Source organism: Vipera berus, assembly GCF_964194415.1.
Source record: "Vipera berus genome assembly, chromosome: 12".
In the NCBI taxonomy this organism is placed as follows: Eukaryota; Metazoa; Chordata; class Lepidosauria; order Squamata; family Viperidae; genus Vipera; species Vipera berus.
In genome coordinates this window covers 19,620,743-19,692,831 of record NC_138215.1, presented here as the reverse complement: position 1 = coordinate 19,692,831, position 72,089 = coordinate 19,620,743, and the positions used below count along the sequence as shown (strand labels likewise).

General features: G+C 42.6%; 1 protein-coding gene across 1 annotated transcript; it reads right to left on the bottom strand.

Moving 5' to 3' along the window:
- Positions 1 to 23,337: 23,337 nt before the first annotated feature.
- On the bottom strand, positions 23,338 to 62,207 carry CHRFAM7A (CHRNA7 (exons 5-10) and FAM7A (exons A-E) fusion; the record flags this gene model as incomplete). The annotated part of the gene is made up of 10 exons (XM_081337709.1): positions 23,338 to 23,877; positions 26,101 to 26,210; positions 26,927 to 27,013; positions 29,093 to 29,287; positions 30,774 to 30,941; positions 31,532 to 31,611; positions 40,278 to 40,387; positions 44,679 to 44,723; positions 57,680 to 57,819; positions 62,153 to 62,207. 10 exons carry the CDS (start codon positions 62,205 to 62,207, stop codon positions 23,362 to 23,364), a joined length of 1,506 nt encoding a protein of 501 aa, XP_081193835.1. The 3' UTR covers positions 23,338 to 23,361.
- Between the last annotated feature and the right edge of the window lie 9,882 nt (positions 62,208 to 72,089).

The following is a 72,089-nucleotide window of genomic DNA, read 5'->3' as shown; positions in this document are numbered from 1 at the left end:
ATAACTTTGGTAAATTGAGTGAATCATAATTAGCTGTGATTAAGCTTGCGTGACATGAGCTTAGCCATGCTAAGCACCTCATGCGAGCCCATTTTTAAAAATGGGAAGGGGCCTACAGCAAAAGGTTTAAGATACATGGTCTAAACCCTGATTTAAAGCAAATATGTTTTTAGCTTAGCAAGTGTGGTGAGCTTATCTGCAATCCAAAATCAAGCTGTTCATTTTATTATGGGTCATTTTATTTTATTGATAAAATTTACTTATTAAAACACATACAATACTTGACATAGTTTTTTTAAGAGGTAAGACAGACGAAGCCGAATCTCTGAATTAGCAGATATAACTCCAGAAAACCTGGCCAGACAGTCAAATTGGCATTGAAATTACTGATGGGAAAGCAAGGCCAGTCTATATAGAGCTGGAAATATATACATTTTTTAAAAAAAATTCTAGTCCTGATACATGGAAATTGGCAAGAATTTATATTACAAAAGGCAGCTCTTCTGTGAGTCATAAGCTGCCAAGCATTACTTGGGAAACCATTTCATAAAAATCTGTTTTCTGTTTGGAATTAGCGTGACCCTAAGAAAGAAGAGGCTGGTTTTACAAATTGTGATTCAATTATCTTCAGCCGTGGAACAACACAAGGCCATTCCACATGGACAATATCCCTGAAGATGTTCCAGCAGCGGTCTTTATTTTCAAGGTATATTGTGAGTTTTTCTGGTACAAAAACGCTAATATCTAAACACAGTTCTCATGGATAAATGACCTTCGGAGTGGATTTCGAAATGTGATGTTGCAAATCTTTGTCAGCTTTTCTTCCACAAAATGCTCATGTTCCAGTTTTGATTTTTCGTCCAAGATTTCTAGAAATTAAATCTCTACAGGCAGGTGAATCTGTGTTTTATTGGCCAGGTGCACAAAGAAGGAATGAAACCTCATTCTTGGCAGCAATGTAAGAGAAAGAGGAGAAAAAGCAAGATCAGAATGACATTTTGCAAGAATTTCAGCAGGCATCTTACAAGATTGGGGAATTCCCAATTTTAGAATTTGGCACCTGCGGGAGAAAAAATGTTCCTTTGATTTGGGCTTGGTGTCAGTAGTAGGATTCAGCCGGTTCGCACCAGTATGGCAGAACCGGCAGCTAATTTTTTGTTGCCCAGGCCCAGAATGGACTTCTGGAAGTGGCATCCATGCAGAGAACCAGTTGCTCACATATTTGAATCCCACCATTGGCTCGGTGTGATTCGTCAGCCCAACCATTATGGCTTGTTGGCTGTCCCAATATACCTCGGTTAGGATAGCTTTAAGAATCCTAGCTTAGCATGAGGGATGAACTCAACCGAAGTGCATGCAAAACCCAAAAGGTGGGAAAAGAACAGAATTTCTCGCCGAGAGTCGGAAACAAGAGATTGAGAAATGGGAGCGGAGGGGATTCAGCGTGATTTTGTGAATAGACCTTGACTGATAATGATATTCATCAGGGAAAGATGAAAGGGATAACTCACTAACAGTTCTGGTGAAGAAGTGGAGCTTAAAGAATTTATCTCCTGTCTTGATGAAAACACAGCCCTACTTGAGTGACAGAGCTAATCATCTGGGGGCATTTGAATATCAAAGTCTTCCAAACGAGATCCTCTGTAAGGTTGAGCTTTTTATTATACCGAAAACAGAGCTTTGAGCACGGGTTACGTGGAAGTGAAATGCAGCTGCTATAGAAGTGGGAGACTTCAGAACAAAGGAAGTTGTCTTAAGGGGTTTTTTTCCCCTCAGTGCCAAAGCATCGATCTCCCATCTCTTCAGCATGGATTTTGACTTTCCAAAGAATAAAGAAGGTATAGAAGCCTAAGATCAAGCACGTGGACAATTTTTTTTTTAATGACCGAGAACCTGAAGCACAGAGGTGTCTTTTTTGTTGTTGTTGTTCCTTTCCTGCACCACAGCTGGAAGACTACCTGATAACAAGAAGAAGAGCTAAGATCTTCCAGATGTTGCTGAACTCTAGGGTGGGAGGGTGGGAACTGCAACAACACCTGGATGCTCACATGTTCTTCACCTCCTCAGCACAGCATGGACTGCAGGGAAAATAGGTTTTCCCAAGGTTCCTCAGACCATGCAAGGTCTTAGGGATGAGACATGGAAGCTCAAAGGAATGGGAGAAAGAATTGGGTATTTGGGGTCTTTATGGAAGGGTCCAGATCCTAAAGCTTTGTCTTTATGAAGCTGGACCATCCAAAGGTGGGGGGAAAACGTTTTGGCCCCAACTGGACTCTGAGAAACCAATCTTAGAAGCCACCTAACCAAGCAACAAAATTAATTGTGGAATAATTTATTGTTTGTAAGCCATATTAGGGATGTATAGCTTTCGTGGTCTCCAGCAAACGCATTTTACAGAAGAGTAAACAAAACCTCAAAGTGGATCTTTGCTTGGATAAAGGCTGGTTCAAAGCAACTTATGATGGGATGAGGCTACCTTATCACAAAGGACACTGTGGGAATGGCCAGAATTTACAGTTGGCCTCACAGCCTCACACGCGGGCACACCAGATGAAGGGAAAAGAAATTCAGACGAAGGGAAAGGAATTCAGACCCGGGTCGATAGAGTTGTCCTGAACCAGCAGGGCAGCCTCGTCTCCAAAAAGAACTCTGGAGAACACTACCCGCTGAACTTTTATTCACCTCCAATATTACAAAAACTACATCAGTCTCACACAAACAGGATACACAGAAATAATTGGATACTCAGGTGCCTATGAGATCACACAAAAACAAGGTACCACAAGATGTATGTGAAGGCTTTATCATAGCATTTTCCAAACCTCCCACATGCCAGGCTCCCCTCCCAGCCAGGAGAGTGTGCTCTCACTGAAGCTAACAGAGAGGCCCAACTAGGGGGGAACGGAAAGGCTGAAAGGTGAAAAACCAAATTCTTGAGAGACCAAATTCTGGCCGTTCCCACAGACACCTAGAAAGAAAGAGGCAATGCATGTTCTTTTCCTTTCTCATTAAATTTTCACCATGTTTTCCTCTTCAACCATGGGCAACAAGAGGCAGGGGACCTTCCTGCAGCTTTCCTTCCATTGATCAAGATCAAAAGGCCCAAGAGGTCATCTGAGAGGACTATCATGAGGTCCTTTTAATGCATTTTAGATTAATTGGAATTCAGCCAGAGTGATGATGTCAGATCCACAAAAATAAACAGCATCATTCAAATTCAGGAGTTTGGAGAAATATGGAAGGAAGGAAGGAAGGAAGGAAGGAAGGAAGGAAGGAAGGAAGGAAGGAAGGAAGGAAGGAAGGACTGCTGGCCTCACTAGATTGACAACCATCTAATAGCTTGGAGCAAAAGCAAAACTGCTGTTTGAAATCTTGGAGAATCATTCCAGAGCATTTATTGACAATGTTAGTCTAACCATGGTGGCGAACCTATGGCACGCGTGCCACAGGTGGCATGCAGAGCCCTCTCTGTGGGCACATGCACCATCGCCCCAGCCCTATAAAACCTTTACACTTTAGGCCTCTGCCACCTTGTGCAAAAAAAAAAGGTTCAATCAATCAATCAATTTCAACTACTCGCGAGAAAAAAAAGATTCGCAAAGTTGGAATTGATTGATTGAACTTTTTAGTCCCACCCAGTCTGCTGTTACCACTGCAGACACACACACCAATGGGCCACGACCACCCAATGGGCCACACCCACCCAGTGGGCTACGCCCACCTGGCACCCGACGATACATAAGTGGATTTTGGGTTGCAGTTTGGGCACTCGGTCTCTAAAAGGTTTGCCATCACTAAATGAATCAGTGATCTTGACTGATGAAGCAGTTCCTTTAGTCCTAAACAAATGACTTGGTAACCAAGATTCCAGATTTTTCTCTCCAATCGTTGCACAGTAATGGATTTAACACATCACAATTGTTAATATTGAGATTCTTGTAACCTGCCTCTGCCTGCCTACCCTTCCTGTCCCCTCAGCTCATCCCAGTTAAAATCTTCCGCCGGTCCAGACCTTTCCTGCATCTGATGAAATGAGCTCCTCGGCTCACAAAAGCTTCAGCCTTCCAATACCTGCTTCTGATTTTGTTTTGCTGAGAAAACCCAAGGTGGCATTTATGCAGGAAATGGATCAGGAGGTGGTGTTTAGGATGCAAATTGCCATGTTACAAAAGACACACACTTCCTAGGTTCCCTTCTGGAAACTATATGAGTGGTTTGGTTTGGTTTTTCCATTGACCAACCTGTGTAGCTTTGCCTTTGCTGCCTATTCTTTTGGAGACAAAATGAGGAGATTTGTGTCACTGTTCCAGCCTGATCCTTGCCTAACTGACACCCCTGGGGGCAAGTGTTGCTATAGTAATACCTGACATACTTGGAGTCTGAATCTTCTCCTGATCAAGGCCACTGAGGTTCCAGTTGTCAGGAAATCAGCCTGTGCTAAAATAAGTCACTCATTGCAACACAAATTCTTACTAGAGTCCATTAGAGAAGGTGTCGGGGACACTGTGTTGTGGGCCTTCTCTCATTACAAAGACCCAGTTTGTCTGGGGGTCCTTGTCACCCCACCCCACCCTTCCCAACTCAGAACTCACCCTTCTGCTACAGGTGGTCCTTCTGTTGCTAAGCGAGACAGCTAATTTTGCCCCATTCTAGGACCTTCCTCGCCACAGTTAAGGGAATCACTGCAGTTGTTAAGTCAGTAACACGGTCACTTAAGCGAATCGGGCTTCCCCCATTGACTTTGCTTGTCAGAAGGTCGCAAAAGGGGATCACGTGACCCCAGGACTCTGCAACTCTCCTAAGTACATGCCGGTGGCGAAGCCTCTGAATTTTGATCACGTGACCATGGGGATGCTGCAACGGTCTTAAGTGTGAAAAACGGTTGTGCTGTAAGCCCCTTTTTTCAATTGTAACTGAAATGGACTGTTGTAAGTCAAGGACTTACCTGTGATTCTAAGCCAGTGATGGCAAACTTATCATACAGGTGTCAAAGGTGACCCACCACAATTTTGGGGGTGACACTCCAGCATTCACCAACACCAGTAACTATTCTCAAAAGCACGACTCCCCAAAAGAGTTTGTTCCACTCGTATTTCATTTTTGTCGTTGCGTGGTGTTTCTTGATGAAATACACAGCACCATGCACTCTTGGGATGTATTTTATTTTTAAATAAATAAATCCGTAGAGAATTGTTTCACTTTTATTTTGAGGGATGACACCCCAACAGAGTCAAGTAATTTCTGAACTTTGGACACGCCGAGGCCAAGGGGTTGGCTCTTGCTGTTCTGAGCAGAGCTCCAAATCGCACTTTCTCCCCTACGGCTACTGACAAAAATCGAAGCACTCCACATCCAAGCACTAAGGAGCACGACACAGTTCCACATCCAGACCAGCCGCCTTTCTTCCTGCCTGCAATTGTCACCATCACCTGTTTTGCCAAGTGCCAGGGCAGCAGTCAGGTGCCCAGGCAATGGGTTGTTTTGGATCCAGAGACAATGAACCGTCGGGTGAATAAAGGGACTTTAATCTTTACTATTGGCTTAAAAGCCCACCGAGTTAAAAGCGTAACATAAAAAGCAAGAGAATAGCTAACGTTCTTGCAAACTGCCAGGAGCTCTTTAGTGGAATGGAAGTGGCCTCCAGAAGTTGTGGGTGCTCCATCACTGGAGGCTTTTAAGAAGAGACTGAAGAGCCGTTTGTCTGAAAGGGCCTCCATGGTCCCTTCCAGCTCTATTCTATATTTTACTTTATATTCCATTCCATTCCACTCCACTCCACTCCTTATGTTGTAGATTCAATTAACAATTAATCAGTGGAATGACTTGCATTCGGAAGCTGTGGACGCTCCATCACTGGAGGCTTTAGGAAGAGACTGGACTGCCACTTGTCTGAAATGGTATGGGGTCTCCTTCTTGGGTGGGGGGTTGGACTAGAAGGCCTCCAAGGTGCCTCCCAGCTCTATTCTGATTGATTGGTCATCCTTGGTTTCTTTGGGCCAAGGTGTGAATTCATAATGTCTATTGGAATTAACGGTTGTACAGATCCAGACTTAACATGAATGTACAGTACTCTTTGCTACTTTAAATTTTACATGTGGTGGCCAGGTTGTAGGCTCTGGGGTTGATGATCAATGGAACAATCTGCCTTATGACTTTCTTCTTATCCCTTCTGCCCAAGTGCATTTCAACAAGTTCCTTGATTAATTTCAGAATACAATACAGAATAACAGAGTTGGAAGGGACCTGGGAGGTCTTCTAATCCAACCCCCTGCTCAAACAGGAGAACCTACACCACTTCAGACAAGTGGATGTCCAGTCTCTTCTTTAAAAAACCTCCAGCGATGGAGCACCCACAATTTCGCAGACTTTTGCTTCCACTGCAGAATGACGCATGGAATCCGTGCAATTCCCACCCTGTTTTTGAATCTCTCTGATAATGTGCACCCTTGGCAAGTTAAATGCTTCCTTGAGATATCTCTCCAGATCTTTCTTGGACAAAGAATGAGGATATTGCCCTACAAAAAAGAGGCGACTGCTTAAATTGCATTCTACTAACCACAGCAATGACACTTGTGACATTTCCTGGTGTGCTTGGAATGCGACATTTCAAAAAAGATCTCAGTGGCTTGAAATATAATGAAAAGTTTCTTCAAACCCCTAACCATGAACTATTATTAAAATGAGTGCTTTTAATCTCACATTTTTACACGGCGTTTGACAAACTGCTTGCTAAAAAAGAGAAGTAAGTGGATTTTGAAGGAGGAAACCTTGATTAAGTGAGATGCAAAAATTACTCCAGGAACGGGAGAAAGATCTTTCTGCAGAAAGCCCCCTGTTCCCCTCCGTTTAATCTAATGTGCTGAAAGATAACTCAATGAATCATTAATAAAAGATTGACACATTGTTTACTTGTTCACTTTGAAAGAAAAACAAAAAAAAAGACCAAGAGAAAAAGCAGACGTGTCACTTTGTTTCAAGAAAGATGTTTGATATGTCAAGAAAAGCTGTAGTGGCTGCTTAAAAATTCAAAGATAAGCTGAAACGGTGAAATATGGAGTAGCTTGGGTTCTGCTTTCCTTGTTTTTTTATATAAAAAGTGTTTACCTTTATCAGAAGTTGCTCTTCAGTCAAACACTTGGCAAAGTACTGATGGAAAATATTTGTAGCTCAGGGTTAAATCGTGGGTGCTCTCTGAGCTTGGTTGTTTTCTTCCAGATGTTTCATTGCCCAAGTAACTAACATCATCAGGGCACTGATCTGAAACTTCTGCGGGGAAAAAAACCTGCCAAACTCAGAAAGCACCAAGGACCCCACTTGACAAAGTTGAAGCCCCCAATGAAGGTCCATTGGAGGGGACAACCCTGGTTAGATTTGTAAAAAGGTTCGCCAGTTGTTATCTGCCCTTGCCAACACAGTCAAATGTTCCCTTGGTTGCAACACACATTGAGAAACTATTCATTTTCAACAAACAGGGCTAAACATGACTTAATACAAAGAGTCAGGTTGCCCAAAATGACTTTGAACTTGCCCACTCTAATAACATACAAATGCTGTGGAAAACCCAGCATGGTTGAGATCTTCAGTAATCGAGAAAGAGGGACTTCAAAAATTAGCAGAAATGCTTATATTAGTGTTTCTTAATCTGAGCCGCTTCTACAAATGTGTAGACTGAAGAAGTGACTTGGGTAAGCAGTAAAGCATTGCAAACCCAAAAAAACAAAAGAAGCCCAGTTGCTATGACACAACTTCCAAACAACTCTACCTGGATGACTGAGAATCTTCATTGACTTTGAATGTTTAGATTTCATCTCCAAGAGTTCTTGGTCATCAAAACTATGGATGCAGGGAGAGGAATTCTCAAAGCTAGATAGACTCAGCAAGATCCATGCATGACTTCTCAATGAAAGAAGCCTTCAACATTGGCCCAGTCTGGGCCACCAAAGATCACAAAATGTTCATGCTTGACTGCAACTCCTCCTACAATAGATGGTTTCAACTGAAGATCAATGTTTTCTGGAACTCTTTGGTTTTGCTGTTGTTCTGACTTCTAGTTTCCTTTCTGGGCTCTGATTAGATGACCCTCCATGGCTGACCACACAGCTAACCTGATACTAATGTTCACCAGTGGCCAATGCATCCTTGACCATCTCTGTGAAGAGCTAAGTTGACTTCTTGGTTCTGAAGCTCACCTTTTCTGTTTTTTCCTCCATGTAAATTGCCAAGCATACTGAGCATGACTCAGAAAAGCTTCTGTGTTTCCAGACTGAAATGAAAGTATAACTATCCTCCATTTATAAACTGGTGCTTTGAAACGTCTGTGCACCAAATGAATAAAGCAGGCAAAACCTAATCCTTTGGGGAGTGGAAAAAGTTGAGCTAATGGGGCAAAAAAACAACCCATCTTGGAGCTTATGTTGGATTGCCTTTATCTCTGACTTTTGGCCCTTTAGACACACTTAATCAGAAACAGGAATTCATGCATTGATAGAAGCAGCCTGATCTTCCTGGATGGATCTTTTGTGACGCTCATTAATGCCAAATGTCACCCAAGGTTGATAATATCAGTACCTCCATTTATTATTATTATTAGCAAAGGCAGCCAAATATGAACTGAGATACGGCAATTTCTCTGCAAACTGAAGTGAAAACTGGAGAACAGGTTCCCCATGAAAAATGCAGTAGAAAGTCAGAGATTTCCTTTTCAACCAAATGAGGACAGGAGAGAGAGAAAGAAAGAGAAACATGGATCTTGTTTTTGATCCCCCGCCTTGCCTTCAAAACCCAAAATATATTCCACCAAGGAACGAAACCCCCAAATAACCACAGTTGTGGTAAGGAGCCAATAAAGGATTTAAACTTATTATTTCTTGTTTACAAACTGTATTTCTCACTCTCTTTTTCTAATTGCCTGCCAAAGATTTAGATTAGATGAATTCTCCCTTCCTGGCTAACAATGATAACGATCATGTTCTTAGCTGTGCATGCAAGGAAGCCTTTTTTTAAAAAAATCTTATAACATTTCACACCTCTTCTGCACAATGACTTGATAACTTCCTCCTGTGCAACAGACCAGCTTGAAGTTTGGCATCACTTCCTGGTGAGAGTCATCTCTGAAGGAAAGTCAAATCCTGGATCTTGGGATGAATTGTTTCCCATCATGCTTTGCAATGCAGAACTGAGATGAAGGAAGCGGCGAGGATCCCAAGTCTCCAAGTGACCGCCAGTGTTCCTTCAAAATGGTTGCCAAACTGTAATTTTTTAAGGTGGCAGAAGGAGAAAGCAATTAAAGACATGGCTGGAGAGTAATAATATGACTTATATTATGTGGAATTAATGGCAAATGATGATTGAGAGACATTTGATGGAGCTTGGGGGCTGTCCTCATAATCTAGCTTGGGAAGCATAGACTCTGACATATGGTTCAAAAGCCCAAAGGTAGCCCTCAACCCTAAAGCATTCTGCACCTTTGTCCTACAGAAAAGTCACTTGGCTTCAGATACTCTTGGAAATGACTTTTAGAGGTTGACCGTCACTTTGGACTCATGGACCCATCTGGAGTTTTGAGAGGAGAGATCTTCACAATGTGGGCACCCTGGGCCTTTTGAATGGGCATTCACAAAAGAGCTGTTGTGATGGTTATGACCAGTTATGAAGGAGGACCCACTTCCACCAATGATAGTTAGTGTAATTAGAAAGCCTTCTTGGCTTGTCATCCCAAGAGGATTTGGAGGCCTCAACCTACATCTGAGTCAGCTTGAAGAAGTTGGGGTGTTGCAGAAGACCTCCCACAAATGGCTCAGCACCACATGAGGAACATCAACAGCCAGGTGAGCCTGAATATCTGTCCAGGAGAATGAATGAAACTGCTTTGCTCTTATAATATTTCTTTTGTCCAAGGCAGTTTTCCAGGAAATTGATTAGCCACGTAGTCCATTAATTCCTTGGGAATCCTAGACAGAGAGGCTCATTAAAACTGACAGCAGAATGAATGACTGCCATGTCATAAATTTAACTTTCGCTCATTAATCTTACATCCCTTCGTAATGAATTCCACGTGTGCCCTTTTTTGTTATACTTGCTGTGGTCCCTGTTCGAGGACAGCATTTGGCATCATGGCTGGTATGATGGCTTTGCCTTTACCTTTAGGTTCCCCCTCACCACCTGGGCACCTGCCCAACAGGTGGTGACTGTGAGTTCACTATCAGAATAGATACGGATAAGCTAAATTTGCTAGAGAACATTTTTCCATATTCATGTCAGGTTAACAATACCGTAGTTATATCTCCACAATTTAGTCAGCCAGTAGCAATCTCTCCCTTCTAAGGAGCCTGCTGACAATTTCTCTTAAGGATTTCTCCTTGAGTCACGATGTCTAAGCTCTTGTACAAATGAACAATTTGCCTGCGGCTGTCTTGATTAATTACGTTCCAATGCTGGCTCTTAATCACCACAGAGATAGAACATCTCCAGGAGGTTTGGTCCACCACCTTATCGGTCCAGTTGTCCAAAGGTGTATACCATCACTGCTGTAATGGAGTCTGTCCACTTTGCTGCTGTTAACCTCTTCTTCTCTTTCTTCCACATGATCTTGCCAAGCACTCAAAAAAAGAAAAAGGTCTTTGCAAAATGTGTCTAAAATATAATAATTTGAGTTTGACCCTTTGTGCCTCAAGTTCATTTTTTTGTTTTTAGGCTCTCCGTGATCATGCTCTCTCTCTCTCTCTCTCTCTCTCTCTCTCTCTCTCTCTCTCTCTCTCTCTCTCTCTCTCTCTCTCTCTCTCTCTATCTATCTATCAATTGATCAATCAATCAATCAATTGATTAACTGATCAATCTGAGTGTTTGATATGTGAAAGCTTGCAAACTTTCTCCAAACTGTGATCCTGGAATGTAATAAACTTAGAAAAGAAGAAGTACATTTGCACACTTCAGAGACAGGCTAATATAATCCATTTGTGCCATATGGCAGTTTTAAAAATTGAAAAAGAATTGCTCATGGCATATTCCCAACATGTGAGCTGTCATCTTAATAATCTCCCTTGTTTATGAGTAAGTAATTTCTAAACTGCTGATTTTGTGGGCCACCGGGCCTAAGCACAGCTCTTGATATATTTAAAAACGCCAGACAGCATCCACCTGAAAAGCATTGTTCCCTTATTTAAGTGAGATGACAGAGATTTTTGCACCCTTGCCTTAAAAACAAAGTGGTGTGGTTCAAAAGACATCATGACCAGTTTAAGATCATCAAGGAGTTTTGGTTCACAGAATGTCTTTCAGATTATCTACTGTGCATTATATCCTACAAAAGATTTTTTTTTCTTGGCTTGGTCCAAGAGCTAGGCAGTACGAAAGCTGACTTCGTCTCCAAGTCAACTGTCCCACCATACGTTTTTTCAAAGGGGAAATTAACTCTTCCTGCTAGCCTTTGTCCATCACTATTCCAAAAGAGTCAAGTATCTCAACATTTTGAGTGATGATAATAACTTGACCCAAAGAAGAACACAAGGCAAGCTTTGGGGGAACATTTGTGTCATTCACGTCCACAGAGATGGAGGAAGCCACAGGCCCCAAAGCATTGGACCAGGTTCTCCTGGACCAGAGAGTTGATTTCAGGCATGCGTTCTGTGCTGCCAAAGATTCATCATTGGGCACCATGCTTGACAAACTTGCAATGGGATCTACAAATCACTGGCTTATGAAAAAATGGGATCCAGTCTACCAAGAATGCTGCCAGATATAATATTTGCTTTGCATGATTTTCAGCCTACAGGTTGCCATTACGAGAAGGCCTTGCCTTTCTCCTTATACAGCTGCCCAGCAATAAATTGTTTTAAATCATAAAAAAAAGCTTAAAAGTCTTTTCCACATTAGCAAAGAGTCTGAAATTAGTTGTCAAGTATCTAATGGGATGCTTAGATGCCTTCTTAAGAAGTGAAAGCAGCTTAGATGCCCGTCTTGTGATCAGATCACAAGATGCCCGCCCTGGCCATCAGAACAGGGGTTGAAATGAAGCTTCGGAGCCTGTTTGTTTTAACTGTGATTTGCGTGGGAGTTATTCCCGTGCACATTTACTGTATTTACCAATTAAACTCTAGAGATGCCTTTTGTAAAACAATTAAAGTGCTTTTATTCGCCCTCGCCCTGTTTGTCTTTCTAAACCGGGTTTTTTCTCATAACTCAGCTAAACTTGTCTTCATCTTCCCTTGACTTTGCCAAGCTAATTGCCAGTCTGAGACTAAGTTCCCCCTGCCCACCCCATCTGGTTCCTCTGGTGGCCAAGAAAAATGGCTCCTCCAGAGCTGTGGATAAAGATGGAGGCAATTATAACCAGCAAAAGGGCAAAATAAATTTATAATTACGCCTCTTTTAAATATGCATGGCTGTGCGTTTTAAGCTGCTCTGTAAATGCCAGCACTGGGATGGATAACGTCTCCTTGCTGCAAGAAAAACTTTTAAAGTTTAAACTAGAAAGAGAGAAACAACTGGCGTTCACAGCTGAGCTGAAATCCCAAAACACTTCCCTCCTCAACCCCTGAAATAATTTCCAAATTGTAATTTTAATGTAACAGAATGTAGGATATTATCAATTCCATGATTGGGTTAATCAACAATATCAAATGCCAACTTTTTTTAAAAAAAAAATGATTAAAATGAGTTGCATCTACATCTCTGTTCTGCTTTTCTTTTGGCCCCATCTTCATTTTGCCATGTTTTACAAGAATATACCAAAAAAAAGTCTTTAAATTAAAAATATAATTCAATCTGCAGAAAAGGAAGTTGAATCTTTTTAACCTCTCCTTTTTCCTGGCTGCACAATCTGGCGTTTGTCCTTTTCTCTGCTCTCTGCAAAACAATGTAAAATTTAAAATGTCACTGAACGAATTTTGTGAGAAGATAAAGCGCCAACGTGGAATCGGTTTGCATCTATCATGAAATCTAAAATAACCACCTGCTCGGCTGCATAACATACACAAACAAATTGAAACCAAATCTTTGCTTGCTTGTGAAAGGTATACTGTATAATTGGTAGCTTTAAATTAAGCCAACATTTTTAAGCTACTTTGGGGAAATATTTTCCCCCAATTCATTTAGATTTCTTTCTCTTTCTCCCCGGTGGATTTCAACATTTCGCTAAAGATGGATTTCATTTGCTTCCGTAGCATGGTTCTATTCAGATTGTGATCCCTAGTGGGTTGGGGTGAGACGTGTGACTAATGCTCATTATAAACGATTCTCTGTTTCTCTGCTATATGAGATATGGCAACAGGTTACAGGAGCTTCTAAAAAGTGGGATCTCCAATTTGAAAGGTTTGCACAGATATCATTTTTTTGGCACAATACCAGTAAGGTTTGCCAGGCTGAGAATAATGGGACTCTGATAGTGAAGGATCCTGTTAGTAGAGAGATGTCTTAGTTATTTTCCCTTCTCTTCCCTCTTATTTTTTTACAGAAATGTCTACATCATTATTTTAAACCAATGACTCCTGGTTTTCTTGCAAGCCATATAAATTATTTAAAACTTGATGTATTGGACTGAAGATGAAGGCATGACTAGGTCAATAAATTAAAAATGCCAGATGGTACTGTACATCAAAATGTAAATTCCCAGCAAAGGTCCCACTGGCGTGTTAATTCAAAGTTGTTTACCTTATCAAGACCTATTAAACATAATACACATCCAGAGAACGATTAATCTCTTAGAAATAGAGAGTGCGATTAATACTGGGGAGAAAATAAACATTTTTTTTAAAAAAAGATCTTCTCGTATTAAAGATTTTCCCTGATGAATCATCTGTCTTTCAACTAATTAATTGGCATATCAATTCATTAAATAAATGGCCTTCTCTCCTAATCCTCATTCTGAGCTCCTTTTGGATATATTGAAAGAAATCAAGAAGAAGACAGATACTGCCAACAAGGGAATGTGATTAAATCTATGGAGGACAATGCCAACACCACAGACTGATGAAGACATTCATTTGCTTCAATTTTAAAGTGATGTTGGCTGATTCTGAACTTGCAGTTCACTAGGCTGAGACACAGTTGTCCTCTCCACCTTCAGAAATCACCCCCAATTCAAAATGGGTTCAAAGCTCAGTAGCCATAGGTCTCTTCTTCAACCTTGTTTTTAGGGAGAAACCCACTCTTTTGCTAACTAATTGTGGTGGAACCACCATCTAAAGGGGAGCAGGGAGCTTAGAGGCATGCAAGTATGGAGTTGCTCCCAGGAGGAAGAATGAGTGAAGCCTTTATCTAAGAGAACGCAGGCAGTCTGGCAAGATTCTTGTAAAATAGGGGATCAACAACAGAGAAGCTGCTTTGGCAATTCATGGAGTCGTTCTGGTTTCCTTGGGACTGAGTTATTTGAGGGACCACTTAGTTCCCAAGATTTGGGTCCATCTGATAGGATCGGTAGGATTCAATGCACTTCAGGTCCCCTTCATCAACTAATGCCATCTTTTGAGACCCAAGGAATGTACCTTCTCTTTCTTGCCCACCCTCTGGAATGACATCCATTCAATACCCATCCTAACGATGTCCTGGAAGACTTGAAAAACTTTCCCTGTTCTCTCAGGCTTTGGGGTAGGATGGTTGATTGTGTTGTTGAAGTGTGATTTGTCCAGACACATATTATAATTGTAGGATCCTTGGTGCTGTCTGAGCTTGGTTGTTTTCTTGCAGACACTTCATTACCCAACTTCCTTCGGTGCTTGAAGGAAGACGGGTTTGTTCTCTGTTTAAACCCAGCTCCTTTCTAGCACTGATGATGTTACCTGGTTGGGTAATGAAGCACCTGCAAGAAAACCCCACACTCCTCCTCCTCCTCTCTGCAAACCCCCCCTCCTTTCCGGCTCTGAAGATATTATCTAGCTGGGTCCTGAAACATCTACAACCAAACTCAGAGAACTCCAAGGACTCCACAATTCAACCCTGGGCTACAAATGTTCTCTTCTGTTGGTACCACATTTCTCGGTACATTTCTTTCCAGTTTTATATTTTTTTAAGTGTAAGTCTAAATCTAAACAATAATAATAGCTTTCAGCACAAAAAACTCAAAGCATTTCTATACGATTCATCTCCTGCTTGACATTCTCCTGCTTGACAAGGAGCTATTGCCTTTTTTTTTTTGCCCAACAGGAGTGACAACGGGTGTTCAAAGAAAACAAGACCTGACCGTGTCATTATAGGCATGTGTCCTAGAAGGAAGCACTATTATATTCCACAGATTTCCTGCTTGATGGGTTTGCAAATCTTACCTTATGAGCATTCAAGGATTTACTCTCTTGTTGATTGTTGGCTGCCTGTGGAATATTGCAACATTATATTTTCTGTCACACTGTTACTTTCAAAGGTGCTTTTCTAAACTTGACGTTGATAAGAATACTGATTACAATCAAAGTGGGTTTGCACCTGTAGCTATAAATTATTATTAGTGTTCAGTGAGGAAAAATAATTCACCCAGTTTTACCGGCACTGTGTGATTTCTCATTCAACCTGTTGATTATTTGATTTGGACAATAAATGGTTTCCTTATGGAGTCTATGATACTCTAAATAAATGTGCTTCTTTGGAAGAATTTATTTATGGTCCACGACATCCTAAGCAACCAATTTAAATTCACAAAACAAGCCACTTGCTTAAGGATTGCAGATCTTCCCATCTCTGTGGATCGTCTCATAATGTGAACATCTGATGCAGAGATGGTGCTCAGTTTTACTCTATGTGGACCACTGGATAGCTTAATGTGGGCATCTTCCCTTACTTTTTTGTGTTGCCTCGAGGGTAAGAGTCAAAAAAGTCAAGATGGCAGCTGGAACTAAGTGTTGTTGTTTTGCATATGTTGCACACATCTTAACTTTTTCAACTCAGCCTGCAAACACCCTGCATTCTTTCTTCCAACATCTTTTTCCATCCCCGAAGATGGGACTGCAGTACCATCCTTATCTCTCCTTTACTCAATGAGTTGGATATTCCCTTTTTTCCTGTGTCTCATTTTCAGTGTGTTAGCATTAACTATTTCACTACCTTCGGTCTATGACACACCTTTCCCCTCCCAGGGCCAAAATTCATCATAAACTGTAATTAATACTTTATATTTTATGCAAGTGAAGCCAAGAGGATTCTTAGGGAAAAAAAATCCAGAGGCTTTATAGAGTCAAGTCAAGAGAAGACAACCCTTTTATCCACACAGATACTGCTGAATAGGACTGCAATGTGAATTTTCAAGGCTCTGGGCTCCCACGGCGAATTTTCACTCATTGCCAGGCCGAAAAAGAAATCCGGGAAAGTCTTGTGCAATGGACAGCCCTGGATTTTTCTTTCACATCCTACAACCAGCTGCCTCTTCTCTTCGTCATTGGTGGCGTAAAGGAGCTCACTGTGTTTCAAGCTACCTTTTGACAAGGTTTCTTTCTTTCATCTAGGAATTCTACCTCTGCAAGAACTCGCCAACTCCTGGAGATAAAAGAGGAAGGGATCCCTTTGAAGGTGTGGTTTTGACAAGAAAAATAAATGCTCCCAAATACAATCCCAAATCAATTTGTAAGCCAAGGAGAAGTAGACAATGGGCATTGGACCTTCTACTCAAAGGACAACCTTTTGAAATAACGCTGATATTTCTGCCTCGTTCTCCTAAGTACATCGATTTCTCCAAATTAAACAAGAAGCATTCAGAAGAAACAACCTTCTTTTTCCCCATTGCTTGCTTCTTCTTTTTATTTTTGAAGTCAAGTATGCAGTATTTGTGTTTATGCTGCAAAGCATAACTACACCGGCTCTGATGTTCCAGGTTATTAAATACCAGAGCCACCCCATATTGAATTATCTGTGACAAGACAAATAACACTATTATCATTGGTATTTTCCCATTACAGGTTTGCTTAGAGAGCCTTTCAAACACCCCAAATAATAGAAAGGGGAGGAAACTCCCTTTTAGACACAGATAAATGTAGAATAAGCAAAGAGTAAAAAGAAATCCTGACTTTGCTATCCATTTTTTTTCCTCTTTTTTTTTCTTCCAGTTTGCTGTCTGGGTCTAATTCCACCTGGGTCTAATTCCATTTCTAAAGATTTCTCTGATGAATTTAGGTTGCTGTGAGATGACAGTAACTGCTGGTTCTTTTAAACCTTTGCATTTCGTATAGAAAAATGTGTCAGTCCCAAGAGTGTGTGCTAATCATACATTATGCTATGCTGTTATGGAGTTGGTTTTTCTTTAGGTTTCCAACAAAAACAAGTAATTTATACCTTCCTTTTGAAGCCCCTCTGCTCATAATTGTCAAGGCACGATGGGACACTTGATCTTTCTCGCGAGAGAAAACCTGACATTTTCTGTTCAAAAAAAAACAAGCAAATTCGGATTTCATACATTGCCATATATGAACTGACATTTAATCATCCTCTGACTCTGGAAATTAAGCTGGGATCTTGACCATCCCTGGTTTAGCATGTCATGGATGGTAACCATGGTTTCTGACTTAGCATAGAAATGCCAGACCGGACAGAAAAGCACTTGGAGACAACTCGAAGTTGTATCTCATTAGCAGATTTGAATGGAACAGAAGAAAAGCATTAATATATTGTGGGCCGTCAGCATTATTCCAATTTAATTCAACATAAATATGAGGAATGGAAAGTTGGGTTTTATTTGCATAGTAGTTTGTGTGAATGCAGCACAAGGTTGCCTTATTCTTATGATGGCTAAAATCTAATCATGTATCCAAACTCAAAGGGTACGTATTATAGGAGGTGGACGTATAATATGAAACAGCAAGGGGATTTAAAAAAAAAAAAAAAACAAATGCCAACCCCATAATGTTTAAATTCATAACTACGTAGACTGTGATAATCCTGAGTATAGTATCCTAAAAGCCAATGGAGGTGGAAGAGAGCCATGTAAGTGCCTGAAATAATCACACATATTGTACTTTCAATGTTTATCCATTATTTTGATAAAAACCTTGAGAAATTGGTCCTGAACAGTGGATACATACTGCAGAAAAACAAATTGGTTTCCGAAAAAAGCAATTGAATGACTTTTAGCAATATTGGCAACAAATGGATTTCAGATGAGGTACATCATTCTATATTGCAACTCCTTTCCGGACTTGAAATAATAGATCGCATTAAAATGTTATGAGATTTAGATTCTGCTTTTGGTGAGTTGTATAAATGTAACACACTTTTTTTTTTAAAAAAAATTGCATTTATTTATTTATAGAGCACCTGAAAGTAGGACAAGAAGCAATGCATGGAAGCTAAGAGAATCAACCTAGAACTAAGGAGAAATTTCCTGACATTGAGAACAATTAACCGGTGGAACGACTTGCCTCCAGAAGTTGTGGCTGCTCCATCACTGGAGGTTTTTAAGAAGAGACTGGACAGCCATTTGCCTGAAATGGCATAGGGTCTCCTGCCTGAGCAGGGGGTTGGACTAGAAGACATCCAAGGTCCCTTCCAATTCTGTTATTCTGTTACTTTGTTATTTGAAACAAGCAAACATTGATTGGTGTCTAATCCAAGGCAAACCTATTATAGGTTTAATTCAAATGCATTCCCAGTTCAGTTATTTTAATGTGAGAGAGACGTACCGTATTAACACAGCTGATATAGCAGGCGCTCTCCAGGAGAATGTTTACAATCCCTTCTAATCTTCTTAAAGAGTAATTAAGAAGGACAATGACTGAACTATGATGAATGCAACCTGCAGAAGTGATAAGAAATAGAAGCAATGTGGCAAGTGATTGCAGGCTTAGTTGCCCCTTAAAAACAGAACATATCTTCCCTGTTTTGAAGGAAGGAATACATTACTTCTCCGTGGTGGAGAGAGAACTTAAAACCTCACGATTGTTTATAGGCTCTTCTGGTTTTTATTAAAGGGATGTTAAATTCCATGAGATAGAACTACCCCATAATATGCTGTTGCCCAAAGCATGGTCTGTAAATAGGAGTCCTATAATCATGTATTTCCACATCATATGATTTTCTCAGTTGCTTTTTGTTCCTTGGAAGGAATCAAGAGGACTCCCAAGTTTCAAAGGTCGATTGTGCTTTGGGTGGCATTTATTATTTTGACAGGACAAAACAGGGTAAATTTGCATTAAAATTCCAATAGGATGAATTTCTCTTCCAAATCATCAATCAACCAACCGATAGACCTTAGAGTTCATCGCTACAAATATATGATTAGGCTAGCCAAGGCCATGTTATAGTAAAACAATTATTTTAGTATATTTTTACCCTAAAAACAATAAATATATTGTTGGACCAAGATGCCCTTCTCACACTCAGCCAAATCCTGGTCAACTCCTCTCTGGACTATTGTAATGTAAATCCTTCCTTCCTTCACCTTTCCTTCTCCTTCCTTCCTTCCTTCCTTCCTTCCTTCCTTCCTTCCTTCCTTCCTTCCTTCCTTCTCTTTCTTTCTTCTCTCCTCTTTTCCTTCTTTCCTCTATCTCTGTCTCACTTCATCCTTCCTTCCTTTCTTCCCTTTTCTCTCCTATTTTCCTTCGTTCCTTCGTTCCTTCCTTGCTTGCTTGCTTTCTCTCCAAGCATTTTCTTTCTTTTCTTTCTTTCTTTCTTTCTTTCTTTCTTTCTTTCTTTCTTTCTTTCTTTCTTTCTTTCTTTCTTTCTTTCTTTCTCCTTGTTTCTTCCTTTTTTCTCAGAAAAGTTCCAGAATACCCATCAATACAGGACAGACCACCTCCTTGTACAGTAAAGCAGAAGAAGGTTGGAGAAACTGGCTGAGGTTTGGGGAAAATTAGCTGAAAACAGGATCCAATCAAGACATCAAAAAGATGGAATTAATGGATGGGACCCTGCCAAGTTCCGATTGTTTTCAGCTCACCACAGTTTAATGGAGTCACATGAACGTATAATGTTCTTTTCCCCCTTCTTGGTCTGCAAGGCAAAGGAGGGGGGAAAATACAATTAAAACAATTTCTTGAAACTTCTTTTTAAAATGCCACCTCTCTCTTATTCTTTCTCAAGTGACAGAGAGGGAAAATGAATCAGAGCTTACAATGTTGGGGAAGCCACCGCGCTGCGTAAGGCTTCCCAACTGAAGAAAAACTGAATTACATCCCGTTTCCCACTAAGAGGTAGACAGTGGGAAATAGCAACCATCCATAAATGCAGTGGTTTCTTTCAAATAGTCACTATTTCAGGAGAAGTAAAATAATTTTTTTTATAAGGTTGAGTTTCTAGCATAAGGTCCAGCTGCTATTGAAACAGTGAATGCAAAAAATATATTGCAGAACAGTTGATGCCCAAAATACTTGACAGCATTGCCAATAAATAAGTTTCTTTCAAGGAAAGTGCCGGTGGGAATCCGTGACACAGCTACAGGCTTAGTAAAGAAAATTCCAAGGACATATTATTACAGCAATAGGCTAGAATAGTAGCCACTATTTTCAGCTTCAGCCGAGTCTTAAAAGCATGTCGCTTCTTTCTTGAGGTCATTAGCAGAGAACGAATTCACTCCGGAAACAAAGATTTAGTGTAGAGTTGTGTGAATGTTCAAACCTGAAGATGCAGTTCAAAGATATTTTGATAGAAACTTCAGTCTAGTGACAACCATTAAAAGAAGAATAATCCTCTGGGGCGGGGAGAAAAAAGGAGCACCTCTCATTAAACAGAATAAAATAGGATGAATGAAGGATGATTCATGCCCAGTTTTTAATCATTAAAATTCAGCATTCTCTCCCTAACTGGATGTAGCTGCCAGCTTCACACGTGAACATCCCAGGAAGTGCAGCTCTCCTTGGGTGAAGATGATTGAACTTGTAGAGATCGCTAAATCGGCTTGTTTTGATCAGAGGGGAAAAAAGAAAAATGTCTGGATTTATGATTGAATGGAAATTCCTGATAGACATTTTGCACAAAACGGGGGGGGGGGGGGGAAATGCACTTATGACTTGTGGTTTTGATGATTAGTGGGGGGGGGAAAGGGGTAATAGAAAAAGGATAGCTTCTTCTGTAACCATAGAGATTGCACTTATATTTGCTGCAAGGAAAATTGGAGGCTTCTTTCTATTTGTTTTTTTAACACTTTCATTCTTTCTTTCTTTGTTCTTTCTACTTTGTATTAGGGTTAGGGTTAGGGTTCTGCAAACAGTCAAAATATGGAGGACATTTTAAAAGTGAAAAGGAAGGAAGGAAGGAAGGAAGGAAGGAAGGAAGGAAGGAAGGAAGGAAGAGGGAGGGAGGGAGGGAGGGAGAATTTAAGAAATGGCTACTCTTCACCTCTTTTTCTTCCACCCAATTCCACTGATTTGCTGGTTCCATACGATTTCTTTGGAAATGCACACTACGAAGCCCATTTGGGGAGAACAGGCCCCCTCCCAGATTGACCTCAAAGCATCTATGCAGAATTCAAAGGCCACCAGCTGTTAACAAAAAGAAGAGACAATCCATTAAAGAATACGCCTACAAGAAATATGCCTCCCTCAGGAATGCTTGGTTTCCTTTGGAACATCAGTTCTTCAACCCCATGGACCAATTTATGGCACACACATGGATTATTTGCTTTAACTGCTCTTTTACTGGGTTGTTTTCAATTCCGTCTCTGCCCAATTCGATAACCCCTTCTCTCTTTCTCTCTCTCTCTCTTTCTCCCCCTTTTTATGGATGTCCTTGTTCCAGCCATATATCTCTGCTTCCTGCCTTAAGAGAAGCCAACAGCCAAAATCAGATTCAAAACAGTTTTACTGGCCAATACCAGGAATTCCAACTATGAAAGGGAACGCTCTAATAAACCTCCAACATCAGACAGTTTCAAGGTCACAAGGCAAGAAATTGGGAGAATTAAGTAGACATTTTGCCTTGGTCCAGATCAGAGTTGATACCAGTAGATGAAGATTGGGTTAACCCAGCCATTTAAAGAATGTTAATTCTGCATTTGTACCAATCCATTAAACATTTAGTTATGCACACACCCAAAGATATAACTCAGTAATATGCAATATAAAGAAAATATATAAGAAGGGGGTACTTTTTAGATATGGATAGATGGGAGTCATTCAACAGGGAAAGGATCAAAGCATCTTCTTCCCTGCCCCCTCCCCCCAAAAAAATTAATTGCTCATTTCTACCTGTCAGTGTGACTCACTGGGGTGTCAAATCGTGTGCAGCACACTCAGACGCTGCTTTTTCTTTGAAGTTAAATTCAGAGGGCCTGTGGCATTAATAATCCAAAGTTTTGCAAATAAATCAAAGTAAGGTCTTCCATCCAGCCCAGGGAGGCAGGCCAGAAGACATCCAGGCATCCTTAACCAGAAAAGGAAGCTTTTCATTAGGGCTCATCCATTGAGAGTTTCTTTCTTTCTTTTTTTCTTTCTCTATGCAAATGGTACTGGTTTAATTTGCATACAGCTGTAAATCTTGCTTGCCATTGTAAAAACACTGCACCAGCAAGTTTTAAATGCATGTACAACTTCAATGTTGAAAAATTAAAAGAAGCAATGGCAAGCTTCAGGAGAGGATGGCACCGAAGAGAAGTCAAAAGCCTTGTGAGACAACTTCTTAGTAATTTTTTGAAAGGATGCTGGGGTGGGTCTCACTGAGTAGAAGCCACCACAGGAAAGCACTTGTGATCTCCCTCCTCATAGACAGCTTCCAGGCCTCAAACTGGGATATGCCAACTGGGAGGGCAGGTTCTGCTTGGAAGAGAAGCTGGGAGTCAAGCCATTTAGGTCTTCAAAGTTTAAAGCCAACACTTGGGATCCTACCATGGACCTATGGAGATGACCTTGGAGAAGATTAGGACAATTGGTGCAGAAGAACCATGTGTTTAGTTCAGGGAGGTGGGAAAGTGTTAGACTGACTTCCTCCAATTCTGGGGGGGAGGGGAAACAAAGGAAGAAGAGAAGGGGGAGGGGAGGGGGAGGAGAAGGAGAAGGAGGGGGAGGAGAAGGAGAAGCTCTGATTTTCTTTCTTTCTTTGTACAGGTTTCCAGTATGAGTGACATCATTGCTTAAAGAAAAGTTTGGAGTTGCATGGCACCAAATCAAATCAAACAAAGAATAAAATTATCCCTTGAAAACAAAAATATTGGAAGCTGAATCAATAATACAAATGAGATGCAAGTTGACTTTATTTAAAGAGTTTATTCCAGACACCAAAGCTTTGAGTCCAGGTACTGACGGAGGAGCTCTTGTTACCTCACTGAGGTTCCTAATAACGAGACTGTCTTTTTTTAGCCTGAACCTTCACCCTCCCCCCTGCCTCCCCCAGGAAAGAAAAAAAGCAAAGTTTGCATCCACATATGCAATAGAATCAAGTGCCCTGAAATACATTATTGCTACATAACAGATTTTTGAGAAATGGCCCACTTTGGAGTTAGGGGCAGTCCCCAAGCGCAGGTCAAGCAAAATCTTTAGAAACCGCCTCCACAAAATTGGGCGCCGACATCAGGATGCCGATGGTGCAGATGATGGTGAAAACCGAGAAGGCCATCAAACAGAGGCGGTCCACCACGGAGGCGGCAAACTTCCATTCGTTGCAAACTGCTTGAGCCTCATCCTGGTCTCTGAAGCGGTTGGCGATGTACCGGATCTCCTCAAGGATCTTTGCTAGATCCGAGTCTGTTTCAGAAGAGTGGCCATTGTGAAGGAGGTTCTCCTCATCCGTGGGAGAACAAGCCATTCTTCCACAGATCACCCCAGAATCAGTGGTTGGGGTGCAGTGGACACCTTCCAGACCCCTGAAGCCAATGTATAACATATTCCCATTGCTGGATTGCTGACCGCTGACCGTATTGATCTCCACACTTGAAATGCTACAGTGGCGTTTGTGCTGGCAAGCCGGGCGCACTCGGCCTTCTCCAGGCCTCTTCATCCTCAGGAACCAGGCACACCAGTTGAGAAGGATAATTCTGGTCTGGAAAACACAGAGAAGCAGGTGGTTTTGATAGACCAGACATGTCGAACACAAGGCCCGGGAGCCGGAGCCGGCCCGGGAAGTGGTTTCATGTGGCCCCCGAAGCCATCCTGGAAACAGTGAGGGAACGGCCCCCACTGCCTTGGCCCTGGCCCAGAGACTCTCCTCCTACCAGAGACCCCCAGATCTGTCCCACTCCTGCCCAGGCCCCCATAGGCACCCTTGATGCGAACGATGCAGAGCTGGCCACGCCCACCCAGTAGGCCACGCCCGACCAGGCCACACCCACCCGGCCCCCTGAGGGCAACCGCAATGCTGATGTGGCCCTCCATGAAATTGAGTTTGACACCCCTGTGATAGACAGAGTCTTTCTGTCAGCCTTCCTAATTAGACCAGACAGAAAACACGACTGGATGAGCTAATTCTACTTCATTGTAAGGCTACATTATAACAGAATCTTGCAGGTCTAAAAGTATAAATCTCATGTCTTCTCCTTTGCAGCCTGATTGTCAAGAGGGAAATTTTGGCAGCTATGTGCCTCTGCGTTTCAACTTGCCATTAGAATAAAGGGAGAGGGGAGGTGTTGCTTTAGAACTAGTTAAGATGGAGAAATGAAACCTCTATGATTCCACTGAAGGCCGTGAGAGACTGAAACCTTTCCAAGGGCACTGCAGCAGGTGTGGAGAAGAAGCAGACGGTTCCCATAACAAAGTGAAATTGTTTACATGGATTACATGAGAGGGTGGGGGTTGGGCCAGAGAAATGATTGTCAAATCTATGAACTGGTGTCTGGGAACTTCAGAGTTAGTTTTGCATCAGCATTAGCATGCTGTGTACTCAATAAACAGTAAGTTTTTGGAAACGGAATGAACCTGGACTTTTTATTTGGATCCTTAAGCTGGGTGTTGATGCTGATAAGCTGAGATGGATCCCTTCTTAGTCTCTTTCTCAATCTGTTATGCAGCTGAGGTTTATGTCTCCCCTTATCTAGAAGTTTCCTGGGTAGTATCTCCTCGCCCCATCTCCCAGGGTCTTTCCCACATACCGTTGTAACTTTGAACGGTCACTAAACCAACTGTTTTAAGTTGAGGACTTAGAACAGTTGGTTTAGTGGCTGTTCAAAGTTACAATGGCACTGGAAAAAGTGATTTACTGTAGGACCATTTTTCACACTTACGACTGTGGCAGCATCCCCAGGGTCATGTGATTTACATTCTGATGTTTGACGGGTTCATATTTATGACAGCCATCGTATCCTGGGATCACGTGATCCCCTTTTGTGACTTTCTGACAAGCAAAGTCAATGGGGGGAAGCCAGATTCACTTGACAACCGTGTCTCTAAAGGAACAACTGCAGTGATTCACTTAACAAATGTGGCAAAAGAAGTCGTAAAATGGGGCGAAACTCACTAAACAAATTCTTGACTTAGCGACGTAAATTCTGGGCTGAGTTGTGGACTACCTGTATACAGATAAGAGGAAAGCACGACGTTGAGGCACATCATCTTCAGATGCTGACCCAATAAAATCTCAATCATATATCTATGGGGCACTGAGACTCGCCCACATGTTCCACGGTGGAGCATGACCCCAGACAACACTCTTGACAAGCAAAACTAAATCTACTTTATTGCAAAGCTATGTTAATAAAAATCTTGATAACCTGAATGTAGAGTTCTTTGAGGTTGGTAACAATAAGAGAAGTCTCAAGCTTCCTGGTGATGTTTGGGGGGGGGGAAGAACCGCTTTATGCTGTAGTTGCAAAAACTGTGCAAAACCGTACAGAAGGGAAAGGAACTGGACCCTTTCTCAAGGGCACTTCAGGTGCCTCCTGAAAGTTTAAAAAAACGTTAGCTTCTGCAGCCACAGAATTTTCTGCCTGCTAGGGGGGGAAAGCTAGATATTCCTTTATTTCCAGTGTTCTTTATTTATTGATGATGAGTTGGCCGCTTGAATGATCTTCACAGATGAAGAGGCGGAGCAACGCATTTGTATGAATAAAATATACACGCTGGCAGCTCCTGATTCTTGGCAGCGTGTAACAGAGATGGGCCCAACGGTCTGTTGATCTTCAGGTAGCAGAAATTACTATACATCTTTTTCTTCTGCCTGGAAAAATCTCATATTTCCTGGAAGGGGGGATATTCACCTGCCTCCATGGCTGGTTGAGTGTTCTTAATGGAGGAAAAATAAGATTTGGAAAGGGAAAAAAAGGGGGCTTACCCACTTTGGCATTTTCCCACCTTCGGGATCATGGTGATGATATTGTAGGACAATGACCGTCACCACCACTGAAAGTCCAACAATAATCATGGTGCTGGCGAAATACTGAGCTGTGGAAGGAAACAAGAAATCTTTTAAAGGCTGACATGGCAGATCAGGGGTCTTCAAACTTGGCCCTTTCATAACTTGTGGACTTCAACTCCCAGAATGCCTCAGCCAGCGTGCCTGGCTGAGGAATTCTGGGAGTTGAAGTCCACAAGTCATAAAAGAGCCAAGTTTGAAGACCCCTGTGGTAGATCAACCGATAGCTCTATTAGATAAGTTTCATCTTTTTGCTGTTGTTGTCACTAAGTTGTGGCTGACTCTTCACAACCCCATGGACCATAGCACACCAGGCCCTCCTTTCCTCCACTGTCTCATGGAGTTTGCCCAAATTCATGTTTCATCACGTGTGTGTGTGTGTGTGTGTGTGTGCGCCAACCATGTCATTTCCAAGAAGTAGGAATATTTTGTTAAAGACACTTCAATTTTGTGAATATTCTCCCTTTTTCTCAATATTACTAAATGTGATTCTGTGTAGCTTCTCCTAATTACAGATAGTCCAGGAGTTTCTGTGCCTTCCATTCTACTCCCCCACCCACCCACCACGACTTCTGGACCAATGAAAAAAAAGAGATTAAGGTTCCCTATTTCCACTCCAAAAGTCAGATTTCTGAATTATTTAATCTAAAAGTTAAACTACACAAGACACAAGCTTCCTAAATTGGTTCTCTTTGAGGCTGTGTTGCATGATGGAGAAGAGTTTAATTCTTTGAAAGGGACTTACCAATTAATGGCACAGAGTCCGATGTTGCTGGCATGATTTCGGCCACCAAGAGCATAAAAACGGTGAGGGATAACAAAACTGTGATTCCTGGAAAAGAAATAATTGGGTTGGACCCAGGGCACAGAACAGAAGTTTCTGAGGTTGAAGAAAAGTGACTAAATATATCAAAGTTCTCAGCCTCGGTGTCTTTCAGATGTGTAGGCTTCATCTTCCAACTTTCAATTCTGAGATTTAAAGTCCGCACATCTGAAAGTGGCCAAGGTTGAGAAACATTGAAATATACTGTATCATGAAAAATCTCAATCTCTCCACAGGATGGAACCCAACCTCACCCACCCCTGATGTCTTTCAGATGTTCCTGTTGGCCATTCAAACACATCTAAAAGATGCCTGGTGCAATTGGCAAGTACCCAAAAGGATGGCCAAGAACTGATAATAAGAAAAATGATGAGACTGGAAGTCCCAAAGATGCTTTTTCAGGAGTCAACTGCGCTTTCTTGTTTTTCTTTGAAGATGTTTAGCTTCTTGTCCAAAAAGCTTCTACAGCTCTGAAGAAGCTTCTTGGATGAGAAGCGAAACATTTTCAAAGAAAAACAAGAAAGTCCAATTGCCTCGTGGAAAAGCATCTTTGGGACAACTATCATCTGGATAACTGAGAATCTCCATAGACATTGAGACTGGAAGTGTTAACTTTGGACAAGAGAAGACAAAGGGAAGATACAGATGGAGCCTGGAACACTGAAGGTTCTTCATCCATGTGTCAAAGAAGAGAAGGAGAAAAGGCTGATGGTATTGGATGTTAGGTTTTAGAAGGTGACACCTCTTGATGATAAAAGACTTTGTGGGAAGATAATTCCAGCTGGAGTTGTCTTTGACCCACCATTGTGTTCTTTCTACCACTTTTTATACACTCAGTTTTTCTTGTTCGTCTACTCTACACAACTACCTACAAGGCTGGTGAAATCTTAATTCCCTTGCAAGAATGCTCTCAGGAGGAACAAGACCCACCCACCCCGTCTCATAGAGGGTGATCCTTGTAGGCCCCTGGCAATACCAAACCTATTTAAATTTAGCAGGCAAATTACTATTACATTTTCCCATCCTGCTGGCTTTGCTGCCTGCTGAGCAACAAAATATAAAATATTTAGTAGCTATCCTTTGAATCTTGTTCATGTTGAGGAAAGCAAGGGAATGCGGAGAAAGAGGGAGGGAGAAGCCACCACACGCTATGCAATGTGGACTTGGAAAAAGCTCATGATGATGAGGAGGAGGAGGATTTACAAATGGTACCCTTTGGCTCTTGATTCCACATTGCTCATCTGTTGGACAGAGACACATGCCAAACTGGAGTGCCAAAATGAATCATCCTTATGCTCTCTTTTCCCCCCCAAACAATTGCTACAAACATGCATTAAATTAAGATTTTGTGTTCATTGTGAGATGAGGATGTAAAACCAGCAATGTGTCTGCACTCTTAATTGGTGAAAAACTCTAACAAGAAGGCAATTGTAGTCCAGTATGAATTTACCTGGGAGACATCCTCACTGAGCAAAATGGAACTTGCTCATGAGTAGGTAATACATGGGGTTGCAAAGAAACTACACATTGGGAAATGCCTAGTCTGAAACTCACTTCTGCTGTCAACACAGTAGTATCTTTGGCAAAGTTATTTCCTCTCGCCCACGTCTGCCCATCGTGGGAATCAGAATATTTAGCTCTATTGTTCCAGTTTCGAACTGCTGAATTCCTTTGGCTAATGATACGACTAGGATTTGATTACCATATCTGGCTCCAAAAATCAAGACAAACATTGGATTACAGCAAATAATTTGCTGAAACTAAATGTTCATCTAGATTTCTACAGTTGAATGTAGCAAGTCTAACAACTAGAAGCAGAAACTCAGTCCCCTTCTTTGCCAGTTAGCAAATGAAGCAGATCTGGTGACCAACATTAAAAAACAACAACTGAATTTTTTATAGCTCCAAGGTTATAAAAGTTAAAGGGGCTACAGTTTTCTCGGCCGTTGGTTTGACGTTCTTCATTCCCCACTCCTGATCCAATTCTTCTACGATGTCCTGAAAGTTTCTTTCTAACTGATGTTAAAAGCTGGAGGTGACTTTCAGAGAGAAAAACTTGCTTCAAAAAACCCAGAACCATCTCTTTACCAAGTGAAATTTTCTCTCCAGAGTCAGCTGGAAGCAGAAAAACCAGAAGGGCAAGTGCTGAGATCAGGACACACGGGATGAGAAGATTAAGTCCATAATACAGTGTTCTCCGTCGCATTGTGATTGTAAAGGTCACATCTGGATAGGGCTCTTTGCAACAGTCATAGAAGGATTCCGTCCTCTTGCCTGGAACTCCTGCATGGAAAGAATAAAAATTCAGATGGACCAGCCATTGGATCAGGCGAGGAGGAGGAGGGGGAGGAGGAGGAAGAGGAAGAGGAGGAGGAGGAGGAGGAAGAGGAGGAGGAGGAGGAGGAGGAGGAGCAGGGTTGTTTAGTTGTCAACAGTCAAACTGAATCAATGCACATTCAGCAAATATATAAGAGTGGAGCAATGGGAAGATAAAAACATTTCAAAATATCTGACTCTCATAAAAACAATCATATCACTCAAGCTGTCTTTCATGATTCGGCTACAGAGATTGTAAAGCTATTCCCCAGTCCCGTATTTTGTTATTAGCTCTCATCAGAAAGACGGGCAAAGTGGCCCATTTTTAATCTTCCAACTTAATAATTTACAACTTTATGTAGGAATCGGAGAGGCCTCCAGTGAAATTAGCAAATACTTCCTGTTCAGATTGGCAGCTGCACAAAACCTGGGCTGCTTTTAATGAACGGTCAGGAATATGGACAATTAAGAAGCATCAAATTGTGGTAACAGCCCCCCTGCCCCCCCAGCTGTTGTGTTTTTATAATGGGGCAATAAAAACACAACTTTTCACAGAGGGTGCAGTAAAGCAGCATCTGTGAACTTTTTCGCTGCCATAACAATTCCCCCAGGTGGGATAACACTACTGAGATTTTTAGGTTTTGTCCCAGCCCTGTCCATTTTCAACATTTAGTCGTGTGTTTTTTTTTCAAGGACCTTTCAAAACATCCTTGACACCTGAGGTGGGTGAACAGCAGCTGCAGGATCTTGGCTGACATGACCACACCACCATTTTGATTCATCACCACTGCGGTGTTGCTGTCCACCAAGAAGCTGATCCATGCATCCCCATGAGTGAGCCCAATCCACACACCCACTAGAGACCTTCTGAATAGCCTCCTCACCTAATGCACCCCCTTATTGACCGCACCCAGAGTGGATCGCTCCCTTGGCCTGCTCTGGGTACACCGTGGAGCTCTAGATCCCTGAAGAGTCTTGAAGAGAAGCTTCTTCAGGGCTTGGTGAGACACTGTTTTTTTTAGCAAGCACACTCAATAGTTTTTCTCTAGTGTCATCTTCAGGCCTCAAATGTCCTGGTGGCAGGGAGTCCACAGATCATGATCACGAAGAGTTAACTGGGGTCTATGTGAATTCTCCTTCCTTCCTTCCTTCCTTCCTTCCTTCCTTCCTTCCTTCCTTCCTTCCTTCCTTCCTTCCCTTTCTTTTCTTTCCTTTCTCCCATTCCTTCCTTCTTTTTCTTTCCTCCTTCCTTCACTCCTTCCCTCCTTCCTTCCTTCCTTCCTTCCTTTCCTTCCTTCCTTCCTTCCTTCCTTTCTTTCTTTCTTTCTTTCCTTCTGTCTTTCTTTTTCATTGTTCTTTGCTTTACTTTTTTGCCTGCTGTTGGTTTTACACCGCTGTGAGCCACCCACTATTAAACTGGGGTAAAAGAAGTCCTGTTTGTAAATTAGCTTACCAACTAAATCCCACTCGCCATTTGAAATGTATCCAGAGATTTCTGCTTGTTGCATCTGGAGATCAAGAGACCAGCCTCCATAAGTCCAGGAACCAAACTTCAATTTACAGTTCTGGACATCAAAAGGAAACCATCGGACATCGATGGAGCAAGAACTCTTGAAAATCCCTAGGTTGAAGTGGAAAGAAAGAAGAAAAGAATATGTCAACCATTCACTTTTTTAAAAAGAAAAATACGGAAGGCAAAACGTCCGCCCTTCCAAAGTTACAACTGATTTGTTTAAAAAATATTGTTATTGTGTGTTCCCTGCAAAATAAAACAAACCATTAACATGATTAGTATCACAGCGATTCCTTTCTGTACCCGTTGCTTCCCCCCACCACCACCACTTTCTGTAACTATTATTTTATTTTTCATTTTATTTCTGTGATTTTTGGTTTGTGGGCTCCTTTGCATATTTCCAGCTAGATTCCTCCTTGTGTTTTTTATCTAAGAGAATGACTTTCTGTTACTTTTCTATAAATATTTCTAAAGGTTAATCCTGCCATGGCTATCTCTGTACCTTTGAAGGACCTCTGACCTGGAAGCACGTTTCTCTCTATCCCCATTATCATATCGAAACAACAGCAGGGATGGCTGATTTATTTATTTAAAAAAAGAGCTTATCTAACTCTTCCAAAAATCATATCTCATTGTTGGAAGCATGCCAGGACTCTTGAGTCTGGTGTTAATTTTCCCAGCATTCCAATCATTCATACCTGGAGGAAGATACTGACAGTATCCTGAAGAGTTGACCAAAACATTTGTTTGGAAAGTAGCATCAAAACGTTCATCAGCACTGGGGAAAATTAACGAAGAAAAGAGAAATTGTTTCGTTAGAATTAAACCCGACAAGCAAACAAAAGGATCACGTTTGTTCAAAATATCAAGTATCTTAATAATAATAATAATAAGTCGGAAGGGACCTTGGAGGTCATCTACTCCAACCCCCTGCTCAGGCAGGAAACCCTGTACCATTTCAGACAAATGGCTGTCCAGTCTCTTCTTAAAAACTTCCAGTGTTGGAGCATTCACAGCTTCTGGAGGCAGGTTGTTCCACTGGCTAATTGTTCTCACTGTCAGGAAATTTCTCCTTAGTTCTAGGTTGCTTCTCTCCTTGACTAGTTTCCATCCGTTGCTTCTTGTCCTGCCTTCAGGTGCTTTGGAGAATAGCTTGGCTCCCTCTTCTTTGGGGCAGCCCCTGAGATATTGGAACACTGAACAGAATAACAGAGTTGGAAGGGACCTTGGAGGTCTTCTAGTCCAACCCCCTGCTCAAGCAGGAGAACCTATACCATTTTAGACAAATGGTTGTCCAGTCTCTTCTTAAAAACTTCCAGTGTTGGAGCATTCACAGCTTCTGGAGGCAGGTTGTTCCACTGGCTAATTGTTCTCACTGTCAGGAAGTTTCTCCTTAGTTCTAGGTTGCTTCTCTCCTTGACTAGTTTCCATCCGTTGCTTCTTGTCCTGCTTTCAGGCGCTTTGGGGAATAGCTTGACTCCCTCTTCTTTGGGGCAGCCCCTGAGATATTGGAACGCTGCTATCATGTCACCCCTCACCCTTCTCTTCATTAAACTACACATACCCATATCTTGGCTTTGATATTCCAAACTTAGTCCGTTTCCCTCCAAACTGGATACCAATTTTCTACAAGTTTCGTTGGAGAGGTCCTTTCCTCCTGAATTTCTGGAACAGCGTGTGACTTACGATCACAACTCAGCCCAAAGTTTTTGTTGCTAAGCAAGACGGTTGTTAAGCGGGTTTTGTCCCATTTTACGACCTTTCTTGCCACAGTTAAAAATCATTGCGGTTGTTAAGTGAGCAACACAGTTGTTCAACGAATCTGCCTTCCCCATTGCCTTTGCTTGTCGGGCGGTTGCAAAACGGGATCATCACTATGCGACGGTCATTAATAGGAGTCCTGAATTTTGATCACGCGACCTTGGGGAATGCCGCAAAGGTTGCAAGTGTGGAAAATGGTCATAAGTTGCTTTTTTGCAGCGCTGTGGCAACTTTGAACGGTCAGTAAGTTGAAAGTCAAGGATTGCCTGTATGCGTAGCTGGAACCAGGTGACTGCCAAAGACTGTTTTCCTCTTTTGATTGGGGTATGAAAAGAAGCTGTCAGCGAGAAAGCTGTAATTTTATGAACTTCCTCTTTTTGGGGTTCATCTGTAAGGTTTCTGACAATCACTTTAGTCTTTTCTCTATTTATTTTCAATCCTGCTACTTCTCCCAATTCTTCTATTGTTGCCAATAATTTAGGGCTTCTCTCTTCTAATCTAAATACCAAATCATCCGCGAAAGCTTGTAATTTGTATTTTTCGTCTCTTATCTCCATTCCTTTAATTTCTGGGTCCTGTCTGACATTCCTATTCAGCACTTCCAAAGTTAAAATAAGTAATAGTGGAGATAATGGACCCCCTTGTCTTGTGCCTTTTTTTAATGTTAAAGTTCTCTGTAAAATCTCCGTTTACAATTACTTGTAGCCTCTGTGAGAATATGCTGGCTACCTGCTTCCTCTGCTCTTCTCTGGCAATGGAGGACAGAGCGAAAGCTTTGCTATACCTTCTCCCATTCACAAGATGAGTTCAGGTAGAGACTAGACACCTGTCTGTGGCTGAGGCACAGCATGGGGTTGATGTTGATGGCCTCCTCGGTCAGTGGTCTCTTGAAGTCTCTTCCGTGTGCTGCGCAAGGCCGTCATAGTAAAGAGGTGCGAGCACATGGAGGATGGAAATTTGGTTTTATCACCCCGTCTCCAAGTGAATTAGGAACCTCGTCACTGCTTTCTGAAAGGAGATCCATCACAACCTGGGTTAGAAGACGCAACATCTCGGCTTTCCTACAACGCCACACTTAAGAGACTTGACAAACTGACAGCTGAATGGGTTGAAAAATGAAGCGTGCCAAACATTAGTTGCCTGAGCGTATGTTTAGCCAGAATCCAACAATGCTCTTTTGCAGGTCTCCCACAAATGCATATCAGCTGGTATAAAGGGAGCATCAACTTATTCTTCAACAGAAGGAGACTTCTCCCCACACTTCTGATGGTGTGAAATAGAAATTCCAGGCTCGCAAAGAGGAACTGTTCTTGGAGAACAGTTGCTAAGGAGCCAAGCGTTGGAGAATAACAGAATAACAGAGTCGGAAGGGACCTCAGAGGTCTTCTAGCCCAACCCCCTGCTCAAGCAGGAGACCCTATACCATTTCAGACAAGTGGATGTCCAGTCTCTTCTTGAAAACCTCCAGTGATGGAGCGCCCACAACTTCAGAAGGCAAGCCATTCCACTGGTTGATTGTCCTCACTGTTAGGAAGTTTCTCCTTAAATTCCAGGTTGCTTCTCTCCTTGATTAGTTTCCATTCGTTGCTTCTTGTTCTGCCTTTGGGTGTTTTGGAGAATAGGTTGACTCCCTCTTCCTTGTGGAGGATGGGCTCCCCATTCTCAAATCTCCTCCTGGTGTTCCAAAGAGGCATCTGGTTGGTCCTGGGAAAGCAAGGATCTGTTCCTAGCAAGACCATTAGGAGAAATAAAGAGGAATAGATTGCTTCATATTCCTTTTGAAGAAAAGATGTGTAGCTGACTGAATTGTGGAGTTCTTGGTGCTCTCTGAGCTTGATTGTTTATGTGTGTGTGTGTGTGTGATTGCAGACATTTCATTACCCAACTGGGTAACTTCATCAGTGAAGGACAATTGAGGTTGAACTAGAGCAGTGGTGGCGAACCTTTTAGAGACTGAGTGCCCAAACTGCAATCCAAAACCCACTTATATCCCGTTGGGTGCTGGGTGGGCCTGGCCCATTGGGTGGATGTAGCCCACTGGGTAGGTGTGGCCAATTGGGTGGGCGTGGCTGTGGTGGTAATGCCAGACTGGGTAGGACTAAAAAGTTCAATCAATTCCAACTTTGCGAGATTTTTTTTCCCCCGCGAGAAGTTGAAATTGATTGAACCTTTTTTTTTGCACACGGCGGCACAGGCCTAAAGCAAAAAGGTTTTATAAAACCCAGCTGAAGGCCTAGGACTGGGGCGACAGCGCGCGTGCCCACAGAGAGGGCTCTGCATGCCACCTGTGGCACTCGTGCCATAGGTTCGCCACCATGGAACTAGAGTCTCTGGACAAACGAAACAGAACCAACAGCTAAACTTTCTGACTTTACTCCAGTGCTTAAGGAAACCACATTTCCAACAAGGAGAAAAAAATGCATTGCACTGAAATGAATGTTGAACAACGATGCTTGTTCTGAGCATGTCTTGAGCTCTTTTCCACAAGGAAGTCTTCATAAGCCTTTTAGTGTTTACCCTTCCCCTCCAAGGCTAATAACATATGCTCATCTCCAGCTCTGAACCAATTATTCCTCTTGACAGATGGAGCTGGTAAAGCACGTTTTGGAACAAGTTTCATCCAAGATTATTTAAAGAGGAAAGAGATGCATGAGAAAAAAAATCTGCTCGGATCCTGAATTAAACAAAACAAAGTTGTCAGACCTGAAAGAGGCTTCTTGTTGATTGACAGGAGAAAGTGTCTTTGCAGACCACTAAAGTAAGACAATATTATTTCACACCAGCGCCCCATTGCAAGGCCAATCCTCAAGTGGGCCAGAAGAAGCACCATCATGATTGACAGTGCCAAATTGGAGTGAAATTAACCAAGCGTCGAAGCTGTTTGAGAAAAGGGACAAGGCATTTTCTTGGTGCTTAGCTGGGATGTGGCTAATTTGTAGGTCCCTGGCCAAAGAACTGAACCTTCTACTCAACATTGGGTAATAAGCACATTAAGGCACTCACAAGAGCTAAAAATGAACAAAGAGCTGACTCTGTTTCACACATTGCCTGGAGAACCCCATTGCTTCAAAGATCTCCAGGTGCTCCAAAGATGATCCAGATGCGCTACTTCTTTAGTTCTTTAAGATGAGACATGTATGCTAGGATGACCAAGTCATCCTGGAAATTACTAAGTGAAAGAGATAGTGAAAACTAATCTTGGTGGCATCTAATGGTTCTGTAAGCTGGTTGACAAATTCTGGTAGTTGAAGTCCACACGTCTTAAAGAGGCCAAAGTTGAGAAACTCTGGTCTAATCCTTTGAGCCTACATAACCTCTTCTCCAAAACACCTGAAGGCAGGAGAAGAAGCAATCGATGGAAGCCAATCAAGGAGAGAACCAACCTAGAAATAAGTAGAAATTTTCTGACAGTGAGAACAATGAATCAGTGGAACGAGTTGTCTTCAGAAGTTCTGGGTGCTCCAATACTGGAGGCTTTTAAGAGATTGGACAACTATTTCTCTGAAATGATATAGGGTCTCCTGCTTGAGACTAGGAGTTTGGACTAGAAGATCTCAAGCTCCCTTCCAACTCTGTTATTCTTTTAACCCACTGTGGCCACATGACACTCATCCACACATGGTTTTTATCCCTTGTTTGACTCTGATACAAATTCCCAAAGTCTATGGATCCTTTCCCAGACATTGTCATTGTTGTTGTTGTGATTTGGGTGGTGGAGTAGCCAATTTACACTCTTTTTCAGACTGATTTAGCTTTGAGCCAACATTTGTTTGGGTGGCCTCTCCTGTTCTGTTTTAGGTTGTTGCTTTTTTTTCACTTGCAGGCTTCACTGTTCCTTTTCAGTTATGGAAAGCTGCTTGTAAAGCCACCATCATGTACAATGTGAATTTTTGCCAGGGCTTGTAAAATAGTTGATCTCCTGCCATTCAAAACCAATTTCTTGGTTTGATTTTCTTTTAAATCTCCCACAAGGAACGTAGCCTTCGAGTGGATGTTTGTCTCAGATGAACATTTTTGGGAATCAGGAATAAGAAACTAGAATCCAACCATTCCTACAAAGGCTACCAACCCCCCCCCCCCCACACACACACACACCAATCCTTAGTGGGTTACCTGGATCAAATCTAAAAGGTGTTATTATTTCATAGATTTCATTCTCACCCATTTTCCACCTCACCATGGAAGCAGCGAGGTGAAACAGGCCTCAGATATGCCTCTGTGAGCACCTGACCTTCAGTCTGGCCCTATCAAAAAAAGGTGTTCCTTTAGATGAAAATGCTTGCAAGAAAAGTCCAGCTTAAAATAGCCAGTTTTCAGCCAGAGATCCACTGCGTAGCAAAAGAAACAGCTGAGCGTAGCGCAGGCCAAAGCAAGAGATCTTTGGCCTAATTTCAAAAGCCCTTCAGGAGATTGCTGCTCGCATTCGGCCCAGCCATGGCAGCTTTGATGGGCCGCCAAGAGGCCCTCAGCCTTTTCGCGGCTTATGGCGGCGTTCGCAGAAACCGAGAGAGCCTTTCGATCCAGCCGCTCGCAACTGCCAGGGGAGGCAAAGTAGCATGAAGATATGTGGACACTTTGCGTCACTGGGAGACAGCAGGAAGACGTGTCCTTCACAAACCTTTTATGAGAGGGTTTTGTTCATTTTTTTAAACAACTAAAGGAAAGGGTTTCCTTGAAAAATCTGCCCAGACTGTGAGGCGTCTGAAAGAATTCTGTTTTTTTCCTGCAACTAGAGAGGCAACAGGGGAGAGAAAAGGATTAAGAGGAGGAGGAAGAGGAGAAGGAGGAGGAGGAGGAGGAGGAGGAGGACAGGAGGAGGAGGCTCATATTTTTCTTTTATGAAGTAAGATGAGGAGGAGGAGGAGGAAGAGGAGGAGAAGGAGGAAGAAGAGGAGAAGGAGGGAAGGAGGAGGAGGAGGAGGAGGTGATCAGATTACAAACAAGGGTCTTCAACTGGAAAGTTCCGTCCTCCCAAAAGTAACCAAGACTAAAACTAATTAAGCTTGCCGCGCTGCATGAAGTCAGGCTTTAACTAACCTGGAGACAGGTGTCATGTGAACCAGCAAAGAAAAAGAGAATTCTCAGAGAGGCCCTTTGAAAACTGGTCGAAAAAGAAAACGCTCCGTGGGCTGCTTAACATGCCTTTTGTATCTGAGAAGATCTGCAAAATTCTCGCCACGAGAGGTAGGCAAGAAACAAGAGTTTTAATCTGCCGACGCACAGCGCTCATTGGCAATCCAAACCTGAAAGGACTCTGGGAAGAAATGTCTGTCCATTTTGGATCTCCTGTGAAAATAGAAGCCTGCATCTTAAGCATTTCTATTTTTATCTGTGAAACGTTGGCAAGATGGGTGATGGATGCGTTTCTTTCAGCTTTCAGCCAAAGAGACTTTAGGTTTTGGTGGCCACCCACCTGCAGAGGCAGCCAAGAATTTAGCTCTACTGTTTTTAAAGACCAGCGAGGTAGTCAGTTGGTGAGGGCTGAGCAGAAGCCAGCAAAACAAAGCATAACATGACAAAACTCTCTGGGAACATTTAAATCTGCTCTCCGACTTAATCCCTTCTCTCTGTGGCATTCAACAACCAGGCTTTCCTATCTGGCGCATAAGTGTCACTCACCCTGCATAGAGAGGGTAGCTTAGCAGGATGAATGGACACAGACAGCCGGGACTGCGCTCGGAAAAGGCAATCTGTGAGCACAACAGGCAGAGAAGAGAATTTCAAGATGCTATTTCTCTAGCTAAACTGCCCAGGAAGAACGTTTAAGAGCGTGCAAAGGGTTTTATGAGGTTTCTTCCCAAGGTTCACACAAGCCCAACACATGGAGGATGACTCAGTTGTTGGCCAAGACGGACTTGAAACATGTCATAGCAATAATGGTGAGACCAGTAGAAACCTCTCAAACTTGTTGGCACTCCACAATTATCAACCCAACCAGCACCAACCAGAGCGACAATGGTGGAGAGAAAAGGGAGAAGGAGGAGGAGGAGAAGGAGAAGAAAATTCCCAATCTTAGCAATCTGAATTTTTGTAACCGAGTTCTCATCGCCTTAAGCGAATACCTCACAAGGTTTCAGGTAGATGTTTCCTCAGCTTTACCTGGAGATGCTGTGAAATGAAACTGAGAGTTTTCACACGGAAAACGTGTGCTAAAGCACTGGGCTATGGTCCTGGTTTAAGTCCCAGTTCCTCTTGCTCAGTTTTTATCTATTCTGACTGGCAGGGTTTGGGGTTTTTTTTTATGACTTCACTTGCGACTTGATCCCGGGACACTGAGGCGATGGGATCAAACCTCCGATGCCTGTGAAGAAGATGCACTACATGGACCCATGACCCTCTCTCACAACTTACAATTACTCTAATATCATAGAGGCAGCGGTGTGGAAATGTCGGGCTTGGAGCATTGTGAAGTGCTTGTGTGATTTGCATGTTTCCAAATGAGGGATGTGTTTATTATGCAGCCATAAGCCTCTGCAGGCAACTGCTGGTGTCGTACTAAGGAAGCTGAGAATGCCTGAATTCCACCGAACTGCAAGTTGAATAAAAATTTACTGCTCCCGCCTCCCCTTCCTCTCCCTCCATAATGAAATACGACTTTGTAATTAAGCCGGTGATGAAAGCATAATTATAGCAGCAACAATATTGTGCAGCTAACTGACAACTTTCTGCAATTTGCCAGTGTCACTGTTAATGTATGCATTTATACAAATGCAGCTTAAGAAATGCCTACTTTCCAGACAGCTACAAGATATTATTTATAACCTCAGTCGTTAAAGGCATCTCCAGAAAACTGGCTCGATCTTTCTCTGAAATCTGGTTTCTTAAGCTGAGAGTTTCAGCTGATCGTTTTACAGATGATGTCGTTCTTAGTGGTTGAGATATTTGTACACACACGCAACACCCTCCAGCTGTATGCCAGTCTGATTTTTGGGACCCTCTGCCACTCCGTCATTGCAGATATCGTGTGGATATTTCTGGGCTCCCCAAACTGATTTCAGGTCCTCCAAAACTGATTCATTTGGGTGGAAATATTGTAGCCTGGAAGCTATTTCTGCTGAAGCCTAAGTAGATGCATGGTGACTGTCGAGGTGTTCTCTCAATGGGAACCAGATGAACAGCGAGATGACAGCCCTTTGCTCTCCCTTGGGTCAGCAAAGATTTAGGACTCCTTCCAATCTTCTTCCTCTGTTTTCTGAATAATTCCCCAACTCCACTCAGTCAAGAACAAACTCAAGTTTTAGGAGATGCCCCACAACATGCACATTCAGTCTCCATTGTCCTCGAAATGAAATCCTCTTCCTTCTTCAGTGGCTACTTGATGGAGCTCTGATGGAACCTGTGGCTTAATAGACCGACAGATAGATAGCTAGATAGTAGATAGATGATAGATAGATAGATAGATAGATAGATAGATAGATAGATAGATAATAGATAGAAGATAGATAGATAGATAGATAGATAGATAGATAGATAGATAGATAGATAGATAGATAGATAGATAGATAGATAGATAGATAGACAGACAGACAGACAGACAGACAGACAGACAGACAGACGGATGGATGATGAGGGGATGACAGATAGCATCAATGAATGCAACTGTGGGGTGTAACGTTAAAAAAAAATCATCCATCTCCTTTATAAGCAAATGACTACAGTTGTTTTAGCATCAAACGATCCCACCTGTTATATAGAAGGATATCTGGCTTCCATATCTGTCCAGCAGGAAAGCGAACATTCTTCACTCCAGGATATTCGGACATGTTCCATTGTAGATAATAATCCCTCCAATACTTGAAAATTAAAAAAAGGAAAAAGAAAACTGGAAAACTGGAGCCAACAGCCAGAAGCTAATTTACTTTTCTATTAGCACCATCTTGCTGCCTTAGGACCTGAATGTCTGCAGGGGCAAGGGATGTCAAATGGATCACAGCATCGTTGCCAATATAAAGCAAATTATGTCATTTGCACCTGTCACAGTTTTATGCCCAACGGATGCAAATTATGGGATGGTGTCATGAAGCCGGAGGCATCCCTATGGCTCATAGCAGATGCAAGTCCATGGAATTCAATATCCTTCGCACTGAAGACCACTCTGGATCCCCCCCAACAATATTTTGATGGTAAATAGAAACTCAGGTCACCCAACTGCACACAACTACCTGTAAAAGAAACTTCAGCACGCAACATCCAGCATGCCACCCCCAGCAGAAAATTAGAATATTACAGAAACACAGGCACACCTTACATCCCAATTATATTTCTCTTTAGGGCTGTGACTTCATAGCTCCTTAAAGCTGAAAAGGAGAAGCCCGAAATAACCAATTAGAAGTCATTAGTGAGACCACTAAACATCTCTCTAAAAGAGAATATTTGCAGCTTAGGGGTGAAATGTGGGCTCCTTGATGCTCTCTGAGCTTGCTTGTTTTCTTGCAAGGCATTCTTTCATTACCCAACTAGGTAACATCATCTATGCTAGAAGGGAGTGGGATTTGCAGAGTGGAGGAGGAAGAGGAGGAGGAGGAGAAAGAAGAAGAGGAAGAGGAAGAGGGGGAGGAAGGACTGTGGGGTCCTTGGTGCTCTCTGAACGTGGTGGTTTTCTTGCAGACGTTTCATTACCCAGCTAGGTAACATCATGCTGATGATCAGGGCTTTTTTTCTCATAGAACGCTCAGAACGGAGTTCCGGCACCTTTTTTTGGATGGAACCTTGTAGGGTAGGCAAGGCGGGTTGTATGACATGTGTGAGTTCCGGCACCTTTTTCTTTTACAGAAAAAGCACTGCTGATGATGTTACCTAGTTCGGGTAATGAAACATCTACAAGAAAACCACCAAAGTCAGAAAACACCCCCTCAAACGTATCTGTGTTGAGAATCCTGCTTTCTCTCTGTGTTTTGTTCCTGGAGAAATTGTCCATGGTTATAAACAAAATGTTCCCATGTTTTCCTTTCATTAAAAATGAATTCTTTAAATTCTTTTGGTGTGCAGGCAACTCAGAGACGGTGAGGGAGTCCTTTTTCCCCCCCAGCATGTTGGAGAATGCTGGGTTAGGAAGGAAGTCCACCCTTTTTCTGCTTCTGATCTGCAACTTTCCCATAATGAACCAGACGTTCTGAAAGGAGATTTATCCAAAGGGGCTACAGAAATCAAAAGAAACCAAATCTGAAATCTCAGAAAAGAGATGGCAGCCTCGTTGGTCCAAACATGGCTTCCAAATTTCCTAAATTAAAGCAGCCCCATTGAAATCAACGGGGATTATATTCTCAAGTGTGTTCAGTGGCTCTGCTCTGGTGGGATCAACCTGGATTCAAAATTTGCCTTTCACCTTTTAAGGAACACAGCAAAGAACATGAAGTTTGCCCCCTAAAGTCTTTCAGAATGAATCTCCCTTATTTACTAAATCTTCATTTACTAGCCAGCTCGAAGAGAAAAGGGTGAAAAACCAGGATGGACTAAATATCGCTCATTGATTCGAATCCATCAGGAAGACTTCTACACAATGTCAAGTCGAGAATGCCTCCTGTGGGTTCCTTTTAAATTTGCAGCCCTCTCTGCTCATTCGTTTTAGCTTCTCAAAGTCACACACTTCTCGCCAAATAATTGTTGTGCTCTCCACAAGGCTGTGTCCCCGGTTACGCTGATCTGCTGTGGAGATGATCATTAACTGTCTTCCTTACAATTGTATCAATCAGTAGGAGTTGCTCCCTATTTATATAAAAGAGTCTTGCCCACTCAGGGTGAGAGTATTCTTGGTAGTTCCTTGATTAAGCTACTGTTTACTGTCAGCTTGTTGGTCTGAGAGGGCAGTTCCTTGATTGCGGTATTGTTGACATCTTGATTGTTAGTCTATTATTAATATCTGGTGTTAAACTCTGCTTATCTGGGTGTTGATTGCTAGTGAGGAGGTGCTTTGGTCATTTTTATTCCTTTTTTGACTTTTTGATTGTCTCTTTTGAATGGCATGTAGATGTTGTTTATCTCTTTGTGCCTGTTGATGGCTGGTTTGTCTGAGCATCAGGCTTCCACGAATTCTCTAGAGTTTTTGGACTTGGCTTAGTCTAGAATGCTCACAATTTCCCAGTGGAAACTATGGTTAAGTCTGTCCATGTGTTGGACAAGTAAAAACAATAAACTCAGAGAGAACCAAGGATCCCACGTTGAATCCTGAGCTACAAACTTTCTCTTCTATCAAAGAAAGATAACTTATCATTTCTGGGATATTTTGAACCACACCTCAAAAATGTATCTATCTACTTTAGAATCCAGAATATTTTCTGAGTTTTAACCACAGAGTTCTTTCTCTTCCCTCCTGAAATCTCTGCACTTGGAATTAATCTGTCTTCAAAGCAAAGCAAAAATTTGAACATCAGGAACTGCCACACTTCAGCATCCAGAGCCAAAGAGAGCTTAAAAGTTAATTTGGCAGAGAGACAAAAAACAGTGGCAAAAATCAATCACAGAGAAGTGTTTTGCATGGAAAACGTTGATCCCAGGCCAACGCAGGGGATAACTAGAGCATCTTCATTAATGAGATCATTTTGTAGACACTTTCTTTTTTGCACTAAGAAGTCAATATCACACTATCCTCCTCTCCATTCCTCCTCCCCCCATCTCCAACATTCTCAGTGATTTCTGGATTTGCTGTTCTTTAAAAAAAAATAACACAGATATTCGGGTGGTTTTGCCAATGACAGCATGTCTGACAAACTGAATTAGCATCCCTTCTCTGCGAGTTTCTCTCTCTCTCTCTCTCTTTCTTTGCAGAGTCTATGACAGCAGCTGTCATGTTGAGATTCGTAGCCACCATTCAAAAGAATGGCAGTAGACCACAGATGTAAGAAGAAGCTGCTCTCCTGCCATAAATCTTCCCTCTGGAAGGGTTGCCTCAAGAAGTGGAGGGAAGAGCTTGTTTTTCAAGCCTACGCCATCACATCTGAGGAAGGTGCAAATATGATTGGTTTAAATATCATTTTATGTATTCATGGGTTGGTTTTACCATCTGATCTTCAAGCTCCAATTTCCTAACAGCAATCACCTTTGTGAGCAAAATTTTAGCCAGGTTTTGACTACCTTCGAATGAAACCGCTGTAGAATTGGAAAGCAAAATGGAGATTCTTCAAATTAAATTTCTCGTCTGGGCAAAACCAAAGATTATCAAATTTTTAGATAAAGCCATTCAATCCACTCCATCTAGAGATTAGAATAGAATAACAGAGTTGGAAGGGACCTTGGAGGTCATCTAACCCAACCCCCAGCTCAAGCAGGAGCCCCCTACACCAGGGGTAGGCTCTTTTATGACTCGTGGACTTCAACTCCTGGAATTCCTGAGCCAGCTATAAAAAAGCCAAGGTTGCCTACCCCTGCCCTACACCATTTCTGACAAGTGGCTGTCCACTCTCCTCCTGAAAGGCTCCAGGGATGAATCTCCCACAACTTCTGAAGACCATTGGTTGAAGGTTCTCACTGTCCGAAGATTTCTCCTTATTTTAGGTTAAATCTCTCCTTGATGAGTTTCCAGTTGATTAAGGTTAATTACCAAGGGGGTGGATTTATTTAAACATGTGACTGCAACACCACCTCAACATATTGTTTCAGTTTCCCTATATTTTAGCATGCAGATGCCGCATCATGATTTAATGCAATCATTTGACTTAACAATCCACCCCAACTACTACAGCTTCCTGACCTAAGGGTATTCCTACCTAATTCTTTGGTATTTGACATTCTAAAGAGGGTGTTTGACATTTCCAGCAAGTGACAGCTTGGCATGGCCTAAAACCGAGCATTGTTAAAACCCTGCCTGGTGTGACAGAGAACTTCAAGACACTTTTGCACTTGACAGCTGATGCATGACAGCAGTTAATATTTGACAGGCCCTCATTCAGGGTTTCCGATGGAATTCTCTCCTTTCCATTCACGGATTCATTCATTAACTCCGTCACCGCGGGCTTAAGATTGAGCCAGATTTTAAACCAAAACTCGATCACCCGTTGAACAGTCCCACTTTTCGCGTCTTCTCCTTTGTTGCGTGAAACAATTACCCAGCCGCCCTTTCTGAAGGAACCTCTGCTCTCTAAAACTTACCATGTGTAGCCAAACGTTCGTGGTTAATACTTGATTCTTTTCATCCTGCCAAGCCAAAGAAAGAAGTAGACCAAGTCAGATATTTTTAGAAGGATAAATTTTAGATTGAAAACTTTTCCTGCTTTCCTTCCCATGTGATCTTTCCCCCTGCCCTCCCCCCCCCAAAAAGCCCACCTAAAAAATTAGGAGCTTCTTCAGGGAGGATGTAGAGAATCAACCTAACAGAATTACACAGTTGGAAAAGGACCTTGGAGGTCTTCTAGTCCAACCCCCTGCCCAAGCAGGAGAACCTATGCTAGGAGCAAATGTTGTGCTATCTAATGACCAGTTGGAGGCACTACATAAGCCTCATCCTTACTGGGTCTCCTTAGGCGTAGGCATCCTACCTGAGGGATGCTCTAAGTTCAACCCTTGAACAGGGTTTGAACCAACGGGGCAAGGACGAATAAGGATGAAACCGGTTGTTTAGTTAGTGCCTCCTTCTGCCTGTTTGTGTGCCTGTGCACGCACACCTTTGAGTTAGTGTTGACTCCTGGCAACTGCCTGGACTAGTCCCTACAGGTTTCTGGGCGAGATTTTCAGAACTGGTTTGCTATTTGTCTCCTTCCCAGGGCTGGGAGAGAGTGATCGTCCCAAGGTCACTCAGCTGATTTTGTGCCAAAGCTGGGACTAGAAGTCACGGTCCCCCGGTTTCCAGGCTGAGCCCTTAACCACTACCCCAAGGTGGGTCTCGGCAGAGGTGTTAGAAAGGGGAAAGGGTGCCGCTGCAAGTGGCTGTTGAGTTGGCTCTTCTTTAACCTGATTTATGGATTCCGTGCCTTCGCTCACCTCTTCCAGGGCTGTTATTAGAAAGGGGGAAACAGACTCGGTAAAATTGCCTTTCAGCCAAAATGGTTATTAAGGATAGAGATGGACATGTTTGGCCACCAACTTCCCCATCCATGCGAGGGAGATTTAATTGGTTGGTCATTACTGGCCCAGCTTCCTGGGAGTCTTTATTAATAATGGCTTCATAAGGTGTTGCTCGTTATCACAATGCTTCTGATGCCTCATCAGCGCTAATGGGCAACATATTTGCTTCCAAACTACACAAAGCTTTGGGAAACACATCGGACAAAGAATGGTCTATTAGAACCCCCAAAGCAGTGGAGATTCGGCTTTCTGTAGCCATGAATCCACAATTAAGCCTTACATTTAAGCGACAGCATTGCCCCGCTTTACGACCTTTCTTGCCACAGCTGTTAAGTGAAGCAGTGCAGATGTTAAATCAGTAACACGGTTGTTAAGCGAATCTGGCTTCCCTCACTGAGTTTGCTTGTCAAAAGGGGATCACGTGACCTGGGACACTGCAACAGTCATAAGTGCATGCCAGTTGCCAAGCGTCCGGCTTCTGGCCATGTGGCCATGGGAATAAAAATAGTCATAAGTCAGTTTTTCAGCGCCGTTCGAATGTCACTAAACAGGCTGTTGTGAATCAAGGACTGCCTGTATTTGAAGTCCTGTCAAAATATTATTTTTTGCGCTTCCCGCTTTGCCAGCATTAAGGATTTTCTTGATGCAAAGGCTTTGCTTTGTTTTTTAATCTCTCTCTTTCGCCCCCCCCCGCAGCCTCCAGGGTTGACGTCCTGTTTTTATGGAATTCGCTTCTCTTTTCCCAAAGGTCTCCCATGTTTCCATTTGTTTCAGGCATCTTAATCATCATCGTTTTAAGTAGAAGATTTGCAAGGGCCAGTCCATATTTTTACCATTCTTACAAGAGAGCTCCGGCTGAAAGCTGGGATACGAATCTAATTACTGACATAATTGAACGAGCAAATGAAGGCCCAAATGTCAAGATTATTGTTTTCTCTTCTCCCCCCCTCCTCCCCCCCCCACCCCCGGCAATTCAGCTCAGAGATGGATGCCTAAGTTTGCAGGGCTTTTAAGGGCCATTCTAATCAAATGTCAAGAGTTGTCCTTGTGGAAAAAAACAACAAGAAGTGAGGAACTGAAGAATCGCAGAGATGCTTTGCTAATTTGCAAAGTTTGGCAGAGCACTTAGTGCAGAGTTAGCAAAGAAAAAGCCAAGCTTTATGAAGAGTCCTTCCTGTGGAAAAGCCCTTGACTTTGAAAACTCAGAATGCACGGAGGAGCATTATTCAGATGGAATTGCTTCCTTTCTTGAGTATCACGTTGAAGATTTCTTCCTCTAAATTCCTTTTCCAGGACTGTTGACCAGTTATAAAAAATAAACTAGCATTATGAGGCTCATCCAGGAGTATTTCTGTAGAAAATTATTCCACAGGCTTTTTCAGCAGACATTTCGGCTGCTTGATTTCAGACCATTTTATTTGGAAACCAAAGGACAGGTGGCAAGCAGTCAACATCTCGGTGACAATGGAAAAGGCTGGCCTGCTTTGCAAAAGTCAACACATCAGATTTCATATAAATTTGATAGATAAATAAATAAATTGCATTTCCAACAGGCAATGCAATTTCTTAGCAAGTGAAGAGTTTGGAGAGTCATTCTCTAAATGTTAACTTACACATCGGATGAGGTTGTTTTCTGTTCTTATTTTTCTTATGCTCCATAAAAGTAGCTGCAGCTCTTTTGCCTCTGCGGACAAGCTTACTTCTTAAGTCTGGGCTATTCTTGCTCTTTGCAAAACTAAGTCCTTCATTTTATTAAGGGATCTGTTCCCCTTCAAAAGAAAAATCAGATTTTGCCAAGTCCCCTTGCAAGAGATTAAAATCAAAGAAACTCTTAACACGTTTAAGGCATGCAGCAAAAGACAATGATTATCATTCAAAATAACTATGCTGTACCCGCTCTGCATCTTATGCCATTGCTAAATTCACACTGCAGAGCAATAGCCTATAGTAAAAACACAGTCCCAGTTCCCCAAGCTGTAGTAAAAATTGTCATTCTGGGTTAGTTTACTATTCTACTGATGAAGCATAATTCAGAATTCCCTGCAGGCAAACAGTGTAATCTGGAAAGAAGGAAAGGAGGCTAAAATTTAAGAATCAATTGCTTTTTGTAAAAGTGCCTTCATTATACTAAATAACATACTGAACCAGCAACATTGGAAGCAAACCTGGCTTTTGGCAACCTCCCATAATCTCCAGTAGATCCCTCTCTAGCACAATCAGAAAATGGACGGGTTTCTTAAAATTTAAGAGGTTTTGGGGGCCACTGTGATTATGCCACATGCCGAGAAAATTCCATAAGGGATGGACCACATCAGCTTTCAATAATAATCTTCAGCACCATGAGCAAGTACCTTTAATAACTATTTCAGAAATTGTAAAATTACAGGCAGCTGTGCTCAACTATTAAAAATAGGTTGGGAAGGTGGCAATTGGTACCACCCAATTATAAATGGCCTTCTTAACCAGAGCAGACAACTGTCAAATTGGTGCAAAGAATCAGGGCCATTTGTAAGGTTGCAGCATAGAAGATTTATTCAATCTTATGGCCAAGAATCCGGTCAACTGAAGTTCAACACTAAATTGGAACCAGATAAGGGTCAAAGGACTTCAGGAGGGGTTGGACTTGAAGCGCTTGTAGAAACACAATGATTCTAAACTGATGGCGTGCTTAAGTCCGCCTCCCAGTTATGCCTGCTTTTCTCCTACATTAGAAGAGCAGAGGAACGGAATAAAATCCAAGAATTTTTGTTGGAGATTGTGAGTCTAGTCCCATCTTGGGCACAACTGGGTGGGTTTGCTGATTTGAGGTTGTGGTAGCCCTGAGTTGAGGGGGGGAACTCATTAGCTTTCATTTGCCAACAAAATTGCTTGGATTTATTCCATTCCTCTGGTCTTCTAATGTAGGGCAAAAGTAGGCAGGGCTGGGTGGATTTAAGCATGTCATCAGTTTAGAATTGTTGCATTCCCACAAGTTCGCCAAGTCAAATCCCTCCTGAAGTCTTTGACCCTTATCTGGCACCAATTTAGTGTTGAACTTTAGTGGACCAGATATTTGGGTACAAGCTTGAATAAATCTTCTGCACTGCAATCTTACAATTGTCCCTGATTCTTTGTGCCAATTTGGCAGTTGTCTGCTCTGGTCAAGAAAGCCCTTTATAATCATCCTGACCTTTATTATCATCATTACCATGATTATTATTATTAATGGTCATAGGGAACCTGTTGAGAAATTATTGGCTGACTGGGGCAGCTTTTAATTTATTCTATGGGTTGTTGTTGTTGTGTGTTTTTTTAAAAAAAAACTGCATTTCCCCAACATTAACTAGAGGTTTACCATTGCTTTCTCTTCCACCCACTGTTGACCTGCTAATGATTCTTCTACTACAGAGGTTATGTTGACGTTCATCTAATTGCAATAACAAGTTAAGTTCAAGTAATTAATGAAGAGATGAGGTCAAATGAGTATGCCAAGCTATAAATTTCTGTCTAATGGTGCAGAAGTGTCAACATTATTATCCTCTCTCCTTCAGACAATAAAAACGAACTTTCTTCACATCCTCTGGAGGGAACAAAGTCTTTAAACATTAAACAGAGAGGGCTCTTGCGAGGAGCTCTTATAACCTACTTTAATTTTGCCAACATTTTTAAAATGGTAGATACTTTCAGGAATTTACCATTTCTCTTCTTCAACCTCTAACCCTAAATAAAGTCATAACCATTACTCTCCCACTGAAAACGGATGGGGAAAAAATCCTCCAGGTTTCTCCGATTATCACAAAAGGACATTTTTAGGATGACTTAAAGGTATATTGAAAACAACGTCTTTCTACCATTATCAGAAACTGCAATGTTGAATATATTTAAAGCAAGAGGCTTACGAGCAAATAGAAAGATCTACAAAATAAGAAAACTGTAGGGAGATAACAGATGGGGTGATTGATGGGACCCCATCCAACAAAATGAATGTTTTCACTGGGACCCCCCCTCCCTCTGCTAGTTTTAAAGATGGTGGGGGTCTGGCGAGGTTTTCTATCACAGCTTCAACATTCAGCTCCTCCGTTGTTGGCGTCAACTGGCATCCGAAAACTTGGCTGCAGTTCTGCTACAATCTAAGTCATCTTCTTCCAGCAAAATCCTTTATTTCCACAGCAACAGCCCATAAGGAGAGCAAAGCCAATTGTCTTCTTTGAAAATTCAGAAAAGGACAAACTGTCCAAGCTGCCCCCACCCCCAACCCCCCCTCTCTCTCTCTCTCTCCCTCTCTCTCTCCCTCTCTCTCTCTCTCTCTCTCCCATGTCCCTTCCAAGATGCTGCAGGTATTTACATGCACATTTTCCTGTTTACAATCAGGAACACAATCAGAACATTTTCTATTAGCTGCAGTACATTGTACAACATGCTGGTTTGCTTTACGCCAGAGCTGCCCAAGCTTGGCAACTTTAAGACCTCGGGACTTCAATTCCCAGAATTCCCCATGTATTCTCACAAGTTTAACACATTACTACATCAGTTTTTAACCCAAACTATCAGCAATAACATCTAGATCCTAATTTACTAACTGCTTAAAAAAGGCTTTCAATACTTACTCCGTAGCTGATGCAGGCTAGCTGCTGGTATCCAAACTCACTTTCCAGATAGAGTCATTTACAATTAGAGGCTCCATTCAACCCTATCTGAATGTGCAACATTACTCTTAAGTATGAAACAGACCATTTCAGTTATTTCTAAGAGTTTTGAACACTTAGAACAACATTTCCAAGAGAGCTGCCTCTTCACACTCAAAATAACTGTTCTGACCTAGAAGTTGCCTGTTTTGAATTCAGAATGAAGTGTTTCCCATTCAGAGTGGCTTAATTCAAAACATTTTGCACCCTCCTAGTCAGCATGGAGATGATAAATGCAAATTTGGAAATGTCATTTTCAAAGTAATTGAAGCAAGAACAGCTTTTCCTCAAGTGGGCCAAAAGCATTTCTTATACTTGCTGTGTTAAGTTCCTTTTCAGTCTGAGAAATGATGACAGAATTTCAACATCAACTTGGACCTAAATATTCATAATTGTTGAAGGGGTTCCGCCTTATTTCTCCAATTCGCTGTTCACAAGATTACAAAGAAGTCTTTTCATAACCAATGATTGTGACTCCGTGGGTCCTCAGTATTTAACAACCTTCCCACACTCTGTTGGAGACCATAGTTTATACAACGTAATCAGATAAAAAGGTACTGCTGTGTCCACATCCTAATTGGATCTTTTTTTATTGATGCAAGACAAATTACTTTCCTTATTAAGTAATAAAAATCCTAATGCAGAACTGCATTCCCACTTCTCCTAAAATGAAATCTGAAGAAGCTATTAAATAGGCAGATGTATTTCTTCCATTTCAAATGGGGAAAAAATCCAATAATTACAAAATGGCATAGATACTGAAAGTGTTTAGAAACGATGCTGTTAGAAAACTTAGCAAAACTGAGACACAATACGTTCTTGAGCTGCGTTCGGAGTATACCGGTAGTCGCGTAGAACACTTCTCCTTTTAGATATACCAAGGCTGGTTGAACATTATTTTGATTTAATGGGATGGTCCATTAATAGAATACATGGAGCTAATTTGAGGGTCCCTACTTGGGATAATGGGAATGTAATGGAGCTTTACACATGCTAAGCTTTCAAATTAATTTCAGAATTGGGATGGAGTATGAAATGCCAAATACTTCCACAGCTTGGTACAAATAGGTGTTGACGTACTCACCCAGCATACTACTCCTTTTTGGGATAATAAATACGGTAGTATACAAAGCACAGAAAAAATATAACAAAGGGAGAAGAAAAGGAAATACAGCTAACACTACAAGAAGAGTCACATGGTTGAGTTAGGTGGCTACAGAAATTTGAATGATTGAATAATAATAATAATAATAATAATAATAATAATAATAATAATAATAATAATAATAATAATAATAATAATAATAATAATAATAATAATAATTTAATTTCTATACCATCCTTCTCCCGAAGGACTCAGGGCGGTGTACAGGGCAAATACAGTAAAAATACAATGTACAAAAGTTAAAAAAGAATTAAATAATACAGCCTGAATGAATGAAGCCCATTCACTATACCTCTTCATAGCTTTCTATTGTTAAGATAATTCTTGCTTCCATCACTTCGCTGTCACTGTTCTGTTGGCCTCTGTTTATTTCATCCCTTGACTATTTGCCTTGGTGGAGCAGTGGGCTAATGCCTCCTTAAGTAACACCAGCTGCCTGCAATTAGTGCAGGTTCGAGTCCCCCCAGGCTCAAGGTTGACTCAGCCTTCCATCCTTCCCAGGTAGGTAAAATGAGGACCCAGATTGTTGGGGGCAATTAAGCTGACTTTGTAATAATGCCGCTTGGGGGTGTGTGTGAAAGCCCTAATAAGCAGGCATATACATAGAATGAAGGCTATTGCTAAGCACATTGGTTTGTGCTTAAATTGTAAGCTGTCCTGAGTCTTCGGAGAAGGGCGGGATATAAATGGGATTAAAATTTTAAAAAAATTGGGCTACATTTAATTGGCCTCTTTTAATAGAGATTTCTTTTTGACTATCTGAACCACAGCGCTCTTTTCCAGATACAATGATGGAAGAAATTTGTGGGAATCTTCTAAGCTCTACAATGCTTAGAAACATTTTGACAATGAGAGCAAACCTATAAGAAGACAGTTAATCTGTCCTAGAGATAGACATGCGATTGTCCAGCGTGTTAAGAAAGCTGATCAATCAAGTTGTTGGATGGAGCACCCTTTAAAGCCAGGGTGAGGACACCACAAATGGAGCTTGAACCATAGGGGAAATGCCGTCTCGTAACCTTCCTCTGAAAGGGAAAACATCCTATCAGCGCAAGGGGTCCTTTCCAATTTCACATTTGCTCTCCTTCTGGGTAAGGGGAAAGGCTGGAGACACGGACCATTTAAGTGATAGAGTCAACATTTTGAAATAGGGGTGATGGCATCATGGATTGACAGACACAGACTAAAAGCTTGCAATATGATCAAGACATTCTGTAAGGGGCATCATTTTAGGACCCTGGATAGAGTCAAGAATAAAAGACTTGGGTCAACGAGCAAAGAGATGATCAGACATTATTAGCTTAGCAATCATCAGCTGGGCACAATATGTTCATCACATAGTAGGCAAAAGCTTGCTTGTTTGTGTGCAGGATGGAGTTAAATCTCTCTCTGCCTGTTCGGGAAGAGAAGGATGGGGGGGACAATGTTTCTCAGTTTGGGTCCATCCCTTTGGAACAAGCTACCATGGTGATCCAGATGTTGTTGTTTTTTTTATGGCATCTAGGAGGGCTGTAAAACAGAGAAATTTTGTTGACGCTTAAATCTGGAAAGTTGCTTGGATTTGGGCCCGGCTTGTTTTTCGTGGTTTTAATTGTTGGTTTTTATGGTTCAATATAGTGGCATCCATAGGGAACCACAATGTTGTCCAAATGCTGATGTGTGCTTGGTGGCATCATCTCATCCATACAGCATTTCTGTAGTTGCATTCTGACCTCTGATGCAAGTATGCCAGTTGACGTAATTGTGCAATGTTGTGTTGGTATTTTGCCTCCCACTCTTGAGTCACTGAGATTGATTGATTGATAATATGCTATGGTGTTGACTGTTAGCAAAGTCATACATTTTCTCCAGGGGGATTGTCTCCAACATGGTCCTTCACATTATATCTGTTACCACTATAATTGAATCCATCCACTTGATGTTGGTCATTCTTTTCTTCTGTTTCCTTTCCCAGCACTACAGATTTCTCAAGAGACGGGGTCACCATGGATACCCATAATTTTATATGAAGATATTGCAACAAAAAAAACCCTAGGAGGCCATATGGAGTTGAAAGCACATGAATATAATAATTAATATATATTCTTTGATTTGGGACTCTTCACCTCTCCAATTGACAAGAATCCCTCTGATACTATCTCTTCTCCACCATCTCTTTATTCATGGAAATGATGCACTATAAATTCATAAAAAAGGGAAGTCTGCTGCCAAACAACCTTCCGCTTAGGAAACCACTATGCAAATTTCTCTGCAACTGAAAGCATTTATTCTATCTAGCCCCTGCGCTTACATAAAATTCAAAACAACACAAGGCAAGGACACTTGAACCATGCACAGCTGAGGCATAAACATTACGAGCAGGGATGTAATTCTGTTGCATTAACTGCTTAATGGTGATCATAACTATCTCACGACATCTGGATATGCTGATCCTGTTGTTTTAGGAGCGAAAGGAAGCTTTATATTTCAACCCGTCATCCACAGCAATCTATCACATACCATCCATCCTCTAGGATTCTCGTCACTTTTCCCAGGCCTCCTTAATCACAGCTGACTCATTACTAAATGCTCCATTTACATGCATATAAAAATATCTTTGGGATTCATGATGCCTCCATACCTATTTCAGAATTGCAAACACCAGCAATTTAGTTTTCTGTTTTTGTCCAGACCCGATTATTTCTTTCATTTTATGCAAATTGCCCTTCTTTTGGCAGCAATTAGAATTAGCTTTTTCTCTTAGAAAGAAGGGAGAAAATAGATGTCACAGAGATGCGTGGAACTCTACACAGAAACGGGATCCTTCAAGAGGCTGAAAAGGTAGATTGGAGAACAAGTCAAACACTGCTGCGATGGTTACAGAAAGAAGAGAAGAGAAGAGAAGAGAAGAGAAGAGAAGAGAAGAGAAGAGAAGGGAAGGGAAGGGAAGGGAAGGGAAGGGAAGAGAAGAGAAGAGAAGAGAAGAGAAGAGAAGAGAAGAGAAGAGAAGAGAAGAGAAGAGAAGAGAAGAGAAGAGAAGAGAAGAGAAGAGAAGGGAAGGGAAGGGAAGGGAAGGGAAGAGAAGAGAAGGAAGGTAAGGGACAGATCTTCATGGAGAAACAATGAGTGGTTGCTAAGAGTCAACAATGACTTGTTGGCCCATCACCCACCAATTAGGGCTTTACATCGGTAGTCCTTGACTTACAAAAGTTTGTTTAGTGACTACTTGAAGGTACAAAAGCACTGAAAAAGTGACTTATGACCATTTTCCACACTTACGACTGTTGCGGCATCCCCATGGTCATGGGATCAAAATTCAGATGCTTGACAACTGACTCGTATTTATGACAGTTCCAGTATCCCGGGGTCACATGGTCCCCTTTTGCATCCTTCTGACAAGCAAAGTCAATGTGGCCATTGGTGAAGATCACAAGAAGGGATCCTGGCTCTCCTGACTGATTTCTGGATCTCCCCTTGGAATCTGGGAGGAAAAGGCTAGACTTTAGTCCGGCCCAAAATTGCTCATCTTACATTTTTCACTATGGATTAATTCCCTTCTTCACGCTAGTTGGGTAGCTGAAATATTCCACTAGTCAGCTACTGAAACTGCTTTTAATCTGTTTGAATAATATGATTACCTTAATGGCTCGGTGGCTGCTTTTCAAAATCTTTCCAAAAAAACCCCAGCCCCAAATGCTTTATTTTTTAAAAAATAAAACTTAGTCCAAAGCCTTGATTTTCACTCCACCCTTAATTACCTGATGGTGACTTTCAGTACTTAGCCAGATGGATAAATAAGTAACCCAGGTTGTAAAGGCTGGAGTGGCTTTGCTCCATTCCTACAATGGTTTTGTGGGTGGCTAATTAAGAAAGGTAACCCTAAAATTGAAGCAATGATTGGGGATCCTGAGGGCACATATTTGGCCTCACCTCAAAATTTGGGGCTTTGGATTCTGTCCACTGGGGGAGAATTTGACGGAGGATCTCTTTTTTATTTATCTGTATAAGAATTTTATTAAGAGTATCATAAGATAAAATACAGATGAATATAAAGAGAGGAAAATAGAAGGGGGGAAAGGTGTAGATAAAAAGGAAAGGAAAAAATGTATAACTTTCCAAGTTTTCTCTGCAGAATAAAGTACAAAATTCTTTAACTTCAAGTTTGTACTTTACCAGCTTAATGAATACTAGCCATTTCTGTAACAACAAATTATACTAATCTTAATTGCTGGTCTCTTAACTCCTCCAGTATCTATTTTCAGGTTGTCCTCGACTTACAATCACAACGGAGCCCCAGATTTTATGCTGTTAAGTGAGACAACTGTTAAGTGGGTTTTGCCCCATTTTACGAACTTCCTTGTCACAGCTGTTTGAATCACTGCAGCTGTTAAGCTAGTAACACGGTCGTTAAGTGAATGTGTCTTACCCCATTGAGTTGGCTTGTCAGAAGGTCACAAAAAGGGATCATGTGACCCCGGCGGGACACTGCGACCGTCATAAATAGAAGTCAGTTGCTAAGCGTCTGAATTTTGATCAAAGCACGTATTCTCCAATTTTCTTTCTTTCTTTCTTTCTTTCTTTCTTTCTTTCTTTCTTTCTTTCTTTCTTTCTTTCTCTTTTTTTTGCAGTGGCACCACTTCAGAGCAGGACGAGAGTTTGTCGCAGAACCGCACGATGGAAATTTTTCAAGGCCTTTGAAATCCTACAAGGCCTTTTCTTTGACTCCTGACTAGGAAGTGGAGCATGTCTGTAAAATGCTTTTTGATTGTTATGCCACCACCCCCTCCTTCCTCCCCTTCCCCGCAAAATAATAAAAGAACAAAGTATGATTATCTGGAACTTCTCTCCTAAGCACTCCAAAGCTTCCTATTCTATTTTCTTCACACGAAACGCCTAGGAGCAAATTCTAAACAGGCGAAAAGTAGAAAGCGGAGTTCCTACGAAGCCGCCTTCAAAAGGCGAACAATTAAAAACCCAAGACCGGCTGGATTAAAATCTCTAAGGATGAGTGCAGGTAACAGAACCGGCTGGGGTTTGGGAAACAGGTTGCCAGTCTTTCAGCTCTCACTTCGGAATGAGATTCCAAAGGTTGGCTTAGCAGCCTTGGGATCTGCTTCTGCGGGTTTAATTCTTTTCATCTTAATTTTTTTAAAAAAAATCTGATTTCTCTTTCATTCTTTTTAAAAGGGCCATTGTTTGCATCTGCAAAGATCTTTGCAATGATCTGCAAAGATAACCGGAAAATACATCCTGCTGCAACCAAAAAGATTAACTTGCATTTGTTTCCTGACCTGGCCTACCCCGAAGGGGTGTGTAGAGATCCACAGCCACAGAAGTCTCCTTGGACTTGAGAAACAGAGAAGGAAGCTCAGATTTTCTCCACCCCAATTTGTCAGGGTATAAGAGAGAACCAGTTTAGTGTAATGGTTAAGACATCAAGCTAGAAACCAGGTGATTTTGAGTTCTAGTCTTGCCTTGAGCAGAAATCAGGGTGACCTTGGTCCAGTCCCTCTCTCTCAGCCCCAGGAAGGAGGCAATGGCCAAGCACATAGGAAAAATCTTGCCGAGAAAAGTGCAGCGACTTATCTAAGCAGTTGGACATGATTCAATGGAAAGAAAACAAATAAAAGGGAAGGGAAGGGAAGGGAAGGGAAGGGAAGGGAAGGGAAGGGAAGGGAAGGGAAGGGAAGGGAAGGGAAGGGAAGGGAGGAAGGAAGGAAGGAAGGAAGGAAGGAAGGAAGGAAGGAAGGAAGGAAGGAAGGAAGGAAGGAAGGAAGGAAAACCCAACCAGGCTAACTGTACCTACCCCAATGAAATAGAATTCCAGTCAGTCCTCAAGGGTTTGTTTGCCAACTTCAAATAGCTGACGTGACCAAATTCAAAAGCTGTACTTGGCAACATCCAATGGCGTGCTAAATAAATGGATAACAATGCCCATCCATTGCCACCACTGCGTCACATTGCAAGTCACCCCAAAGCTGAACGGCCTTCTAGGCATCGTAGCTCAGCTCTGCTCTCAACCAGCTGTCAAGATGCCTAAAAATTTAACAATTCGCTCTCGCATTTAACAATCAGCTCTTGCAAACCAGACCCAATATGGACCGGCAATATTTGATTAGGACCCACCCAATTGGCATAGAAGAGGATACAGATCTGATGAGTTCTAGGTGCATCATGACTACTGCCAATTCTCTTAGCCCCAGACAGAGAAATTGGATGTTTGTCATGCTGCCTTTGTGGGTAGAGGAAGACAAGGCACTACACAAAGAAGGAAAGCTTACCACATCCATAATTTGTCGGAGACTAAGGCTGAAGGAGACGGTGAGCGGCTGAGAATCATTAGCCACTGGCCTTTCCAAGGGATTGTAATTCTTCAACAACTCTCGGTAAAGTTTTCGCTGGTACTCCCCTTGCAGGCTCACTGGAAGAGGAGAAAGGGAAATCGTCAAAGGGGTCAAAAGTCAGGATTGGCTGGAGCAACTCCTCAAACTGGCATCCCTCAACCAATTATTCTCAACTCTGGCAACATTAAGAGGGGTGGACTTCAACTCCCAGAATACCCCAGCCAGCACAGATGGAGTTCAACTTTGCAGACTGTGCAAACCTTTCAATTTGGGGAGAACCAACCTAGAACTAGGGAGAAATTTCCTGACAGTGAGAACAATTAACCAGTGGAACAGCTTGCCTCCAGAAGTTGTGAGTGCTCCAACACTGGAAGGTTTTAAGAAGAGACTAGACAGCCATTTCTCTGGGGTGGTATATGGTCTGCTGCTTCAGCAAGGGGTTGGACTAGAAGACCTCCAAGGTCCCTTCCAATTCTGTTCTTTTATTAATTAATCAGTGCAACGGCTTGCCTCCAGAAGTTGTGGGTGCTCCATCACTGGAGGTTTTTAAGAAGAGACTGGGCAGCCATTTGTCTGGAATGGCACTGAGTCTCCTGCTTGAGCAGGGGGTTGGACTAGAAGACCTCCAAGGTCCCTTCCAACACTGTCATTCTGTTATTCACTACCTAGCCAGCATCTTTAGCAAGGAGGTATATTTTTTCCCCTCAGCAGATACCAAACATCCTTCCTGGAGATCAGTCTATAAATCACACAAGGATGTATCTAACCTTGCCTTTACTGCCCTCCCTTAAGCAAGGGGAAATAAGGGATAAATCTACCCACATCCAAGTGTTTCTCCAGATTTTCACATTGTATGCAAAGTTTCTCAGCAGTTTGAAGGCACAGAGAGAGCCTTATTTCTCTTCCTCGGGGAAAAAGAGATGAGACATATGGCAGAACAAGAGAAACATCTGCAGGCGTGAACTGTTTGGGAAACCTGCTCTCGGCTCGTTTTCACACGTACAGTTTAGGGATAAATGCGCCAGTCTTATTGGATGGGTTCACAGGTTACAGCTTCAGACCTGCAGCTGGAGACAGATGCTGAGGCTTCTCTGCAAAGGAGATTCTCTTTGATGGATGGGCCCAAGGAGGTGAGACAGGAAGAGAAAAAGAAACTTGCTAATGCAATGTTTCTCAACCTTGATCTGTGAACTTTAACTCCCAGAATTCCCCAGCCAGCCAAGCAAAGCTGGCTGGGGAATTCTGGGAGTTGAAGTCCATGCATCTTAAAGATGACAAGGTCGAGGAACACTCTGTGTGTGTGTGTGTGTGTGTGTGTGTGTGTGTGTGTTTATGGGTAGGTGTATTTTTTAAAAATAAATAGACTTGCTCAGCACATAACTCTCTGCTCAATGAAATAGTCATTCTTCTCTCAAATTTTATCTCTTCCTTCATCTCTCCTGGTCTATACCATCTGCAGTATTTATTCTCCATCTTCTTTCCAGGCAACTTTAAAACTCGTATTGAACCAACACCAGGTACCAAATAAACCTCTGTTGAGTGAGTTCTCTTGTCATGCTAAACCATCATGGTTTACCCACCACCCTGCTTACATTCAGCAATTAATTGAAAGGATGAAATGGGTGAGGCTCATCCCATTCAAAACATTATTGGCCAGTATACAAGGTTAAAAAAAAAGTAATACAGGTATGCCTACACTTACAATAGTTCATTTAGCGACCGTTCAAAGTTACAACAGCACTGAAAACAGCAACTTAGGACTGTTTTTCATACTTAACAACCATTGCGGTATCCCATGATCCCATGATCAAAATTCAGATTCTTGACAACTGACTCATATTTATGACGGTTGCAGCATCTTGGGGGGGGCACGTGATCCCCTTTTGCGACCTTCTGACAAGCAAAGTCATTGGGGAAGCTAGATTCACTTAACAGCTGTGTCACTAACTGAACAACTGAGATGCTTCACTTAACAACTGTGGCAAGAAAGGATGAAAAATGGGGTGAAATTCACTGAAGAAATGTCTCACTTAGCAACATAAATCTGAGGCTCCATTAGGGTCGTAAGTCGGGACTATCATTAAAACAACAGCAACAACAGCCCAACAATAAAGTGACACAGTTGACTTGGCAGTGTGCTAAATTGAAGCCAAACAAGCTACATTGAAGCTAAAAGCAATCATTTAAAAGCCACTTAAGGAGCTGAGAAGTGCAGAGGGTTGTTTGAATCACCACAAACACGCTTCTCTCCCATCCTAAATGGGATGCCTTTTGTACATTTGAGTCAAAGAGAGTGAGAACCTGGGGAGAAGGCAAAATCCCCAACCAACACATCTATCTATCTATCTATCTATCTATCTATCTATCTATCTATCTCTATTATCTCTCTACTATTTATTTTATATGAGAGAGAGAGAGAGAGAGAGAGAGAGAGAGAGAGAGAGCGCACAAGCCAGTTGCCTTTTGAAAAAGCACCTTTGAGATACAGAAAGGAAAGATTATACATTAAACGTTTCTGAGGTGGTTTGGTGTGGTGGGGTCCATGCAATGGTGAAAGTTTACTTGTGTGATGTCATCTGAGCTGAAAAAGGTGGTGGTGTGGTCCTTCTAAAGAAGTGACCCTAAGACATCTTTAGGAAGATCTATAGTTCTTGAGATCCAATAATTCCAGACAACTATTGCTCACTCTTCTCTTTCTCAGCAAGGTTGTTGAGAGATTGGTCAAAGGGCAGTTGCAGAGAATCTTGGGTCAAGCAGATTATCTGGATCCCTTCCCTTTGGAGCCTCAGGTCATACTACACTTCTATGGCCTCTCTATGATGTTCCTGTTATATAGACAGAAATTGTATATATATAAAAATGCAGGGGTACTAAAAACAGCTGCCAAAATGGAGCCAGATTAGCAGAAATTTAAAAAGAACACAAAGTACTTTTTCCCATCATAAAAACTTACTTTTCTTTTTTTTTTTTTTAAATTCCATTTATATCCCGCCCTTCTCCGAAGACTCAGGGCGGCTTACAAGCTTAGCAGTAGCCTTCATTCTATGTATATGCCTGCTTATTAGGGCTTTCACCCCCCCCCCCCCAAGCGGCATTATAACAAAGTCAGCTTAATTGCCCCCAACAATCTGGGTCCTCATTTTACCTACCTGGGAAGGATGGAAGGCTGAGTCAACCTTGAGCCTGGTGGGACGCGAACCTGCACTAATTGCAGGCAGCTGGTGTTACTTAAGGAGGCATTAGCCCACTGCTCCACCAAGGCTCTCTTACTGGAAACTCTTTGCAAATCATTTCTGAAAATTGGCTTGATGGGGTACTTTAAAAAAAGCAATTCCTTTATTCTTTCTAATTAACTTAAGAGCCATAAGCCCAATGGTGTTTTTGTTGTTGTTTTTCTTTTTCTTTTTTGCAAGAGAACTCAGAAGCCCTGTGAGTTCAAAGCGACCTAGCATAAAACCACAGCAGCTGGACTCTTGCTAACCATTTCCCCACCACTCCACCCGCCCCAGCTTTGCCTGTGAGTGAATTACATTTAAGAATGTGGGGAGGAAAAGGGTTTAGCGAGCCTTCCAACACAGCCAGAGGGACTTGCCAAGTTTCACAGCACAGTTGCCTACCTCTTCCCCCCAGGCACTAGACCCACATTTTCCAGGCATGGTTACTTCCCCACTATTTTCAAATGGGGATGTCTGAGCATGTGGGTGCGATAGTATTAGGAAAACAACGCCTTTGAACGTTTGGAAGCTAGGCGTGTTTTCTTGAGATTATGCACACAGAAACTTCAAAAGCTAATCAACTCCAAGTTGAATTCAGTTTTCTGGATTTTGTACCCCTCTCGGCAGATCTCTGGAGTGTCTGTGTTAAACTGCTTGTTGAATCAACTGTAGGTCACTGGATTCACACAACTTCAAGCAAGGTTGGCAAACCCGAGTGGCTGAGTATGTGCAGCAGGCTAAGATGAGAACCAACCAACCAACCACATGATGGCAACGTGGAAACTCCGTTGGAGGGTCCCCCAATGCTCGGTGGGGGGGGGAGTTTGTGGGAAGGAAAGCCCTGCCGGAGAAAGTCGATTGGCACAAAACACTTTCTCTTGCGAGTTCCTTTCTTATCACCATGCCAATTTTAGGAGGTCGATCCTCACGAAGGGCTGGGCTACCCGCCTCCCGGGCAACCCTACCTGAATAATGCACTTTGAGGTCCGCCCGAAGACCCTCCCTCCACACGCTCAAGTCCTTAAACCGCCCCTTACAAAGATCAGGAAGGGGAAAGGGGGCACTCTGGACATGTCCAGAGGCTCTCTTTCCCCCTGCTCTGCCTCCTCCCTAGCCCTTGACGGGGGGGGGGGGGGGAAAGCGAGGCTGCGATCGCAGAGTCCCGGCGAGCGAGCCCCCGAAGCCCACCACTCACCGCGCACGAGTCCTCCGGCCAGGATCAGCACCACGGACAGCTCCCGGAGCCCCATCGCGCCGCTTGCTCGCCGGCTTTGCGCAAAGTTGGCGAGGCGCAAGGCCGGCGGGAGCGCTCGGGATGCCGCGCAACCGGGGAACACCCGCCCCCGCGCCGCGGGGTGGAGGGTCTCCTTCTTCTGCCGCCGCCGCCGCCGCCTCCTCCTCCTCCTCCTCCGGAGCCTGCCGGAGCCAGACGCCGCCTGGCCCGCCTCTCTGCCTGGCTCCCTCCCTCGTCCGTCCGTCCGTCCGTCCGCCCACCTGCCCGCCGCTCGCTCGCTCGCCGTCGCCGCCGCCGCCGCCGCTGCTCGGCTAGGCTCCGCTCTGCCGTTCCCACGTGACGGGCTTCCCTCCTTCCCCGCGTCAGGAGCCGAGCGGCAGCCGCTGCAACTGCTGTTGCTGCTGCTGCTGCCAGCGACTGCAGCTCCCGGACGGAGCCGGCTTTATGTATAGCGGCGGGACCCCCCTCTTCCTCCTCCTCCTCCTCCTCGCCCTCCTCCTCCTCCTCCTCGCCCTTCACCACCTCCTCCTCCTCCTCGCCCTCCTCCTCCTGCTCCTTCCCCTCCTCCTCCTCTTCCTCTTCCTCTTCCTCCTCGCCCTCCTCCTCCTCCACCACCACCACCTCCTCTTCCTCCTCCCCCTCTTCCTTCTCCTCCTCCTCCCCGCCCTCCTGGCTCAGCGGCGGGCCCAGCTTCTCTCCGTCCCGACCCGGAGAGCGCCAGCCAGGAGGCAGGAGGCGCCGATTTCCCCCCCCCCTCCGCCTCCCCCGCTCGGGAGAAAGCGCTTTGCAACGCATTCTGGCGACGGGAGAGCAGGAAGCTCAAGGGCCAGGCTCCCTTGTAAGGAAGAGCCACGGAGGATCGGCTCTGGGTCGTCGGGAGGGGTGGGCTACACCCCTAAGCTTGGCCCCCGTTTTTTTTTAAAAAACAACAAAACAAAACCAGGAAATCATGACAGCCTGATCCTCACTTTGCCCAAAGGGTTAATGTCTCACACACACCCTTCCCCCAACCAAGCATGGACTTGTCCATCCTAGGTCTCCCAGGGCTCTCATATGCTGAGAGGCATTCTTGGCAGTTGGCATCAGGTGTTTCCCTCTTGGAGACAGCCAACAATGCATTGTAAGGGTTAATGTTATGCTTGTCTGTTTAAGGACAGCCTCTGCCATCCAATAGCTCTGAAGGACATAGGAGAAGCCTGCTGGATCTGATCAAAGGCTTCCTGAATCAGAAACTGGGAACCTGGTTTGCACACTCACTCATTCACACAAACCCAGAGAGAAACAAAAAAGCTCTCAAAAAAGGCAAGAATGACTTGTAGCAATGGATGTTCTCTGAGTATATGCAAGATCAGCCCAATTTAATTCAGTTCATTTGATCCAATCTGGATTTGGGAACCGATTCCAAAAAAGCTTTTTTTGCATGAACTTTGTGAACCCAAGCCCAGCTCTCTTCTGGATTCTAATTCCATGACAGATGTTGATGGCTTCATTCTTCACACCCAACTTCCTCTGTCCATAATACCCAAACGCCAGCTGACATAGTTGCATTCTGTCTTTGCAGATTTAGGAGAATCCATTTAGACCTTCTGACAGATGTCTCATGATTTTGACCTTTGCCCTTTCAAAGCCATCCAAGTGTGTGTGTGTGTGTTTGTGTGTGTGTGTTATTTCTACTTCTGAAGGTGGCGAATGCTTCATAATGATCATGATGAATAATAAATGCAGGAAGAAGACCTTATTTTTCCTGGTCTGGTTTCGACTGTCAACCGGATGATCCCAACTCAGTTTGGTCCAGAGGTCAAAAGTGCTGGACTAAGAGCATGGAAAGCTGAGTTCTAGTCCTACCTTGAGCACCAAACCGGTTGGATGACTTTGGAACAGCCAGCCACTCTCTTTATCAGCCCTAGAAAATGTGTACTGGAAAACTCCTCAGAAAATGAAGCCAAAACACCAGAAGTTCTGAACGCTCCAACACTGGAGGTTTTTTAAGAAGAAATTGGACAATCCTTTGTCTGAAATGGTATAGGGTTTCCTGCCAGAGCAAGGGGTTGGACTAGATGACCTCCAAGGTTCCTTCCAATTCTGCTATTCTGTTATTTATTCTAATCACCAGGCATCAGGATGACTCACTAACACAATAACAACAAATGCAGGTGGAATTTTTAAAAAATGAACAGGACCTTCTCTTTCTCTCAAGATCATGAATGATTAACAACACTTCATCTCCCCTCCCCCCCCATTTTGGCCTTTATGTTTTGGGGCCCCCCACAAAGGACTAGTAACATTCTTAAGAGGGTCAGAACCATCAAAACACAGCTTTCTCTTGCCAACCCAAACACGTTTCTGCCCTTCATTTCTGTCCTTAACTATCAAAAAATGGTCATCGCCGTTTGGTGCTTCGAAAAGAACATCTCCATCTAAAGTCCTATTAGATAATCCAAAGAGATGGCTTCATTTATACTTAAAATGTAGTCAGGCTTCAAGACCTGATGATTTCGGGCGCCAGGAAGCGTGCCCACCGACCGATTCCGAGGCATAGATCTTGCTTAAAGCAACTGTCAAGGCCAGGTTTGGGAAGCAAGCGGAATCTTTTATTCATTCAAATTAGCATCTGTGGGATATTTTACAGTTCACTAAGCTGCAACATAGAGCCACATTTCCAGTGAAACAATTAGGCTGTCATCCTTAAATCATAAATTCCAAGTAATTAGTGCTCAAAAACCAAGGAGAAAAGTTGTGATTGTTGACCGAAGCTTTTCTTGAGGTGTTCGTTGATTTAGCTAGCAGATAAAAGTTAAATGGGAGGAGGGGGAATCAATGTGCTACCCACAGCTGGGTTTAGAAGCAATTTTGGGGCATTCTTAGTCTTCTGCTTTCAAGTTTCTCTGAATCTTTTAAGAAGAGACTGGACAGCCATTTGTCTGAAATGGCAGAGGGGGTTGGACTAGAAGACCTCCAAGGTCCCTTTCAACTCTGTTATTCTGTTCTACCTGATGGAAGAGAGCATCCCTGCAGTGAAGTGAATATATGCACTCTGGCTTTGAGACAGATTGGTTGAGGTGCTTTGCTATCAGATGTGATTGTCACAGTTCCTTTGGCTGCCATTGGCATAGTTCACCGCCCTGAGTCCTTCGGGAGAAGGGCGGTATACAAATTAAATTATTATTATTATTATTAGCTGCAATGATGTCATGGACAGAATTAAGTGCTGGGTGGAGCAACTGCTGAATTGGGATCAATGAAGCTCATTCATTAAAGCCAGGCTTACAAGGATGTATTTATGGGAGTGATCCCACTGAATATATTAAAACTTGCTTCTCAGTAGACCTATACACGATGACCTCCTAAATCTTGTCAGGATAACTTAGAACACTGGTAATTCAATGATGTTTCATGGATGCAAGTTGAGGGCATCCACACATCATCCAAACCCAAGCAGTTGGCTTAGTTTAAATTGAATATGTTATGTGAACGTGTGTCTCCTGATTCTAAGTCATGGTGGGCAAGTTAATGCAATGTGTGAACTACAGCTAAGGACAGGGGTAGGCAATACCAATCAACATCAAGATCTCTCAGAGAGCACATTGGCTCACATGGATAGGACGTGGGTTGGATGTTAGGAAGGCCGTGTTTGAGACCCAAGTGCTGCCATGGGATGGGGTGAGTTCCTGTCCTTCGCTCCAGCTCCTGCTGGGGACATAAAAAGACCCCCCCCAACTGGGCACCCCCTGGGCATCATTGATTTCGCCAGCTAATCCTTTCAACCTGGAAGCATCTGGGAGCTTTTGAAATAAGTATGATACAAGAGAATTACCTAGAATCTAGAATGTCTCTAGGTACTTTTTGGTTCAACCTCCGTATGGAGCAGCCTCCCTATTCTTGATGATCTTCATGATCTACCCCCTATGGTCTATCAAACTTAATTCTTTGGATCATGGAGATCTCCTTTCCCATCCCACAAAATAGGGATTATTTGTTCATATAGCTGTCTGCCTGACCAGGGTGACCCTTGGTGACCTTCAAAGGTTAACCCCCTGCAAAAAATAACACGAATCATGAAGTCAATATTCAAAAAAACATACTATACAAGAGATTGAAAACCCATACCACTTCCAAGCAGTAAGATAATAGCCTCCTAACCCAAATTCTATGGGAACTGTTCTGTACCAGCCTGCTACCGGCCTTGCAGAAAGGCAACCCCTGTACAAACGGAAGAGGCTGGAAAGCGTCTGAGGCTGGAAAACGTCTGCCAAGTTTAATACACAAACAAACAACAAAACATGAAACAAGATACCGGAGCTTTGATCCTCAAACGGAGCGGTTGCTTTCAGCAACCAGCCCTTCCCCAAACACTCCCTTTATTAGAGTTCAGGGCGTGGCCTCCCTGTGCCTCCTTCCGAGAAGTCCCACAGCCTTTCTCTGCTTGCTCCTGCTTGACTGCCTCCTGCGTCGGGCGTCCTTGAACAGGGCCAGCTGTGGGTCATCATCATCCGCACTGTCGGGCTCGCGCAGCTGAGTCTCCACCAAGTAAGAGGGCCCTGGCTGGGGGCTCTGCGAAGCCTCCAAGCCATCATCAGCAAGTTCGTCTTCAACACCCTCCTCCTCCCCCTTGTCTGAGTCATCCGAGTCATCCGACCCGGCTGCCGGACCCACAGGCTGACCCTGAATCACAACAGGAACTTCCAGGGTTTTAATGCCTTACGTAAGGCCCACCTAGCTGGCCAATCCAGCTCCCCAGGAGATGTTCAGCAGTAGAGAAATAGGCTCATCTCTCAAAGTGGTTGGTGATTCAGTTATTTCCAAGACTTCATGCACAAGAGGAACGGCTTCTCCCAGAGGCATGAAACCAGACCTTCAGAAAAATATCTGTCCCTCTCTTTTGTCCTGCCCAAGAGTGACTTAAATATTAATTTTACCTCTCACTGTTGCATTTTAGATTCTATTTCCTCCTTATTGAGCACTCCAAGAATCAGGAAAAGGCAGATAGTTAACCACTGTCTAAAAACCAAAAATTTATTATTCAACCAAATCCTTCAGCTGAGGAGAAATTGCTGCTTCAGCGACAGCTCCAACTCTTCAAGGGTTCCACGCTGACACTGGATTATTGGAAAAGTGCATCGTAATTATGGTGACCGTCAGACTGTGAGCAGGCGGTCCCTAAAATGGATAAATAAACAAAATAAATAAAATCTGCAGAATTTTCAGGATTTAGGGACCGCCTGTGTTTCTTCCTCCCTTTGGTAATATCTCAAGGTATGGTAGGGGGGAAAAAGTCTCTTTTTTCTTTTGAAATCTGACTTTAGGATTTGTGCATTTTGCACGAATAGGAAAGAGAGAGAAGAAAAAGCAGAGGAATGTGTACATTGGAGCGGCGGGAAGCAAACAGTGTTGTGTTGAATAATGCAGGAAATTAACTCTGACAATTTTTCCACTGTCATCCCAACTTTGAATAATAGAAAGGCACAATGTACCTTTTAAAGGGGCATAAATTTTATATGTGGGGCCTCGAAGACATTTTTTAAAAAAACAAAACAGAAATCTGGGAGTTTATTATATTGAAGACTCGAGATTTATTAATATCGTTCGACAATCCATCGTATCTTTTTTTTTTTCCTCTTTCGAAAACCTCCGCTGGTATTTCAACGGCGTAATTTTTTTTAAAAAATAATACTGCTTATTCACCCATTTGCAAACAAACATACATAAAATGAAAATGAACAATTCCCAACACACAAAGAAAAAAGGGGGAAAAACATAACGCAGCAGATGAAAACATTGAAAAGATGGGGAAAAAAGTCTGTTATTGCAAATATATTCCAAATTCACCTGGTTAGGTAAGTCTTTAAAAAGAGAAGATAAACTTTCAATTTCACCATCCTATCCAAGATTTGTTTTTCCAGAAATACTGTTGTACTTTCTGATTGACAAAATATATCATTTTTTCCTCAAAAATTGCTAAATCACACTTTTAGGAAATCTAATCATTTCTTTCTGGAATTACAGTATTATTTGATGTGCATCATAGCAGGTGAAGCTTCACCCTCACCATTGCAGCTGCCATCTTGATTTTTTTGACCCTTGCAGTCACTTCAGCTTCACATTAAACCCTCAGACAGGTATTTGCTTTTAGCTAAGCAAAGTTGTGAAAATCCAGCCCATGGTGATTCATAAAGGTTCATTTTGTGATTTTGCAAGATAGGTGATCCTAGTCCATGGTGGTTTAGACAACAATACATGGCTACAGCTAAATATGGATGACTTTAACTGCCTACTCATTCATTTTATTGATTATGAAATGAGTATGTCTCCTATGCAACTGTCCAAATGCAGCAGATCTCTAGATGGTTGTCGGTTTAGCTAGCATTCGGGGTCTTGTAGGGCAAACCCTGTAGCCCTCCAACCATGGCTTTGCTTTTCATTGGGGCTCTGGCATGGCTGGCTGCCTTGCTTCTGGCTCACATTGAGTGCAACTGGTCCCCATGACTTGCCAATGACTGTTTCTGATCCAGCTTATGCAGCGAACACATTCAGTTGCTGTTCCGTCAACAATGTTCAACACTAAGTCAACCGTGATTGAGTAAATAATGGATTACGGTGTTGTGTGAAGTCAATCCCTGAAGGTCACTTGTTCTTCAGGCTTCCTACCCTATTTGGCGGGGGGAAGACTGCCGTTCTTGCTTGCAAAGCACCCGGTTAAGCACGCTGAACCCAGTTCCCCCACCGTTTTAGTAGCTTGGCAACTGGTTTCATTATCCAGGTGCCTGGCTCTCTGCCCAGCTCTTTCCAGACCCCAAACGAGCTCATCTTTATGTGATTTCAATTAGGCTGTGTTAATTAACCCAAGTTTTTGCCTGCAATGGAGAGAACCCAATTCTGGCAGCTTTTATCCTCTCTGCTAATAGCCTCACCAGCTTGAACCCTTTAAATAGAAAGGAGAGAAAATGACCAAGCCGGGCAGTCTATGTGCCAAGACACAGCCCTAATGTGATGGGCTGCCAAAGTCCCTTTTTGTCACCCAGGATTGCTAAACCAGCACTAAAACTGGCACTTTCCCCCCCCCCCTTCGTTCTTAAATACAAGATGCCATCAAGCACACACACACACAGCCAGCCACACACACACCTTTGTTCAGCTGCACAAACATCTGCCAGGAAATGCATTAAACGTAAGCAGAGGGATGCTAAGAGGATCTGACAGATGAACCAACTCTGCTCGCAACGCAATTGTGTGAGCGGCAACAGAGTGTTGTAAAGGTAAATCAAGATGGCATGGTTCCTTTGCAAGGTAGCGAAGAGAAGGCAAGGCTCATGGTCCCCGGCCTTGAGCTCTTGAAAGGATGTGTGTGTGCGTGTTTGTGTGTAAGAGATGGAAAGGCTTAGTGGAAGGAACAGTTGCAGGCAATCCTGGATAGGTTGGAAAAATATCTAACCCCAGATCAAAACACTTTCAAATCTTTGGTGCCATCTCCAATCTGCCTTTTGAATGACTGTTTTAGAAAAGTTTCTCCTTCTTTACAGAATAACTAGGCTGTTCACAACACTGGCAGCCAAAAAAAACCAAGCCCACAGACCATCAAACAAATGAACTCAGAGTTCTCAATTGAAGCACAAATGGCCAGAGCCACATCATCCAACTTTGGACATGGTGTGTGAAGACCTAACTCTCTGGAGAAGGCTCTGATGTTGGGAAAGGTGGAAGGAAAGAGAAGAAGAAGACAAACAACAGCAAGGTGGAGGGACTGAATCAAGGTGGTGATGATGGCATCCTTGGAAGAGCTGAAGGACCAAGTTGGGAGCAGATCCTCCTGGGGAAGTTCTATCTGTGTGATGGCTAAGAGTCCACAATGACTTGGAAGCACATCATCGGTCAGCACAACGTTTGAAAAGAGAAACCTCATCAACAACATGATTGGAAAACTAAAATTGGAACATAGAACATAAAACATAACAGAGTTAGAAGGGACCTTGGGAGGTCTTCTAGTCCAACTCCCTGGTTGAGCAGGAGACCCTATATCATTCCATACAAATGGCTGTCCACTCTCTTCTTAAAAATCTCCAATGATGGAGTTCCTACCATTTCTGGAGGCAAGCCATGCCACTGGTTAATTGTTCTTGCCATTAGGAAATTTCTCCTTAGTTTTAGGTTGGAAAACATACGAGTATAGAAACATTGACTGTATGTATTCATAGCAAAGTCCAGCCAACTTCAAGCAGGAACAGTTCTAAATAAACAGTGTATGGCACAGCAAAGCATGCTAAGAGACTTAGAATAGGGTTTGTGAAGAAAAAGTGTTTTAAAAAATTAAAATAATCTCAATAGAAATGAGTTATAATTGTGGATGCCCAAAGCGTAGCATGAAAATATTTAAGTAGCAATTAGCAGTTGAAAGAGAAAAAGAAGAGAGGGGGGGGAAGAAAGAGGGGGGGGCTATAAGAGAATGTTTTTTTTCCCGTTATGTTCTTCCAGTGATTCTGGTTTTGCCTTTGTAAAAATACATTTTTCTACTCTATCCCCAGGGAGTTATCTTCATCTCGTCTCCAGCCCATAAAAGCGACAGGCCTATTTTGCCTTTTGCTGAAATGATACGAAATTATTATTTTCCCCTTATTCCAACCCAGTTCAAGGAGAGCCTCAACATTTGCAAAACTGGTTTGGCTTTGCAAGCTGGTTAGGTTGGAGGGAGATCAGGGAGTCAATGGCATGAGGGTGGAGTTCTTGGCCAACTCAAGGGCGAAGCCCCCAGACCCTTCGGTTCTGAGAAGATGTTTGAGCTACGGCTTGGTCAACGTGGCTCGTAAACCCTGGTGTGTGATTTACACTGTTGCACAAACACAGCCACAAAGTCTTCTCCATTCCTCTTTGAATACCAGGGACAGCTGCTTTATTTATAGTCCATTGTGAATTGTCTCGATACTATATAATTTTTCTTCGCTTATTGTAGGATGAGGAAGGGAAAGAGGGAGGGAGGGAGGGAGGGAGGGAGGGAGGGGAAGGAAGGAAGGAAGGAAGGAAGGAAGGAAGGAAGGAAGGAAGGAAGGAAGGCGCTTAGCTCTGATTTATTTTTCTTCTCCTAGTATCTTATATTGGGGGGGAGGGGAAGAAATATCCTTAAAATAAACATGGACAAGATTATGCTGTTTAATTCCTGCAAAGAATCCAGAAAGGATTCCTTAATTAAGTGCCGCATCTATTAAATATGCAGTTAAGACCCTACAGAAAAAGGAAGTCGCTGTTGGGGTGTTGAGCATAAAAATCATAGTGAGGAAAAGACGAAACATCTATCCTTACTCTGTCTCTCCTGCAGCCTGTTACAGATGGCTTTTAGAGATCTCCATTTTTAAAAAAAAAATAAAATAAAATTGAAGCCCTCTCTGCTTAGTTTGCATATCCTTTGCATGTATGCAGATCCTCTCCGGTGCCCCTGCAAGCAAACTGGGATCATGATCTCCAGAAATGTACAACGGCCTCCAAGTTCAGTTCTGCTACCTCTTAATTCCTTGTGCAAAGCTCAAAATAAATTAAATGAAAGGCCGATCCTACTTAAAATTCAGGCTTCCTCCAGGGCTGCCAATTTCCAAGTGAATCCAACAGTCGTTAAAACTCTAAGATAACAAATATTAAAAGGGAATTAACTAACGTCCTTCGCCGAGCACTTTTTTTAAAAAAAAAGTCATTGCTAACTCCTAACTGAAGAGTGTTTTATGCTGTTCCATATTTGTTCTTCTTTAAGTCCCAAAATCATAGGCTAAGGATGTTTAACTCCAAATGCAAACATTGTTTGTTTGGGGAACTGGGTATTTGCTGGCCATTTCCTCACCGGGCTGCCAAAGAAACAGGAATCGCTGAATAAGCAGAAATTTGAAGCAAAGAAATTCCATGTTTCAGAAAGCAGAACTAC